The following is a 72,089-nucleotide window of genomic DNA, read 5'->3' as shown; positions in this document are numbered from 1 at the left end:
AGATCTAACTTTTGGTATTAATTGCAAGGCTGAGTTCCTGTTAACAATCCCAACTTTCCTACTCTTTGTGTTCCTTTAAAAAGAAAAGACTAAATTGAAAGTGGTTTGGTAATGGCACAAACTGCTTTATCATATAACAAAACTATGAAATTACGTGTTCTGTTTCAATCCAGACAAGCTGCAGAAATTTAAAAATCTCATACATGAAAAATTTAATCTCCTCTAGTATAGGATAGTGCTGTTGCTTGGGATTGGGAGGGAGGAGTTGCAACATTAGACTCCAATGGAAAGCCCAATGTCAATATCACAATATTGATGTTGCATTGCAGGTTGTGGGGTAGTGCTGGTGTTGAATCTATCCAGAGCTATTTCAGGAGAAAACTCATGTGGATGATAGTATGGAGCCACCAAGTGTTCGGACAATGCCTAACATAAGGGGGTCTTGGTCTGTATCTGTGACTCCTTAGTTCTATGGTAATAAATAATAATGTTACATCCTCAATGCAGGCAACTTGACAGGAAAAAAAGAAAAGGAGTACTTGTGGCACCTTAGAGACTAACAAATTTATTTGAGCATTGACTTGACAGGGTTGCTCTATTAGAGAGTCAAGGTGGGTGAGGTGATATCTTTTATTGGACAACTTCTGTTGGTGAGAGTGCCAAGTTTTCGAACTACCCCGAACTCCTCTTCAGGGTGGGTCTATTGCATTTTCCCCATACTTGAGCTCATATTTTACACAAAGTCCTACTCTCATGAAATTATCAGTGTAATCCCCATTCACAGAAATATAATCAAAGCCACAAGCTACTGTACTTGATGCAGGAATTACTGGGTGAAATCTACGGCCTGTATTATGCAGGAGTTTGGACTGTATGATAACGATGGTATCTTCTGACCTCAAAGCATAAGAATCACTCTCAAATCAATTTAACTATCATTTTTAACACAAAGTATACAAAGTTATTATATCAGATTTCTGTACACAGGACATGGCTTCATGGTAGTAATGGAGTTATTTACAGTGAAGTTACACATCACCAGAGTGCAATTTGGCCGAATGTATCCCTATTATAGTAGCGTCCATATTTGTTTCTGTGGCAGATTGCTACATAGTGCAAAACTGTTTCTGCAGCCTCTCTCACTGTACATGTGTAATATGAATATAGGCATATAAATATTGACAGGAATTGAGGTTCATACTGTAAAACTTTTCCTTTGCAAGTTTAAGTGCTAGACCATAGCCCCGCCTATATACCCAGAGGAAAGGCACACTAGGTAAGGGCCAGTCGAAGAGCAAAAGGGAGTAAGAGGGGTATCGTGCCTCCTTGCCTGTTCTGCTCCTGTGGGTGCACAGCTAAGTACTGCTCCTTAAACATGGCAAGTTCTACATGTGCAGTCTAGCCCTGAATGACCTACAGCAGGTTCAAAGCTCTTGTTCCTTTCTCCTGATAGCCTCCCATGTCCCTTCTCTCCCACAGCTTATTCCCTATAAGCAACTATTTCCCAGATAAAATGTTCAGTACATTTGTGTGTTTTCCGATTGCCTATAACATGTCTTTGAGGAACAGAGCTTTTTTAAAGTACAGTGTGCAGGTACAAGAAGTGGAGAATCAGTTTGAATTCTAACAGTTTCTTTAACATTTAGAATTTCTGCTGCTAAACTGCCAAAGAAAAACGACTCCAGCTCTATTTATATGGATAAAGCAAGATTTCCTAGTGGTCAGTTAGAGGGCTCCTAAATATTCCTCTGAGGATATAGTCTGGATGGAAAGACTAATGGCTACTTATTTTTCAGATTCTCGTTTATAGTTCCTTTTCTTTTTCAGCCTTAGCCTCATTTAGGGATGTATGTGCTGGTTCAGATCAAATAAATTCTAATCTGAAATTTTGCCCGCACTTTGATCTGAACTGAACCTTTTCTGAGGTTTGAAAACTTCAGTTTCATTTTTTCTCATTTTCATGCATTTCTAAAGTTCTGAATCCAGTCAGGACTGGAAATGAAAATTCCAAAATAATGAAACAAACCAAACCAACCTATTTAGGAAGTAAATCTACATGTAGTTGTGGGGTATTTTTAAGTATATTTCTACAGAAAGGCCAATGATATGCTACAGAGTTACAAAAATTCTAATGATAAACAGTTAAGCAGTTTAGGTGGTTTAACTGTTTTTCTAAATTCTTAACGTAGTGTTTGTCACCCAGCTTCCTCAGCATTTTTCATAGGGGTTACTGGGCCAAAGATGTAGTTGGCCATGTGGAATTTTCAAATTAGGCATGAAGATATCTGAGAAGATTTAGGCACCATAAAATCAAAATGACCAATGCATCCCATACAGTGGGTTCAGAATTGGATCCCCATTGGTTGGTACACAAACTGTCCACTAGATGGCTGTACACAAGAACAGTTTCAACCTCTAAAGAGGCAGACCAGAATGGGGATAAATTGTGGATTAAACTCCCTAATTATGACTTTTCCCCTAGATGAAATTACCCTTTCTGTGGAGGGACTCATAGGAAGGGACCAGAAAGGCAGGAAAACAGAACTCTGCCAGGTTATACATATATATACAGTGTGTGTGTGTGTGTGTGTGTGTATATATATATATATAATAATACTGTAAGAGGAGATGGGGGGGGGGGAAATACATACGCATATCTAGAAATGGTTGCTTTAGTCAAAAATAGTATACAATTATACACTGTGCCAGAGAGGACCCAATCTACATAAGGGACTTAAGGGTTTTGGAATGGAAATCCTGTACAAATTATAATCAGGGAAGGAAATAGAGAGGAGAACTTGATGGACACAGATTTCAGATGCTAAGAAGCTGGAGGAAAGTACAAGTCAGCAAGGGAAGAAAATACAGATCTATTGAAAATGCAAGCTTTTATCTAGCTTTCTCTTTGGGTTTTATACTGCTGTTCATTACTGTAATATCTGAGCATTTTCCACATAAAATCAATAGCAATGTGAAAGTTCTTAGTGGACTTCATGGAGTCTCTGGCACTTCTCCCTTTATAGGATAAAAATTGGCTGGGGTAGGGTTTGTTTGTTTTTACTTTATTTTTAGATTTTATTAATTTATTTTCATTTTAGGTTAATTTGTTTCATTTTTTTTATTTATTAGGTTGGTTGGCTGGCTGTGGTGGTTTGTTTGGAATGGGATGGCAGTGTTGAGAATGTCATTCTTGTAGTGGAATGATCTTTTCAAAGAGGAAGTTTTTGCCATGTTTCCTAAACATGGTAGCGCTAGGGACTCTCCTAATCTCCTTGGAAGTTTGTTCCATAGCTAGATTCCCTTGATGAAGATCCCCTTTAACCTTTCTAACAAGGGTGTTATTTTAGACCGCTGGATCCATAAATTTAATACTGCTTACTTTTGATTGCTTTGATTCCTCTTAGTTTTCTAATAAATATTGTTTTCTTTAAGATACTTTTGGACTTAAGACATTACTAGGGGTGGCCAGCCAAGCCAAACAAAGAAAGCCATGCCCAGAAAAATACCTGCTCTCCAAAATTTCTGTCCCAGTCTGTCTCAAACATGCTCAGCCCCTTCCCAGAAGGGTGTTTTTTTTTTTTTTAAGAACCAAAACAATTGCATAAAGTAAAATAAGGAATAAAAAGGTGAGTTGCTTACTCAACAGTTGGAGAGAGCCTTCCACTCCTTCCAGGTCACTTCTCAGTCTGCTGAAGGATCTCCTTACATAGCTAGGATTGTTTCCCAGCAGGCATTGCCAGAACTCTTGAACTACAATGCCATCTGGCAGCAACAACTCTAAGCCTGTCCCCCAGTCCTGGTTCCACAGGAGAAGTTGTCTGGCAGCCAGAAAGGGTCAGCTTAATTTCTCACCACTTAGGGAAGAGGGATGTTTCAGCTTATCTTGCTCTTGAAACTGATCTCGGACCCTAAAACAGTGCACCACATAAATAGTCCTTCCCATCACTGACAGTGTCTCTATCCCACTCTTCCTGGAATGGGGTAATGCTAGCCAACGAGGGCTTCCTCTAAGCCTGAAAGGGCTGATACTCCTGTTACACAGAAAAATCCCTATGGTGTGTTCTCAGAGACACACACAACAAATTTCTGTTCTCAGAGATGAGCAGCATAAATGGTACCTGCCCAAAAGGGACCATCAAGACACCATCTGCAATGAGCTGGGCTAGGCATAGTAAAAGCCTGGCAACTTCAAGGAATGGCAGAAATCAGGGACCTGAGGTTACAAGAACTTAAAAAAAAAAAAAAAAACTCACAAGGAGTTTTTTTTTTTTTTTATTTCCCAGTTCACCCATTAGCCCATGTTGTCTATATCTTGAAAGCATCTGCTGCAAGTCTATGAAATGCTCTTGGAACATTATTTACTATTGTTAATCTGTACTGAGATATCTTCTCTGAGCCTTGAAATGTTTGCAATCTAATCTGAAATAAGATGCAATAACTGAGTAGAGCAAGCAAAAGGAGAGGAAAAGGGTCAAGAAAAAGAATAATGAATATTAGATTGTGTGGCTACTACATAGGTTAGCTATTGTTCACCATGATGGCTCCAAATCATCTGACAGTTTTTTTTATATATAAATAGATCCATAAATAAAATCAACTCGCCTTAAAGAAAATGAGCACCTCTGAAAATAAAGCCATATATTTAGGTGCTTAAGCTTGTACTTTAGTCACTCAAATTTGAAAACTTTGGTCCTAACCCATAATGCATATATCACCAGTGTTGTGTTCACTCCATTTATGTTGTACTGTTTTGCTTCTTATATCATTAGGGGATCAAATTGTTGTGACAAAAGGAAAAAAAAAAAAGGTCTTCGAGAGCCATGTGAATAGAGCTGTATGGAGAATGGAAATTCCATTTGATGGAGAATTTCTAAATTTGTTGTTCCAATTTGGATTAAGACCCAAACATTTCAAAAATCTCCATGAAAGAAACATTTTAAAAAAGCATTTGGGGTCAAACAAAATGTTTCATTTCAACAAAAGCAAAACATTGTTTTTATTTCAACTTTATTTATATTCATATTAATAAAAAAAAAAGAATTTGGAATGAAAAGTAATTTCAGATGGAAAAATCAAAACATTCCATTCCAAAAATGGCAAAACTCTTCCCCTTTTTCCCTCTCTGAAATGAGATTTTTGGCAAAGTCAACCTGACTTCACAGAATGTTTGTTTTGATTTCAATAGAACTGCATTTTCCAATGGAACACTGTACTGTCAAAGTTTTTCCGACTAGCTCTGTATGTGAAGCTAACATCTGGTCCTTGATTTTCTCTATGGCTATCAGCTTTTTATCACTAATCGGACATCGGTTGAAATCCTGGTCCAACTGAAGTGAATCGCAAAACTCCCACTGACTTCAGAGGACAGGTTTTCACACACAGTACCCAGGTGAGTTTTAGTTTTCTCTCATATTTTTTTCAATGGTTGAGCTCTTCTGGTTCCATGGGAACTAGGAAGCATAGAGTAATTAAAAACAATAGAAGCTATTTAAAAGTTTGCTGACCATTTAAAATATGACTAAAGGTTTATTAAGGATTTACTCAAGTCTCAGTCTGAGAAATCAGAAAAGGTTCATATCCAATCCTTACTTCATCTGAAGTATTTCTACCATCTTAAGCATAATTATACTTCATTGTTACCATGTCTGCTTCCACTAAAACATCTTAAATGTTGAGTGACAAAAATCCATTCCTGTTACTGTTGTATCTAATTCTTTTTACCAGATCCTTTTGTGGATTTACTCTGAAAGAGTTATTTGTCCTGTATGACAAAATCCAAATGAAACAAAGAACTAATTATATGCTATTATAAAGTACCTGGTTATGCTGAAATATATTGTGGCACCCCTAAGCTTGTCTAGCCAACTGTTGGTAGAGACAAGTGAGGACCTGTCCCTGCATAGATGGTTACTGTTGCTATCGTTCTCTAAAAAGAAGAAAATGGAGGGAGAATGCAGTGTGGGATGGTCCAGCAAAATCTACAGTAAGTGATGAATGCAATTTACCAACCATGACAAAGTCTTCAAAGCCTTTGCCACCTCCCACAGAAAGTTTATAGACAGGTTTGAAAGCTAGCCAGGTGTGTCAAATAAGACTGGAGTTTAGGAAATGGATAGATAGTATATTCAAAATGAAACCATTAGGTCAGCTGACAGTGTTAGCTCACACTGAAGTACAGCTTGGTCAAACTTCTAGCCTCATCTTGGTCTTCCAGTAAAAGAAAGACCTTTCATTCAGAGTATAGATTGTGAAACTGGTGACAGCATATAATATTACAGTACTTCTTAAAAATGGGGTGAAACCATTTTCTTTTTCTTATTTAAATGTCAGAGCAATCGAAATCAGTGTACATTTCAGATGATGCAAATGAGGAGTTACACTAGAGTACCCTAGAGACCTCTCCTGCAGAGTGGTGATTTTGTTACTAATATTTTGTCCCTTTTATGCCAACTGCCGGTAAACCCGAAAAAGTTCATTATTAGAAAATGAATAGGAATGGCAAGGCATTCCCCTCGGACTGTTGCTTCTAATAACAGGAATAGGACTTATGCAAATGCGGGAAAAACATGCAGCTATAGGTTTCTTTGATGAGAAATAAGAGATTTCTTCTAGGGGTGAGAATTCACTTCTGTGTCTCTGCCTAATCAATCCCTGATCTAACTGATCAGCATGCCGCAAAGCATGCCAGTTAAAAAGTCAGTTGTGATTGAGGGTATCTTTTTATTTTAAATTTGGACAGGTCTACTAGGAAATGACTTTGACCATCAATGCCTTTCACAAAAGCCACCAAACAGGTATCAAATGATGATGTCTTTCATTAACCACCCCTAGAACTTAAAGACTGGGCTATTAACTCATTGCATTAGGTATTTATGTTTATACACTGTGTCTTCCATCACCATAGTATCTTAGCATCTCAAAGAGGAACAATATTATTAACGCTATTTAAAAAGGAAAAAAATGAGGCACAGAGAGGTTAAGTGATTTGACCGAGGTCATGTAGGATGTCTGTGAGTCAGTAATTGAACCCAGATCTCTGAAGTTCCATATAATTATGAGATATTTCTTCCTGTCCACTAGCCTGTCTCTATAGAGGATGTATATTCTGTCCAAACATGTTTTATAAAAAGTTTTTAAAAGGCACTCTTATCACCTTTTCTCCATGTAAGACTTGGTCCACCTTCTCTTTCTGCAATCAATGCAGAAGTAGTATATTTAAAACACTTTCAGTGTACTGTATCCATGATGATTATAAGAATGGCCATACTGGGTCAGACCAATGGTCCATCTAACCCAGTGATTCTCAGCCTTGCCAAAAAGAACGGGAGGACTTGTAAAAAGAAAAGGAGGACTTGTGGCACCTTAGAGACTAACAAACTTATTTGAGCATAAGCTTTCGTGGGCTACAGCCCACTCCATTGGATGCATGTAGCCCACGAAAGCTTATGCTCAAATAAATTTTAGTCTCTAAGGTGCCACAAGTGCTCCTCTTCTTTTTTGAAGATGCAGACTAACGCGGCTGCTACTCTGAAACTTGTCAACCTTTCCAGATCACTGTACCCCTTTCAGGAGTGTGATTTGTCTTGTGTACCCAAGTTTCACCTCACTTAAAAACTACTTGCTCATAAAATCAGACATGAAAACACAAGTGTCCTAGCACACTATTACTGAAAAATGGCTTACTTTCTCATTTTTACCATATAATTATAAAAAATCAATTGGAATATAAATATTATTCTTATATTTCAGTGTATAGTATATAGAGCAGTATAAATAAGTCATTGTCTGTCTGTAAGAAATTTTAGTTTGGATTGACTTTTGCTAGTGTTTTTATGTAGCCTGTTGCAAAACTAGAAAAACATATAGATGAACTGACGTACTCCTAGAAGACCTCTGCGTACCCCCAGGGGTATGCATACCCCTGATTGAGAACCACTAATCTAGCCCAGTACAATGGCCAGAGCCAGATGCTTCAGAGAGAATGAACGGAACAGGGCAATTCTTGAGTGATCCAGCTCCTGTCATGCAGTCCCAACTTCTGGCAGGCAAGGTTTAGGGACACTCAGAGCATGGAATTGCATCCCTGAGCACCTTGGCTAATAGCCACCGATGGACCTATCCTCCATGAATTTTCCTAATCCTTTTCTGAACACAGTTAAAATTTTGGCCTTCACAACCTCCCCAGCAATGAGTTCCATGGGTTGACTATGTGTTTGTGAAGAAATACTTCCTTATGTTTGTTTTGAATCTGCTGCCTATTAATTTCATTGGGTGACCCCTGGTTCTTGTTTTATGTGAAGGGGTAAATAACACTTCCGTATTCACTTTCTCCACTTTCTCATAATTTTATAGATCTTATTTTTATATATATAAAATAATCATATCCCTCCTTAGTTGTCTCTTTCCTAAGCAGAAAAATCCCAGTCTTTTTAGTCTCTCCAAATCATTATGGAAGCTAATCATACCCCTAATAATTTCTGTAGCTCTTCTCTGTACCTTTTCCAATTCTAATGTATCTTTTTTGAGATGGGGAGACCAGAACTGTGCACAGTATTCAAAGTATATCATGGATTTATATTTGGCATTATAATATTTTCTGTCTTATTATCTAACCCTTTTCTAATGTTTCCTAACATTCTGTTTGATTTTTTTGATTGCTGCTGCATATTGAGCAGATGTTTGCAGAGAACCATCGACAATGACTCCAAGATCACTTTCTTGAGTGGTAATAGCTAATTTAGACCCCAACATTTTATATGTATAGTTGGGATGAAGTTTTTTTATGTGCATTACCTTGCACTTATCAATATTGAATTTCATCTGCCGTTTTGTGACATCCCTTTGTAACTCTTTGCAGTAAGTTTTGGACTTAACTATCTTGAGTAATTCATTATAATCTGCAAACTTTGCCACCTTGTTATTCACCCTCTTTTCCAGATCATCTATGAATATATTGAACAGTACTTGTTCGAGTACAGATCCTTGGGGGACCCCGCTATTTACCTCTCCATTGTGAAAACTTAACATTTATTGCTACCCTTTGTTTCCTGTCTTTTAACCAGTTGCTGATCCATGAGAGGACCTTCCTTCTAATTCATGACTGCTTACTTTGCTTAAGAGCCTTTGATGTGGGTCCTTGTCCAAGTATGCTATATCAACTGGATCATCCTTGTCCACATACTTGTTGACATTCTCTCAACAATTCTCATAGATTGGTGAAGTACAGTTTTCCTGATGATTCTGTTTGTTATAGTTTCAGCCAATTTGCCTGGTCCTGAAGTTGGGCTTACCAGCCTGTAATTGTCGGGATCACCTCTGGAGCCTTTAAAAAACCAAACGCTGCCTGCCTCCCCTTTTCCAGAAAAATAGCATTACAGAAGCTATTCACCAGTCATCAGGTACTAAGATTTAAGCAATGGGTTACACACCACAGTTAGTCCTCTGGCAACTTATAGACTAACGGACGTATTGGAGCATAAGCTTTCATGGGTGAATACCCACGTCGTCGGATGCATGTAGTAGAAATTTCCAGAAGCAGGTATAAATATGCAAGCAAGAATCAGGCTAGGGATAACTAGGTTAGTTATAATATTTATACCTGCCTTTGGAAATTTCCACTACATGCATCTGACGAAGTGGGTATTCACCCACAAAAGCTTATGCTCCAATACATCTCTTGGTCTATAAGATGCCACAGGACTCTTTGCCGCTTTTACAGATCCAGACTAACACGGCTATCCTTCTGATAGATACTTGATACCACAGTTAGTAGTTCTGCAATCTCACATTTGAATTCCTTCAGAACTCTGGGGGTGAATACCACCTGGTACTGGTGATTTTATTACTGTTTAATTTATCAGTTTGTTCCAAAATCTCTTCCATTGACAATCTGGGACAATTACTCAGATTTATCCCCTAAAAAGAATGGCTCAGATGTGTGGATTTCCCATACACCCTCTGCTGTGAAGACCAATGCAAAAAATTCCTTTAGCTTCTCCACAATGGCCTTTGCTTCCTTGAGTGTTCCTTTACCACCTTGATTTTACAGTTGCCCCACTGATTGTTTGGCTGGCTTCCTGCTTCTGAAGTGCTTAAAAATCAATTGCTGTTTGTTTTTGTGTCTTTTGCTAGTTAGCCTTCAAATTCTCTTTTGGCCTACCTAATTATACTTGACCTGCCAGAGTTTATGCCCCTTTCTGTAGGAGTTGACTTCAAAATGTACATCAGTATCTCATGGGGGCTTTTTATTGAGGATAACCATAATAGCTATTGATTTCCATCCAGTATATGTTGAAATAAAAAGTTTCCACGTTTTCATTCATTATGTTGATGGCATCTGTGTACCAGAGGAATGAGCACTGAAGAAAATGCAGTTAGTCACTGATTCAAAATTGTTCACCTAGAACTGACTGCATTTTAAGGTTAACTACTTCCCTTTGCTCCCCCACACACGATACCCCTGGTTGTTTCGTATTTTTAGCTGTAAGTGCTTCCCGTCATCAGTGCTCAAGAATCCTAGTATAAATAAGGTTTTAAAATGAATAGCAGCCACGAGATCTTGGTGAGAGTTAAACTGAGCAGTGTTAAACTAAGCCTCTGCCTATTTCTCCTGTTAGATTTAAATGAATAGTTGTGAAAGATGTCGCATCACATGTCCAGAGCTGCTCTGCTTACCCAATGGACAGACAAAGCGATACTTTTCAGAGGATGGTATAATTAATACAAAACTGCTATATAATAGATATTTTAACATATCAAAGGTAGGGATGGCTCCCTCCTGAGAAGGGAAAGTGCAAGAATTGAGAATTAATAACTTCATAGTGGTGAAGCAGCACCAATTTGGTGGAATAATGGTGGAATGCTGTAGAGCCCTGTTTAAGGGACAAATGGAATCTACTATTTATCAGCTTCTCTGTCCAGCGGATGACACTAGAGCCACTGGTGAGACTAACACTTTAGAAGGATAGTGTCGGGGTCAAAGTTTAGACCCAAATTTAAGTTTTTGACAAAATTTAAGAACAAAGGAAGTACTTCCATGATATATTTTTAAATTCAAAAAAGAAAAGGTACGTGCGTTTAAAGAAACTGACATTCCTCTGCCTTGCTGGCAACGCAAACATTGAGTTAGAGCAGTGTTTCTTAATCTTTTTGTGTTGGCAACTGCTTTTGGACTTAAAAAAAAAATATTGTGACCCCCTCCCCCCTACCTTAAATTCAGGGCTGGGGGGCTCAGGGGCTTCAGCCCTGCTCGGGGCGTGGGATTCCAGGCTACAACATCTAAATTAGCTTCACAAGCCACCTGTACTATGGGGCCCCAGGCAATTGCCCTGCTTCCTATCCCCAAACATCAGCCCTGCTTGTAACCTCTTAAACTGCTCCCATGAACCCTAGATTAAGAAACTCTGGATTGGAGAATGAGAATCTGAAAGTGAAACTGGCTGGTGTCAAAAAGTTACACTGACTGAGCTATTTTCCATTCTCTAAACTAGGAGCAACACAGTTCTTAAATATCTGAATCCCTAATTGTTTTTGCTAAGACAAGCGGCTTCCTTGATTCATTTTTATAAAGAAGTGTGAAGCAAGTCTTTTGCGAAGATCTGAAGTGTTCAATATAGTTTAGGAATTTACACAACGTTCATCACAGTGATATCTGAATACCTTATTCAAAAGTATGATGCCAAAAAGAGGGCCTAAGAAAAAAAAATACAGGAATTTGATACCCCCCAAATGTGATGATTTAGCATCCAGGGTGCCTACCTTTAACATAGGAAGAAGTAACTGAAAAAGTGCAGGGAAGGAAAAAGCATGGATCAGTGAGCGAGCCCTAGCCTGTGACGTCCAGGTTCAAATTGCCTCTCTGCTACAGTTTTTCTATGTGATGCTGGGCAAGTCATGTAGTGCTAGTTTCACAAAGGGGACTTAAGCATTGCAATTCATTGAGCCAGAAAGAAAAAAGCAAGAGATTGATGCTATAATCTGCTGGTTAGCACACAAACCTGGAGAGTTGGAGAGTCAAGTTCAAGACCCTGCTCCAAGAAATATTTTTTTTTTATATACAGAGTGGAACAGCCTCAAAAGGAGAGATCTGTCCCAGAATACCCAATAGCCTGGCGGTTGGTTAGCGCACTCTCCTTAGAGCAGGGGTCGGCAAACTTTTTGGCCCAAGGGCCACATCAGGGTTGGGAAACTGTATGGAGGCCGGGTAAGGAAGGCTGTGCCTCCCCAAACAGCCTGCCCCTGCCCCCTCAGAACCCTGACCCACTCAACCCTCCTGCTCCTTGTCCCCTGACAACCCCCTCCTGGGACCCCCTGCCCCTAACTGCCCCCCCACCCCTATAGAACATCCCCCCCCCCCCCGCTCCCTGACCCCTATCCACAACCCCACCCCCTGACAGGTGCTCTGGGACTCCCATGCCTATCCAACCCCCCCATTCCCAATCCCCTGACCGCCCCCCCACAGAACCTCTACCCCATCCAACTGCCCCCTGCCCCTTATCCAACCCCCCCCCCCCCCGCTCCCTTTACCAGCCGGAGCTAGCTGTGCTACCCAGCAGGAGCTCGCTGCTGAGAGGGCCCGGGGGCTAGCTTCCTCAGCCGAGAGCTCAAGGGCCAAGCAGGATGGTCCGGCAGGCCAGATGGGGGGGGAGTATTGGCCTGCTAACCCCAGGGTTTGAGCATTGGACTGCTAGCCCCAGGGTTGTGGGTTCAATCCTTGAGGGGGCCATTTAGGGATCTGGGGCAAAAATTGAGGATTGGTCCTGCTTTGAGCAGGGGGTTGGACTAGATGACCTCCTGAGGTCCCTTCCAATGCTGATATTCTATGATTCTACGTGACCTGCAGGCTGTAGTTTGCCCACCTCTGACCTAGATGGAACTACTATAAGGTAGGTGCATAACTGGTTGGAAAATAGTTCCCTGAGAGTAATTATCAGTGGTTCAGTCATGTTAGAAGGGCATGACTAGTAGGGTACCACAGGGATCGGTTCTGGGTCTAGTTCTGTTTAATATCTTCATCAATTATTTAGATAATGGCATAGAGAGTACACTTTGTGGATGATACCAAGCTGGGAGCGGTTGCAAGTCCTTTAGAGGATAGGATTAAAATTCAAAATGATCTGGACAAACTGGAGAAATGGTCTGAAGTAAATAGGATGAAATTCAATAAGGACAAATGCAAAGTACTCCTCTTACGAAGGAACGATCAGTTGCACGTATGGGAAATGACTGCCTAGGAAGGAGTACTGCAGAAAGGGAACTGAGGGTCATAGTGGATCACAAGCTAAATGTGAGTCAGTGTAACGCTGTTGCAAAAAAAGCAAACATCATTCTGGGATGTATTAGCAAGAATATTGTAAGCAAGACACAAGAAGTAATTCTTCCGCTCTACTCTGCACTGATTAGGCCTCAGCTGGAGTATTGTGTCCAGGTCTGGGTGCCACATTTCAGGAAAGATGTGGACAAACTGGAGAAAGTCCAGAGAAGAGCAACAAAAATGATTAAAGGTCTAGAAAACCTGACCTATAAGGGAAGATTGAAAAAAATTGGGTTTCTTTAGTCTGGAGAAGAGAAGACTGAAAAGGGACATGAGAACAGTTTTCAAGTACGTAAAAGGTTGTTACAAGGAGGAGGGAGAAAAAATGTTTTTCTTAACCTCTGAGGATAGGACAAGAAGCAATGGGCTTAAATTGCAGCAAGAGTGGTTTAGGTTGGACATTAGGAAAAACTTCCTGTCAGAGTAGTTAAGCACTGGCAAAAATTGCCTAGGGAGGTGGTGGAATCTCCATCATTGGGGATTTTTAAGAGCAGGTTGAACAAACACCTGTCAGGGATGGTCTAGAAGATAATACTTAGCCTGCCTTGAGTGCAAGGGACTAGACTAGATGACCTCTCCAGGTTCCTTCCAGTTCTATGATTTTAAGTGATCAGGGAATTAATGCAAGTGCCCATAATTGCATGTAGCAGTCAGTGTACATAAGGCAGTAACACAGGGGTCTATCCTTTCCCCTTCAGAAAAGTCTCTAGTGAAAATCCTGTGTTGCTCCACAGTTTTGTTTTGCTTTGGAAAGCAGTAGTTCCCCAGAGCTCCTAAGACTCCTATGAGGGTTGGGGCAGTGATGAGCTTCAAAGTGTACTCCTGGGGGAATTCTGTGACATAAAAATAAATTCTGTTCACAATATTAAAATTCTATATATTTGCCAAAATAACACTATGCAATCATGCCATTTTCAATTCTTTTGGTAATTTATTTTAAAATACGTGCCAGCAACTATGTCTGTGATAGTACAGACACACACACACAATTCTCCAGGAGTAGAGTTAAAGGAACTCCTATTTCTCTGACCCCTCCCCCTCAGAGCCCAGAAAGGGGGCCAGATGTCCGCACCCCCTACCTCCCAGAGCCCAGCCACAGGGTGCCCCCCACCCAGATAGCCGCACCCCCCCTCCCCATCCGGACACTCACATACACCCGCTCCCAACCAGAGCCCAGCTACGGGGCCCAACCTAGCCCAGACACCTGTACCGCTTATCCCCCAGAGCCCAGCCATGGGAACCTCCCAGCATGGAGTTGCAGGGCCTTCCCCAGGTGGACACCCACACCCCCTAACCCTCAGAGCCCAGGCATAGGACCTCCCCAGTGTCCAGCTGAGGGCCCCCCAACCCAGACACTCATTCTGCCCCCCTCAAGCCCAGCTGCAGGCCCCTCCACACTCACCCTCCCTTCCCCCCAGGACCCCAAGTGAGGGCCCCCCCAGCCCAAACACCCACACCCCCAGAGCCCAGGGATTCAGAGGGAGAAACAGCTTGATGCTGGGTCCTGGGCTTGTATGGAGTTTCCCACACACTGCCCCCTTTCTTCAGGGCATGCTGAGAAGTGCAACTGCTGGGAATCCTCAAGCTCCTGCCCACTCTTCCCCCGTCAGTGTCTTCTATTTATGAACTGGGCTCTGCCAGGTCGAGTGGCAGACAGCAGCTCTGCAGCCCATTTCTGTGGGAGAAAAAGGAACTTCTGCACACACAACATTAATTTTTTGCACAAATACTGCATGCACAGTGGTGCAAAATTCTCCCAGGAATAAAAGTGGTGCAGCACTCTCTGCTTGTTCTCAGATAATGTAAAACAACAGTTTTACTTTCCTGTGGTTGTCCTCCTGCATGGCCAGGTTTTGGTAAAGCTCCAACAACTTCTTCCACTGGGTCCACTGCTGGGCTAGGTTGGTGTCTGCAAAATCCAGGGGACTGGAGGGCTTCAGATTCAACAGCTCACGCTGCCAGTTGCTGCACTGCAGTGAATGCACAGCTCTGCCTCTGCCACCAAACCTGGTGCACTGCTCTGTCCATGTGGCTATGTTGGCTCCCAGACTAACTCCCCACCTTCCCTGATGTCCTGTCCCTCCAGGGACCATGGGCACCCTGACTTTAGTTCACTGAAGATGAGATATTCTGTGCCTCAGTACCCCATCTGTAAAAAATGGGGATAATAGCACTTGCTTATCTCACAGGCGTGTTGTGAGGATATGACATTAAAGATTGTGAGGCACTCAAGTAGTATGCTGATAGAGGAGTGGATTAATAGGGGTGGGTAGTGACTGCCAGAAAGGTAAGAATGCAAGCATAAGAGGAGGTGGCATACAGGCAGTAAAGCAAGGAGTAACAGGTGGGGGTGATTCCTAGGGGAAAGGTCATCCATGGTGTGGGGGAGCTGGGAACTGGTCACCTCAGGAATGAGGGGAACTGTAGAGTAGGAGCTTTTGGCTTGGGAAGGAACAGAGTTTCGGACAAAGAATTGGGGAAGAAGTTCTGATGCCTATTCTCAGGTCAGCCCAGCTTCTGAACACTCACTGACCCACACAGCATACTGGGGAAGTGGTGGGCAGTATTTGGATAGGCAGCTGACTGGCCTGGGGGTGGACAAATAATGCCCAACATATTAAAATAAAACACAAAGCAGGCGGGGGGAGGGAAAGGAGTCATATGACTGCCACCCGTTTGAGGTTTTCTGGGCCTATAACTGAAATAATTCTGAAGCCTATGAAAGTGCCCGTGCTATAGCTGGCACAGAGATGACATTTTGAAGCAATGTGATAATGTTTTCATGTGGCTTGGAGAAAAAGAGATAGGGCTGAAAGGGGTGGAGGAGGGGAAAAGAGAGACAGGATATGACAGTAGAGTCTGAAATAGCACATCCTGAAACTGAGATAAAGGAAAACAAATCTATGATTAAGCATTTGAGGCTACAGTGCTAAAAGGTGTCTGCAAGCAGATGTAAGTAGGGAAATGCTCCCGCTATTGTGGGGAACTTTTCTGGCTTATAAACTACCCAGGTGAAATTGGCTAGTAAAAGGATCCGAGTCCTTGCTCCCACTTCCTTTACCCAGAGGCCTGCCTGACCTCAAGAGCTCCCCTTCCACTCTCCTGGGTGGCAAAGTCCACATAACCCCAACAAGGCTGGGCCTAGGATTTCTGGGTGGCTTGACCCCCAACCTTGTTATGGTCACTTAGGGGAGGGGTTTGGGTGTCCCCGCTCTGGGGTGTTCTCTCTGCACTGGATGATTCCCTGACCCACTGATCATTACATACAGTTCAAAGCAAATACAATTTATTAAACTGCAATCGATTAAAAAAAAAAGGGAAAAATGGGAAAAGTTAAAGGAAAACACATCACCCCACTCTGTGGCACAGGGACATCACAACCAGCATCTCTGGAATGTAAGGGAAGTTCAATCTGTTCCTCACACATCCCAGGCCTCCTGCCCAGGCCCTGGCTGTACTGCAGGGATGCTGCGGGTTGGACACTTGTTCTGGTGGTGGCCACGCCCTCAGGCTTTAGGTGGCAGAACCCTTCTTCCCAGCGTTGTCTTCGCCCCGTCGGGGTTATGATCCCCTTCCAAGTCTGGCCTGCCAGGCCTCTTGGATGGGGGTGTCTCCCTGTGGTGAGCCTCTGCCCAGGGTCCCCCTTGCTCTTCCCAGCTGCTCATCGCACCCGGCTCTGGACTGCTCCAGCTCCACCCTGCCTTAGCACTGCTGCTCTGCCTCCAGCTCCCTGGACTGCTTCTCTGGCCCCTCTGGCTTGGCTGCTGCAGCTCTGCTCCCAGGACAAGTCTGCTCTGCAGGCTGCTTCTGAGACTCTGCTCCCAGCACTGACCTGCTTCCTGGGCTGCTTGTCTGGCCCCCCTGGCTCTGCTCCCCAGCTCAGCTGCAGCCCCAGCTCTCTCCTGAGCTCAGCCCCACTCTGTCTGACCTAGGCAATAGGAGGTCACAGGGAGGATGGGACCCACCCACCCTGGCCTCCTGATTCCCTGATTAGCCTGCCTACCCTGTCAATCAGGCTGACCTGGAGCACTGGCCTATTCCCATTGCCTCTGTGGACTGTCAGTCTCAGGGTCCTGATTTTCCATTGACCCTTCCCCTTTCTTTTGGTATGGGGAGCTAGCCAACCAAAATACCCCCACTGAGTTTTAGTATGGGGACAACAGTCCCCTTACATGGGGAAGATCAAATGCTTGAAGGACAGAACGTAGTTCCTCTCTGCATGAGAGAAGAGGAAAGAGATGGACTACACTAATTAAGAAATGTTTTCCATCCTTCTCATCTAGGATTTATTGATATTTTTGGCATGCCTGATCATTTTAATTCAAAAGATGGCTGGATTATATTTTACATACTCGTCTCTACTAAGATGGAAATGCTGTAATATGTAGGGAAGATTTTAACTACAGGAAATTTGTAGAAACTACTTTATTTAGCAAAATAGCCACATGACTTGCCAGAAGCAGCTGTTTGATAATTACCCACCTGTGATTTGTGCAAAGACCTTGTGCCTGGCAAAAGGTCTCCATCCATTTCTTTGTTGGCAGAGTATCTACATAATTAATATCCAAAGGGAACCCTAAAGGTTTATGTTGTCACACAGACACTAATATTTGTCTTTTGTTTCACACAGGTGACAACTGCAGGAGAGGGTGCCCTTCAGAAGTTTACCCAAATGCCTATTTGGTCCTTTTACGTTGGATATAGGATCTGGTTACAATCCCAACAACAAATAAAAGACCAAACAAAAAAATATCAACAAACTACAGAAATGAATTTCTTAAGGAAGTAGAGGATTCTTTTTTGAGACCAGAAGTATATCTCTAAGGTACCACAAGTACTCCTTTTCTTTCTAGGTTCAAAAAAGAATTAAATAAGTTCATGGAGGATACGTCCATCAATGCATATTAGCCAAGATGGCTAGGGATGCAATCCCATGCTTTGGAGGTCCCTTAGCATCTGACTGCCAGAAGCTGGGACTCAATGACAGGGACTGGATCACTCGATACTAGCCCTGTTCTGTTAATTCCATCTGAAGCATCTGTCACTGGCCACTGTCAGACGACAGCTAGATTGACAGTTGGTTTGACCCAGTATGGTCATTCTTGTGTTCTTACGTTAACCAGCAGGGGGAAACAAAGAGGAGAGTCAGCACTATGGCCCTGAATCATAGTCCACTGAAATTTAGTGATTTTGGTGAGTTTTGGATCAGGCCCCATATTGATCAGCCATCTCTTGTGAGCCACAAGCAGGTGCTCCATGGACCACAGGTTGGGACCACTGGCCTACAGTATTCTTACATTAGTTATATTCCTTTAGTCAAAAATGCTGAGGAAAAGTGGCTTGATCTGTTGGAAGGACTCTCCTCTCTCATATCTGATGGAAACAACATTCCTGTAGCAATAACAGTCTCACGACTCCATCAGTAAATGACACCTCAGTAAATACATGTTTAGGAGTGGGTAGTTCTGCTTTGAATTGCGTCTCCATGAAATCTCTAAGATGCATGCATTATTATTTCCTTTAACACTGGGGTCTTTCTGCAAAGTTTTGATTGATTGGTTGGCAAACCCATAGCAGATAGATGAATATTTTATTAACTGCCCTATGCATATAGATTTATTTGATTTTTGAAAAATTCTCTTATTCCACTTTGCTTGCTGCTAGTAAAGTTATAACATAGCACAACAGTTGAAAATAGGCTAGGATGGAATGGAAAATCAAGTCCACAGTATTTCCTAAGTTTACATATCCTGTTCAGGTTTCAGAGTGGTAGCTGTATTAGTCTGTATCAGCAAAAACAATGAGCAGTACTTGTAGCACCTTAGTGACTAACATTCATTTGGGCATAAGCTTTCGTGGGCTAAAACCCACTTCATCAGATGTATGGAGTAGAAAATACAGTAGGCAGATATATATACACAGTACATGAAAAGATATACCCCCACCACTAGCAGTCACCTTCAGCCCCCAACTAAAACCTCTCCAGCGCAACATCAAGGATCTACAACCTATCCTGAAAGATGATCCATCACTCTCACAAACCTTGGAAGACAGGTCAGTCCTCACTTACAGACAGCCCCAAACCTGAACCAAATGCTCACCAGTAACTATACACCACACAACAAAAACACTAACCCAGGAACCTATGCCTGCAACAAACCCCGTTGCCAACTCTGTCCGCATATCTGTTCAAGGGACACCATCATAGGATCTAATCATATCAGCCACACCATCAGGGGCTCATTTACCTGCACATCTACCAATGTGATATATGCCATCTGTGACGGGACAAGGCCAGATGGCTGTGGGAGATAGATATATTAGCTCCAGGCTAAACAAATCCCTGGTACCAGGATAAATGAAATGGCAGCTGCTCCAGGTCAATTAAGACACCTGGGGCCAATTAAGAACTTTCGAGAAGGCTAGGTTGATAGGACACCTGAAGCCAATCGGGGGCTGGCTGAAACTAGTTAAAAGCCTCCCAGCCAGTCAGGTGGGTGTGTATGTCAGGAGCTGTGGGAAGAAGTTGTGTTGTTGGAGCGGCTGCGTAGTACATGCCATATCGGGTACAAGGAAGGAGGCCTTGAGATAAGGGTGAAGTGGAGCTTGAGGAAGTGAGGGCTGCTATGGGGGAAGTAGCCCAGGGAATTGTACATGTCATGTTTCTAAAAGGTCAGCTACCATAGCTGATACTCTTAGGGTCCCTGGGCTGGAGCCCGGAGTAGAGGGTAGGCCTGGGCTCTCCCCCCCCACACCTTTGCCCCCTGTTTAATCACTGAGAGTGGGAGACAACAGAGACTGTGTAAGGAAGTATAACTTCTCCTCACCTCCCTCACTGGCTTATGATGAAAATGGCTCAGTAGACTGTGACCCTTGTCTCTAGAGAAAGAAGGGTTACATGGAGGGTCACAGTGAGCCTCTGAGGCTAGCGAAATCTGCCAGGAAACGCGGGACCCACGTAGGCAAGGACAGAGCTTTGTCACACATCACATGCCAGCAATGCCCCTCTGCCATGTACCTTGGCCAAACCGGATAGTCTCTACACAAAAGAATAAATGGACACAAATCAGACATCAAGAGTTATAACATTCAAAAACCAGTCGGAGAACACTTCAGTCTCCCTGGATACTCAGTAACAGACTTAAAAGTAGCAATTCTTCAACAAAAATACTTCAAAAACAGACTCCAGTGAGAAACTGCAGAACTGGAATGAATTTGCAAACTGGACAGCATCAAATTAAGCCTGAATAAAGACTGGGAGTGGATGGGTCACTACAAAAACTAATTTTCCCCTACTGTTACTCACACCTTCTTGTCAACTATTTGAAATGGGCCACCCTGATTACATTGGCCTCATTATCACTACAAAAGTGATTTTCCTCCCTTGGTATTCTACTGTTGAGAATAGCCCACTTCCACTTTAATTGAATTGTCTCATTTGCACTGACTCCCACCACTTGGTAAGGCAACTCCCATTTTTTTCATGTACTGTGTATGTATACCTGCCTACTGTATTTTCCACTCCATGCATCTGATGAAGTGGGGTTTTGCCCACAAAAGCTTATGCTGAAATAAATTTGTTAGTCTCTAAGATGCCACAAGTACTCCTTGTTGTATATCCTGTTCAGTTACATTGGTACAACCAAATGGAGTTCAATGAATTGTGCTGACACATCTGAGAGGAAGATTTGGCTCAATGTCATATTCATTCCAAGAGTCTGAGGTTTGACATTGCACTTAGCACACTGAATGTCATTCATTCAGTAGCTGTGTTGTCATAATTACAAAGGTGTTGGCTGAAAATTTCCCTCCCACAGATGGCCAATGAAATAGTTCAGAGTCTAGGACCATTTAAAAAAGGCTAACACTGAGACTAGATCAAATCTGCAGACTGGCAGGAAAAACAGTTTTTTTTAAAGGGCTTCACTATTGATTTTTGTTAACTACAGTTTAAGAAAAATATCATTATGCATTACTAGGCCACCATTAATGCAAGTGTACGATTTATCCCAGTGCAAAAGCTACTCTAAGTAGCATTATAGTGCCTTATCAATCAATAGTATGGATCTCATTTTGCTAATGAATGTGGATTCAAGCATAAATCTTTATGTGGTATGAAGACTGACTAACTCTTACAGTAGTCAGATGAAACTTTACGGAAAGGTGATACTTTTTTTGTGTATCTAGCCTTATTTTAGGTAATGTTTTGACCTTGTCTTTCAAGAACATAAGGGTATGTTCATTTTTGAAGCTATGCTATGGTCTCAAATGAAAAATGTGAAACAAAAAATCCATGGGCAAATTTTTTCAGAAGCATGTAAGTGACTTAGGAGTCCTGACTTCCAATGAGACTTAGGCTTGGATTTTCAGATGTGTCTAAGTGAGCTAGACACTCAACTTCCTCTGAAAGTCAATTGGAGCTAGGCATAATGAGAAAGAAGTCGGTGTGAGCTCAAAAGCTTGTCTCTTTCACCGATAGAATTTGGTCCAATAAAAAAGATATTACCTCACCTTGTCTCTCTAATATTCCGGGACCAACAGGGCTACAACAATGAAAGATCTTTCTTCTGCTCATGCTTGATATCTGTATCACACTCACTCTGTGTTAATCTGTGGCTCCACTTGTCTTTGGTGCAAGTGCTGTGCTGCCTATCAGTAGTCTGCATCCAGCCCCCTGCTGTAACATCTGACAGGCATCAGGCATGCCCAGAGCATGCCTACAGGATTGGGCCCTGCTGGCGAGATACATGGTCCCCTACTTAATTTGAGAATTCTTCTTTAGCGTAAGGGAGGTTCTCTGAGCTGCTCACTATCTGTGGGGCAGCATCAAGACTCAGGCAACTTTGCAAATGCTGACTGACAGAAACTTCATAGATTCTAAGGCCAGAAGGGACCATTGTGATCATCTAGTATGACCTGTCTAGGGGATGTCGGCTCCTGTGGGGTTACAGGGCAGCTGAACACCAGTTTTGAAAGTGTCAATGGCAGCTAAATTGTGGAGTTAAGCATCTTAAAGAGGCAAATAGGCTTCTAAATGCCACTGCCTAACTCACTTCTGAAAAGTTGACTGGAGCTCCTAAGTCACTTTCGAAAACTTTACTTTTGATCTTCCATCTGTCATCACAGCCCTCCCATGTGACCCGCTTCTTCATGGAGATATTCCATATATTTGTTTTATAGCACTCTACATAAATTTCAAATTGTAGGAAATGCTCATCTTCAGAATATTAACACAAGATATTAGGATGACCAGATGTCCCAATTTTATAGGGATAGTTCCGATTTTTGGGGCTTTTTCTTATATAGGCTACCTATTACCCCCCACCCCCATCCCGATTTTTCATACTTGTTATCTGGTCACTCTACAACAAATCTAGTTGCCCCCTTAATGTCATTTTTTATTGTTCCAGTATGCATTTATCAGATCATGAATTACTGGAATGAGAAATCATAATGCAAATTTCCAGTAAAATTAAATCAAAGTACTTTTGAAGTTTGGTAAAGATATTGTAATAAAAATAATTACCAAAAAAGTAGTTTAGGGGACAAAAGAATGTACTTTCCATTAAAATATTGGAGAATATGGAATTTTTTTATCTGTCCCTGAACGGGTTAATACTGGAATCCAGTTCTGGTGTCCATGTTTTGAACGGATGTTGAAAAATTGTAGTGTATGCAGAAAAGAACACAAAATTGATTTTGAAGGCCGGATAAAATGCCTTACAGTGGAAGATTTAAAAATCTGTTTAGTTTATCAAAAAGAAGATTGAGAGGTGACTTGATTACACTGTACAAGTACCTTAATGGGAAGAAAACACCAGGCACTAAAGGGGTTTTTAATCTAGAGGAGACCGGCATAACAAGAATCAATGGCTGGAAGCTGAAGCCAGACAAATTCAAATTGGAAATTAGGCACTTTTTTTTTTTTTTTTTTAAACAGTGAGGGCGATTAACAAATTACCAAAGGAAGAAGTGGATTCTCCATCTCTTGATGGCTTCCAATCAAGATTGGATGCCATTCTCGAAGATAAGCTTTAGCCAAACATATTATGCTATAGTCAAACTGGGCCCAGTCCAGGGGTAACTGAGTGAATTTTAAGGGCCTTGAAATACAGGAGGTCACACTAGATGATCTAAAGGTCCTTTCTGGCCTTAAACTCTATGATAACATCTATTATTCTTCCCTTTATGAAGAAAGTTTTCATTAGAGTAGGCGGCAGTTCCTGGATTATCATGATAAATCACTGTAGAAATAGACAACAGCAAGCAAGAAAGAAGGAGAGGATTATCACTGAGCTTCCCTGTTCATGTCAGAATGGTTTATTTTTGCCCCTCTTGATAACCTGGGAAATCTCAAATACATCGGCAAATACATCGGCTGTTTCTTGAATCTTCCAGCTGTAAGCAATGGCAAGTTAGGGTATGCCCTGCTTGATATATTTTAGGTCTGGTGTGAGGCCCTGGGCCTAAAGTTAAGGGCTTTCAATGAACTGAAAGGTCACCAACAGCCATGTAATGTAAATCTTGTTGTGGCTTATTGCTGGTACAGTATGTTAAAAAATGGCAGCATGTATTTTGGAACATTAACAAGTTTAATTTGAAAAAGAAGGAATCTTATGTAGGTATCACTATGCCAGAAAAAATAGTTGCTTATGAAAACAAATTAGAGGGCCTATTTCAGCTCTCCCACCAATTTTACACTGAAATAAGTCCTCTGGCCTTCGGGGAATTGCTCAGGTTCTAAACTGAGGTAAGATGGAGGAAACCAAGCACAGATTGTTTAAGAGCAGGAGCCTGAGTTTATCTCATACTAGTTTTATTTCAGTGAAGTAACATTTGGTTTATAGTGTGGACAAGAGGTCAGAAAGAGGCCAAAAGAGTTACTTTTAATAATCTGTACTAGGTGGCATCAAACCAGTGATGGGGATGCTAACAGCGGCATTAATTGGATAGCAGATAGGCTGTTAGTCAAAAATGCTTTGCATTTAGATAAGCAATGTTTACCTAGGCCTGTCTTAGGTTGCTGACCCTAGATCCCATATAATCCGGTTAAAAATAAGATTATTTAAAGCAGTAACTGAAAGCAAGAAAATTACATTTTTTTTAAATGTATTGATGCCTCAAGTTGGGTCATTTGTGAGGACTGAATCTTTTTTTCTAAAAAATGGTAAATTAACTTAGGGAAGAGCTAAAGCAGGTACAGTTAACATTTATATGACTGACTGACTGGGATGCAGGGGTTTTATTTTTGTTCCATAGGTGTCTGTGATGGTGCATCTTCCCCAACTTCCCAGTCAGGAAAAAGCTAACAAACAGCTCTGGGATCAATCAGCACTAAATAGTTATACCTACAGAGCCTGTTCCACTTGGATAAATTAGCTTAAAAGGAAGAGTTTGTCACTGGAAGGGGAGGCAACCAGAAGAAAAGGTGCTGTGCACCAGAGTTAGCAGACTCTTCCAACAGAGCTGCTGAGAGGAAGACAGCTTGTGAATCTCTGCTGCCAGCAAGGACTCATCAGACTGGGTGCAAGCAGATCGCTGCCGGGAGGCACTGAAGATAAGCCCTGACTCTGAGTCTAGCTGTACCCCATCTTCATAAACAAGATTCTTTTTTAAACCCTTGGAGACTGAGCACCCCTATAGCTGGAAGGACTTTTTGGAGGAGGACAGGTCTCTGATAATGCCCAAATGTGATTAAAAAGAGCCCGGCCTATGTGGTATCTGAGAGAGAAAGACATGACAACTTAATGAAATAAAGGAAAATATGAGTTTCAGAAGGTGAAGATAACGTGATCCCAACTGTTAGTCCTGCTGTTAGCAAGAAGTGAAGCCTATTCCCAATATAAATATTAAAATAATACTTTGCATTTCTTGTGGGCATTCTATTTAAGGATGTCCATGCCCTTTACAATCAATAATTAATTTAGCCTCATTAGCATGCCTGTGAGGTACGTGAATATTATTTCAAATGGGAAATTTTACATATGGGAAAAGTGAGACAGTCAACATCTGACTACTCAATGTTAAACAAACAGAGCAGGGGAGAAAATGAGATGGGAGGAAGTTGACGTATAGACTTGCTCCATATTCTCTGTGTGATGCAGCGTGACCCTAGAAAAGGGATGCCTGAGACACAGTCTAACTAGCTATCCTGAGAGACCAACATACAGTTATTACCCGGGGTTCTTTCAACCCAAAGCTCTTGGTAACTTTTACTCTGTGCAAGGTGGTGTCAAGAAATAAATCAGGGGAGACACGGTCGTTCAACCGATAGATGGCTGGCATAAACAGGACAACACAAGAGTGCTTTCACTTAAAGCTAAACTTTACTTAGTCTCAAGCACTTATATACACATCCGCAAGAGGTTAGTAAAACACCCCCAACCCTTGATAATTACCAAAGCTGAGCATGGATCTCGAGTGGCACAGCAGCAGCCCGTCTGCCGCTGGGAAACACAAGATGCATCCAGAGAGAGAGAGAGAGAGAGTCCAGTCCTGAAGAGTCCCACTACCTCAAACTTTTCCCCCTTATTTATACATTAGTAATAGAATGACATGTCCCTTAAAGCAAACTTGTTAAGTAAGCAGCTTCAATGGTCAAGTGAGAGGTTCCTTCTGATTATTGATTAACCAGGTATGGGTTTTTCCAGAGTTTGCAGCCTTGAGGCCCCAATAGACATTCCTGGGGAACATCCTGCTCTTCTAAGATGCATGTATCAGCACCTTCAACACAGTTGTTATAAGGAAGGACGAGGGGTCAAGCTGCCCTTTCTGTGGCACCCAAAACTCCCCCCTCCACTCCTGCTTTGGTCAAACTGAGAGTGCTGAATGGCCAATTTACAGCTTGCTGACTTGGCTGCTTTAAGCAACAAGTCATAGTGGTTTCAGGCACTTTACTGGTTTGCCAAAGTCTCCCCGTACACAGTGACTTTGATCATCTTGTGATGATCATCATCATATTCAACCCCAAATATTACAGAAATGGTTCCAGGGAGTTTCCCAGCATTCCATCACACATGCTATCTTTAGAATGCCCTAATGTAGCTGCAGACTGAAGAATTTGTTTGTTCCTTTTTCTGAAATTGCTGCTCTCTGCTTCACCCAACTCAAAACAATAGAGTGCTTTGAGTGTACAAGTTTAAAGCCCTGGCCCTTTCCACATCCATAGATAACCACTGACTCCTTGACAGTTTCTACTGACCTCCATCATTATCACTCTCCATTTCTACTGCATCCACCACTCTATTATCTATACACAGTTTTCTTCATTCTTTCATAAGATATTTAGAAAATCTATACTAGACTAATTTTTCTACTGTTTACAGGAAAACGTCCTGATATAGTTTATTTAAATTATATACAAAACTGAAAAGATTTATTTGTACCACATAGAAGGTTAAACACAGTAAAGGAAACATTATGACAAAAGAATATTATGAAATAAACCACAATACTGAGAACTAGATTAGAGGCATTGGTAATGCAAGGAGGAAAAGAAGCTATAAAGAGCACAAAAAGAGATAAAGCCCAGTCCTAACTGCTCTTGTCACCCTTTAACTTTGATAGGAGTTTAACTTGAATAAGGCATGTGTAAACAGTATACATATTATACATATAAAAGTAAATATACAACCTCATTCTTTTTGGAACCTCATCTAAAGACTGGTGTCTCTGGCAGGTGAAAGCATTAAATCCTGGGTGAGAGCAAGCCAAAGCACAGTGTCCCTCTATAAACCATCAGACCTCCCTCACTTGCCCAAGTTCACTGAAAAGCTTGAGCGGAGACAGGTGACATTAGCCAGGCTTTCCCTAATGGTCTCACATAAAGTCACATAAGTTTGGGTTTCATCAGCTTGGTGCTGGATGCATTTTTACAGACGAAATGGTGCTTTCTTTAGTACCTCTTGGGTGTCAAACAATTCCTTTTGTAAACTACAAAGTAGGCCCTAGGATAGATAAAATTCTGGGATAATTAGATATTCTCTTGTTTTCATCACGTGAAATCAAGTGTACAAGTCCTGAGTCATTATTCCCTCCATTACAGCATACCAGTTTCTGCCTAGTCACAAATGCAGGTCTGCACTCTGAATAAGGGACTAAAGCCTTTAAAAAAAGCAAGCCACCTGAAAAATATATTGTGTAATGATACTATGAAGAGTAGGAGTTTAGCTGGCTTTTTTAGTAATAGTGTGGCCCTTTCTCACAATTTTGGCCCCTGCTGCAGGCAGCCTCATGATAACACGAAAAGTTGCAGGAAAGTTTCAGACCAGTCAGGGGGAAAACTCCCTCCAGTTGGCTGCCTTCCCCACTTCCCTGCCTCCTGAGGAAGAACAGCCCATCATAGCTGCAGCAGGAGGCCAAAGAATCCACAGAAGTTTATGGGTAGGGGAGCAGAGAAAGGAAGCAGCTGATATCATTGGCATGAGAGGGAATAGGGGAAGATAAAGCAAAGAGCCCAGCAAGAAAAAGCAGCCTTGCTCCCTCCTCCCTTCTTGTGAAAATAGAGTGGTTCTCTGCACTCCTCTCTCCTTCTCCCTGCCTCTCTATGCCAACACCACCAGGCCTGAGCAGAGGGAGAAACGGAGCCCTGCTGGAAGTACGGCCTGCTCCAGGCCTTGGGGGTGTAAGAATCCCAGGAGCTGACATACCACCTGGCCTCGTAAATCTCTAAATCTGGGATACAAGGGGCAGAAGTGAGGGCTGACAGGGGTACAGAAATAATTAGTTGGTAGTTTGGGCACTAGCTCCAAGCTCCACACCATCAGGCAACATGTCATACACTTTTGTATCAACTTTACTGCTTGGTTCTTACTTCCAACACTTCATACAAATGAACAGCTCCCCCCAAAACTCCACTGTAAGTCTCAGAGCCTGGGTCAACTGACTTGGTTTTGCGCTACAGGGCTAAAATTAGCCATGTGGATATTCCCACTTGTGCTGGGCCTGGGCTCTGAAACCTGGTGAGGGAGAGGGAGTCACCGGGTGATACTCTGGTGGAACTACTCCATAAGAAGCCAGTCAGGACTCTGGTATAACATGCCTCCTCTCTCTGAGCATACTGTCACCAGGTCAAGAAGCTTACACAGCTTTGACCTTCCTGGGTCTGACATTGGAGCATTCAGCATCCCCTTCCTCACCGTGTGCTCCCCGCAGTGAATCCGCCTGGGCGGGGCTCCTGGGAAAGCCAGAGAGCCCTGCACCCAATTCCACAATCAGATGTGACTCTCAGCCAGCCAGTAAAACAGAAGGTTTATTATTCAACAGGAACACAGCGTAGACCAGAACTTGTTAGCACAGAAATCAGTGACTTTCAGTCAAGTTAATCTTGGGGAGTCCTGGGCCTGATGCCTTGGACTCTCCCTCTTCCAGTCCCTCCAAGCAGACTGCCAGCTTCCAGCAACCCAATCTCAGACACCCCTGTTGCTCCTCCTCCTTGTCTTTGTCTTGCTTCCTGGGCAAAGGGTCACCTGGTCGTCACCTGGTTGCATCCCCCTCCTGGGTCTCAGGTTATCGGTCATAGCATATGTGCACGCAGCTGGAGCAGCCTCACCTGCCCCAGAGGTCTCAGTCAAAATCACACACCCCTGCTCCCACCATCGAGTTATTGGTGCAGCACACAGGAAAACAGAGGCAAACACAGTATTCATGCAAAACAGTAAAACTCACATAGATAGGCTCAACAGTAAAACTCACATACAACATAACAAGGGAAAATCCCCACTTCGTCACGGGATCTCAGAACCCAGGGTCAAGCCTGAATGGGAACATCTACGCTGCTACTTTTAGCCTCATAGCACAGATCCTACAAGCCTGAGTCAATTGACCAGGGCTCTTTGACTCACTGCTGCAGTGGTGGTGGGTGGTTTTGTTTTTTGGGTGTTTTTTTTGCAGTGTAGACATATGCCATGCTGTCTGGAGTGCTTCATGACCATGAGGGCCAACCTCAGAGCTGACTGTCAAGAAGGAGGGCTGAGACTCCAAACTGGTTGAAATGTTCTACAATTAGATTCCACCAACCTATTAACAAATGTGAACTCCTCAAGCACTGTAACAGTCTTACCATGGAGTCACAGACAGTCCATTGGGCATTCTAGTCTATCTTGCCACCCAGGCAAGCTGGACTTAGTGACAGTTAGTTGCTATACATCAAAGATCACAAAAAATTCAGGTTGCTTCCAGTCCCAAAAGGCCAGTCACTTACCCCAGGTCAATTGGTATTGTAGATCTCACACCAAAGACAAACACTTGTAGCTAATTCTACAGCAAACTAACTAAGGATTTATCAAAAAGAAATGAGAGTTGTTTATAAGTTAAACTAAACTGGGCGGAAAGGTAGATATACTGGAGGGTAGGGATAGGATACAGAGGGACCTAGACAAATTAGAGGATTGGGCCAAAAGAAATCTGATGAGGTTCAACAAGGACAAATGCAGAATCCTGCCCTTAGGACGGAAGAATCCCATGCACTGCTACCGACTAGGGACCGAATTGCTCGGCAGCAGTTCTGCAGAAAAGGATCTAGGGGTTACAGTGGACGAGAAGCTGGATATGAGTCAACAGTGCGCTCTTGCTGCCAAGAAGGATAATGGCATTTTGGGCTGTATACGTAGGGGCATTGCCAGCAGATCGAGGGACGTGATCGTTCCCCTCTATTCGACATTGGTGAGACCTCATCTGGAGTACTGTGTCCAGTTTTGGGCCCCACACTACAAGAAGGATGTGGAAAAATTGGAAAGCTTCCAGCGGAGGGCAACAAAAATGATTATGGGACTGGAACACATGACTTATGAGGAGAGGCTGAGGGAACTGGGCTTGTTTAGTCTGCGGAAGAGAAGAATGAGGTGAGATTTGATAGCTGCTTTCAACTACCTGAAAGACAGTTCCAAAGAGGATGGATCTAGACTGTTCTCAGTGATACCAGATGACAGGAAAAGGAGTAATGGTCTCAAGTTGCAGTGGGGGAGGTTTAGGTTGGATATTAGGAAAAACTTTTTCACTAGGAGGGTGGTGAAGCACTGGAATGCATTACCTAGGGAGGTGGTGGATCTCCTTCCTTTGAGGTTTTTAAGGTCAGGCTTGACAAAGCTCTGGCTGGGATGATTTAGTTGGTCCTGCTTTGAGCAGGGGGTTGGACTAGATGACCTCCTGAGGTCCCTTCCAATCCTGATATTCTTTGATTCTAAAGCATGTAAACTTATTACACAAAAGAGTTACAGTCTATAGTTCCAAAAGTTGACAGAGTGGTAATCTGTCAGCACTGAATGTCTTTTAGGATTAACTCAGGTTGACCTTGGGGATCTGTGCTGCTGTTTCATAGTTCTAGCCCTGTCAGTGGCCAAACAGCAAAGAGATGAAGATTTTTGTCATTTTTAAAAATTTCTTTCTTCTAAAATTCAAGCTGATGGGATGAGCCCCTTTGCATGTTGCCTCTTCATAAATGTGAAGGGGAAATTAACAAAAGTCTTTGTATTGTGATTTTCCATTTAGTTTTGATAGGCCTTCTTGATGAGCAGGAGATGATCCCTCCTGACAGGTTCACAGTTCCAGAGCAAAGGTTTTTTACAGTTATAAAGCACAAACTTAAATAAAATCACATGGTATATAATACTATAAGTGAGATTAATGCATGAAGCACCGTACAAGCATTTCATAAAGTATGAACACTAAACAGTGTTAGGTTTCAGAGTAGCAGCTGTGTTAGTCTGTATTCGCAAAAAGAAAAGGAGTACTTGTGGCACCTTAGAGACTAACAAATTTATTAGAGCATAAGCTTTCGTGAGCTACAGCTGTAGCTCACGAAAGCTTATGCTCTAATAAATTTGTTAGTCTCTAAGGTGCCACAAGTACTCCTTTTCTTTAAACAGTGTTAGAAATTCAATACCTGTCTTAACCATATTAACACACAGGTGAGCTGGACTAGTTTCCAGCAATGAATATGTCAGTGTTCTGCTGAGGCCTAAAGCCTTGGCAAGAGCAGGCACCTTGTCTTCCAGTGTCACAACACACCTTTGATAAAAGATATTTGGCAAGATTTGGGTTTTGGAGAAGCAAAAGTGTGTGTGAGACAACAAGGTAGCTCAAAGCTGCTCACATGTTTGCAGTGGGAAAGGGAGTTCAACCCTCCCCCTCTCCCCCGCAATACCCATTATTTCATTTTGTAAATCATAAGGGGGGGGGGAGTCTGATGATTTATGAACTTTCATGGTGTAGGTTTGAATCCCAGTTGAATCTTATTTCTTGGCTTCTATCGCAAAACCTGGGTGAGGGTTTTGAAGGCAAGCAACTTTGTCAGTGCCTCCAGTGGCTGCTTTTTTTAAAAAAAAGCTCTGAAAATCATCATCATTTTAGGACTAATGCAGCCTGGCATGTGTGTTTTAGAAAGAAACCATGCAGCACTGTAATTTTATATTAGACAATGGATTACAATAGAAAAGTAAAATATTAGAAAATCTTTTTCTTTCAAATAGAACTTAGTTTTAGTCTAATTTAAACTAATGATTAACTATTTTAGTTTCTACTGACTTCCATCATTCTCACTCTCCATGTTAGATTTAAGCCATGAAATATTGAATAGAATGATGTCACACACACTGAATCCCCACTTCAGTCAGTGGAAGTACTCTGGATTTACACCAGTGTTACTGAAAAAGAATTTGCCCCACTATGTTAAATGACACTAAAAAAGCAGTAAAAAATATTTTAAAAATTATAAAACCCTAGAGAGATGTAACTAGGCCAGATCATTTGGGCAAGATACACATATTTTAGTAGCTTATGAATCCCTTGAAATAAAACCATAACCAGACAGCAAAACTTAAGTTCCCCACTGCGGTAATTCACCAGGGGAAATCTTATTTCCTGCCCAACACTAAGCATTCGTATAATCATTTAACTAAAAAGCCAATAGCCAAAAGAATCATCATGGTTAATCACCAGGGAGTGGGGAGGGTAGATGGGGGGACAACACTTTTCTACATGTCATGTTATTCAGGCAGCACAGGCTGGAGGAGGGGGTAGTCTGGGTAACATGACGTAGGTTGTCTTTCAAGATGAGACATATGGAGTTTTTTGAAAATTAACATTGGAACAAAAGGCAGTCACCATAAAACTCCCAAGTAAAATTACCTGATCTTATTTCATGTTTCTTTTTGAAACCCAGAAGTTATCAAAGAGGATACAGCAGGTTACCTAAAGCTACTGATTGAGAAAAACCCTTCGGTCCCCAGCAAACACTGGTGTCATGACAGTATTTATCACTAATGAGGGAGAAAACATGCACTAGGACACAAATTGCTATATCTAGTCATGTTAATTTTTAACCCCTTCTCATCTACAATATGTTTGCTGTATGACATTTGACTCTAGCAAGATGAAAAACTGAGCAACTGTTTTTAAAATCCTCTATTTTTAATTCCCTTTTAAAAAAAGCCTTGTTACTACAACACAAACTGAAATTGTGACTGTTCGGTTGTGTGGTTTTCTATTGTGTTTATAGTGAAGTACGCTGGAGTAAAATGGTATGATTCCTGGGGCCCTCCCCAAACCAAGATATGCACCTCAGACCTCCTCACTTAGGCACATGCAAAAGTTTTTGCAAGATCGGCACCTAACTTAGTGTGGTGTGGTTCTAGTCACACTGTATAAAGTTAAACTCAGTGTAAGGATTGGGGCCTTAGATACTACAGTGCTATATTGAATCATAGAATATTAGGGTTGGAAAAGACCTCATCTAGTCTAATCCCCTGCTCAAAGCAGGACCAACACCAACTAAATCATCCCAGCCAAGGCTTTGTCAAGCTGGGCCGTAAAAACCTCTAACGATAGAGATTCCACCACCTCCCTAGATACCCATTCCAGTGCTTCACCACCCTCCTAGTGAAATAGCGTTTCCTGATATCCAACCTAGACCTCCCCACTGCAACTTGAGACCATTGCTCCTTGTTCTGTCATCTGCCACCACTGAGAACAGCCGAGCTCTATCCTGTTTAGAACCCCCCTTCAGGTAGTTGAAGGCTACTATCAAATCCCCCCTCACTCTTCTCTTCTGCAGACTAAATAATCTCAATTCCCTCAGCCTCTCTTTGTAAGTCATGTGCTCCAGACCCCAATCATTTTCATTGCCCTCCGCTGGACTCTCTCCAATTTGTCCACATCCTTCTGTAGTGGGGGGTGGGGGGGCAGAAGAGGCCAAAACTGGACACAGAACTCCAGGTGTAGCCTCACCAGTCGGAATAAAAATACCTTAGAAATACTTAAGATAGCTCAATAGACACAACTATGCCAATGACCAACATTGTAAATAAATAGAACTTTATGCTAGGTACTTATATGGCTCCCCCCATATCATAGTATCTGAGAACCTCACAAGCTAATAGTGTATTTATCCTTACACCACACCTCTGAGGTAGAGAAGTGTTATTATACCCATGGGAAAGTGAGGGTATGGATACACTGCAATTAAATACCCAGAACCTTAAAAGTATTTAGCTGCCTCTTTTGGCACCTAAGTCCACCATTTAGGCACCACTGATATTTTCAAAGCCGCTTCTCAGTAGCACCCTAACCCTAGGCACCTAAGTCCCTGAGGTGCCTATGTTTCTGCTGATGGGTGGCTTTGCAAATGCTACATCCTGACACTGCTCCATAGCTAATGAGCTACTCTGAGCCTTAACTCAAGTCAAAGCCCCAGAGGCCATGAAGAGGGATTTTCAGACTAGGCTGGGGAGCAACTATCTTTCCAGCGCTGCCCAATCCTATAGGCATGATGAGAGCACACCTAACATCGGTTACCTGCCCAGTCCCCTCATCAGGAGGCAGGAAACGGGTAGATTGAAGGGCAGCAGAGCACCTGTACAAAAGACAGCTGGGTACACAGGCACACCTAGGGCAAGCATGGGAGAGGTACTGAGTGTGAGCAGGAAACAGACAGTTTCAGCTGCTAAGGCACAGGGCCCTCCAGGAGATGGCTCACAGCTGAGGATCATGAGCAGAGGGAGATACCTAACTCTGGCTCATCTGTGCACTGATTTCAATAGTAATTTTGAAAATTTTCTCTGAAAAAAATATGAAGATCAGGCCACCCATGGCATTTAATTTCCTAAAAAATAATATTGATGTCTAATTTTAGGTGCCCAATTAGGCTATAATGAACATAAGCACTGGTGTACTGGTAATTTGGGAAGTAGCTATCCTGCACATTATGGGCAAGAATCTCAGGTGTGTAAATAGGTACAGCTTTACTGAAGGCAATGGAGCTATGCTGATTTACACCAGCTGAGAATATGTACCACCTGCAGCATATAGCCTGTGGAAACCCCTTATGTTGCATATGGGATCACACTTTATTTTTAGAGATCACTGTCTATGCCAGGGCCAGGCTGTGGGCAGCTTGGCCTAGGGATTAGCATCAGGCACAGACCAAGGACACAGGAGCCAATTAGCAGGAATTAGGCCAAATCAAGATACTGGGAGGCCAGGTTACCAGGAGGCCAGAATCAGATGACAGAACTGGAGTACAGGAACCAGGAGGCAGTTACCAAGAGCCAGGCCAAACCAGGATACCAGAAGATAAGAACAGGCAGGATGCAGCCCCACTGTTCAGAGAACTTCCAGTTTTTGCCTCTTTCTTAATTAGGGGCTGTGGCCCAATCAGGAACCTTGGAGCTCTCCCAGAGCGTAAGGGTAGGGCTTGTGCCCCAATTGGGCTTCATGGACCCTGGTCCCAGCTGCTGCCTGCAAGCTTCCAGGTGGAGGATTGGAGTGTGAAGATTCCCAACACCTCATGCAGTGACCCCAACACCTTCCCTCCCCCCCCATGGATCTGGGTTCAAGGCCTGATATCATGTCATAATGACTTAGTCTTTATGGCCACCCATTTGGGAAATTGGAAATCTCTAATTTACTCCTAAATTTCTATTAGCACTCACTGCTATCAGCGAGTTGGTGTGCTGCTGTCTCCACAACCAAGAAGAGGGGATGGTTGATTACACTCCTATTGACTTGAATGGGAGTCACTTGTATCCCTCAGCAGGAGAATTAGGCTTTGGACACAAGGATTTTTTTCTGAAATAATTTTTCCATACTGCTAGTGTGTGGAAGGGCATTTCTTTGTTTTGAGATCTATAGTCTAAAGCACCGATGGCTATTTCGGAATGAAAGACTGCTATGGTGTAAATTATTATTATTAGGTAGTTGGGATTAACTGTCAGTCAGTCAAACACGCCTCTCTCATTTCCATTTGATTGTATTCCTGATCTTCAAAATCCTTAATTTCAGAGATTGCTACTGGATTAACGGCCAGGTGTACGGGGACTATAACAAGACAGGCTAAGTAAATAAGACATTTGACCACTGGCTGAAGGTGATGGGAAGGATTGACACAAACCCGTTTACCCCTACTCACCTGGCTCTATGACCCAAAGTAAAAAATGTGACGTTTTATGCTCCTGTGTGGGTGTACTGCCTCAGCCATGATCTGGTTCTTACACTGTAAGCTCTTCAAGGCAGGGCCACCTCTCCTGAAGTTATTTGCATGGTACTACCACAATGTGGCTGTGACCCTGGCTGGGGCCTTTGGAATATCAGAGTTAAAGAGTAACTGTAGTTAGGTGAAGTCTTTTTTTCATGAGTCACATGTAGCTTCATGCTGTCTCACTGCACTGTTTCTCCCCATCTGCCTAAATGGTCCATTACCCTAGATCAGCACTGTGAAAGCAGTCTTGCAGCCTAGTGAAAGATCAACACAGGCATTTCTTCTGTGACCTACGCTAAAGGATGGCATGTGACTTTCTTCTTTTCTGGACCAGAGGTTATCTACTAGCATAATATTGCATCACAATGAATTGCCATGCTGCTGGTGTTTAACCTCAAGGTCATAGCTAACATGCTGACCGTTCATTTTCCCAGCTTGACTCACATTAGAATCACTGTGTAGGTAATAGGGCACTCTAGCCTTAACAAAAATAAAAATTACTCATGTGTGACACCATGTTACAGGGATTTATAAAGCTACAAAAGACAGTTTCCAATCCCGTTCTTTCATAAAAGTATTCCTTTTTTGGTAAGAAAAGAAACCCGGTCAAACTAGGGTTTTTATTTAGTCATCTAAACAGCAGAGTTCTTTAGTAGTGGTCAAAAAGGGAGAGACCACAACTACATTCTTCTCTTGCAATACAGGAAAGAAGAAACCTAGAAGCCCAAGGAGAAATACTAGGTGCCCAAGCAGAGGTCATCAAGCTTCAGAAGATCAAAATCCCCCCCAAAAAAAGATTAGGGAAATACCAGGATGCGTGAAATATATTTGCTCTGTCGTTCCCCCACAACTAGATCACACAAGACAGAGTGTGTACTCATTTACATAAGAGACATCAGAGTGATATAGACCTTCATGTGACTTTAGAGTTGTGAGTAATGGCCCCAGAAAACTGCAGAGAAAATATCATGGGGATTTAATGCTTTCGGTCGAAAGAACTTTCTTCCCGGGCTGAGAAGTTCCAAGCAACATGGCTGACTGTTCTTAGCTTTCATTACTCACCATGGGATAAGGTCCTGCTGAGTGTCCTGAACTCACACAGACTTTAATGAGAACGGAAGTTACTCAGGATCCACATCCCTAAGGATGGTGTTTGCTTCACATGCAGTATCCTGAAAGGTGTGTAGATATTTTTGCAAGACCACTGACTTCAGTAACACTTGAGCATGCTCAGCAGCAATAGCACTTTGCTCCTCAAAGGACTGGGCTACATAGTCCAAATTCAGGAAAGCACATTCTTACATCTTGTTCAGGACTACGCTTCAGGGCATGTTTAATTTTAAGCACATGCTGAAGTGCTGTCCTGAATAGAGATGCTTTCCTGGATCAGTGCCTGTACACCTAACTATATGTTCTTCTCCCACTAATCATGAATGTAAAATATCAAAGTTAATCCTTCAATAATTTATTTCTTTATATTGGAGAATTTTTTTTGCAGTTATACATTTACTTAGTCAAAGTTTGTAAAATTCAATGAGTAAATTATTATACTAAAAAAATTCCTAAAATGTGCAAATTTCAAGTTACATGGTTTGAATATAAATATCTTAACAGTTTCACATTTATTGTAAAAGTTCACAAATATATATAAAAAAGTTCAACAACAAGTAGTTTTGGGTTGGACACAGTTGCAAAAGATTCCATTTGAAAAGTAGATCAGAGCAGCTGTTGTACATGGTGCTTCCTCCAAAATAATAGCAGCAATAAAAGCTGAAAAACTGAGGGATGTGGTGGGATGAAAATCAGAGGAAACAAGGCAAGTTTGCTAGAGAAAGAAATGTAGCTAGAGAATTAGAGGCCTGAACTCCAGGAGTGAAATCCTGGCCGCACTGAAGTCCATGGCAACGCTCCCTTTGATTTCCAACCTCAAACAGCAGCAACAAAAGCCAGGCCATACCATTCCTGCAAATGTAAATCCAAACCTCACTCTAAAACCAGGAGGGATACCAACTTGCAATCATTAGACATGGACAGCAGCTACAGGAGCCACAAAAGTGGCCACTGTTGTGTATCATGGAGCTTACTTTTAAAACCTTCCTTACATTTTGGGGTTGCTTACAAAGTAATCTCTAACATATGAAAGAGTAAGCGGCAGAATTGGTCTCTCAGCTGCAGGGCATGGGCTGGATCTCATGAATGACTGTACATATATATTATGTCCAGGATACTCTGCTGCTGTAGAAAACCAAGTGTTACAAAAATAAAATAAAGTCCTTCAGCTGATCAAACAGATACCCTGGAAGGCATAAAAATATCTGAGCAGCAACTGCAGAGCTAATCAGGGCCCAGTCCTGAGATGTGTTGCACCCTTAACTCCCAAAACAAGAGGTGATGGTTCTGACCGCTGCACAAGAGGCGCTCGTCATGTTGCAGGATCGGGCCCTCGATGCCAGAAAAATGGGTGGGGGGGCATAAAATAAGGAGAGAGCAGCTTGCACAGCTCTGACTGCAATGTGCTTCCTCCTACACCAAAGCAGACAGGGTCAGTTTGGCAACAGCACTGAAACCTAGGGCTGTTTCTCATGACTTGTGGTGGAATTTCCTTCCCTTGGGGATGGGGAGGGGAGTGTTCAGGCCTCCCTTCATGTAAATGCATTTGTAGCTGATGGTCATAGGCTTACTGATTGGGTCCCTATTCTTTTTGGGTTTTGGAAAGGGAGGTACATGGGTTAGACAAGTTGACTGGGAAGGCTGCGAGTTGTCTTCATTCTGACTTCTTTCTGCCCAGGGCTCAGCAAACACAGAACCAACCAGAACACTGTACATGCAAGACAGAGCTCTTAGACAAAGGCAACTAAGCAAGCAAAAGCAAATTTCTTATCTACGTCCTCACCCACAGCTTGCACCAGACTCTCCTGGATGAGAATGGAGTCCTCTCAAGAAGGGCCAGCCTCACACTGAGCAAAACACTGATTTAGGCCAATTCAAGAAGCTCTGCATCTCAGACATTGGTTGAGCGTTCTTGCATTCTGAATGTTCAGCTCTGACAAGGTGCAGAGGAGGTATTAGTGCAGAGGCAAAGTCCTCTATATTCAAATGCTTTGCTTTGCCACAGTATGCACTCTAGGAATTTTGAAATCCGAGAGGAGAGGGAGTTTGGAGTCAGGATTATAGCAGATCATTCCTGCAAGATTCCTCTGTGCAGAAAGCAAACTGACTTCTCATTGGTCCATGTATGCAGTGTTTGTATTAAGTGGATATTTATTCATACTCATGGACATAAATATGTACAAAACCAGACAGCTTATTTTCCCCCTAAAGCCACATATATGTCACACGGTTCAAATGGACCGTGCCATGGCTCAACTCTTAAGTGTTTTGGACATAGCACCATTTCAGTGAGGTAGAAGCAGATGTTGCTTCCTTGCTCTTTGCCAGCACTTCTCTGCTAGCCATACAGCTCTTTGAACCGGTAGCATTCATTGCAGTAGCCACTGCACTTATTATTGCCATAATGATCACAGCCAGTGGCTCGGCAGCACTGTTTTGGAGGTTCTTCTGCAGCTGGCCCTCTAGGATTCCCAGACTGAACTTGCTGGCACTCCTGACACAGCTCATCGTTTCTGCAGGCTAAGTTGTTCCTACAAGAAGTCGTGGCACACTTTCGCTTTTGGCTCCCCACTGTTGATACCTGTAAGTCTCTGTGTTGCCCAGTTCTCTGTAAAGGTTAAAAAAAAAAACCCTGTCAGTTGCAAGGCTGGCAGCATAAGTGGCTTTTAATTACTTTGTGGCAGCAAGAAGTGCTGCAGCACTATTTACAAGAGCTTTCCAAGAATCTGTTTCCAAAGCACCAGTCTTTTCCAATTCTAGGTAGAGACTTCCTTCTTCTGAGACTACAGTAGAGCACAAAGCTCCAAGCTTATTATGGGCCAGGATTTATCAGACAGAATGTTAAAAGGCTTTCATTTATTATAAAAAGTTTCCTCCCTGAAAATTCTCTGCTTAACACCTCTGCCCCCACCTTTCTCTCCAAAATTAACTAAATAAAGGTGATGCTGGACATTACTAAAGCTGACTAACTTGCCTGATATGGTTTCACAGCTGTGAAGGGGGAGATCTCCAAAAGCACTCAGCATTGGCCCATTTATTCCTAGTGAACTTGATGATAAAACTCCCATACACTTAAATCTGAGCAGAGCTAGGGCAACACTGAACACAGTTGAAAAATCCCCCCCCCCGTTGGAATCAATATGAAGCAAGGCTAACTCCTATATACAGTAATCTTGATGTGTTGTACTAGATTTTAGAAACTGTGAAATGGCTTGGCTGTGTTGCTTCTTTTATTTTCATTTTTAAATGAAACCTCAAAGGAGTGTCAAAGAAAAATCTGTAGCCACGGATGCTGTTCTTCTATGACTGCTCCAAGGCTTTTCATGCTAATGGGACAAAGGCTCTTGCAAGATATTTTGTGGTGTTCATCACCAAAGTGTCTGCTGTAGAAGTAACATGGGAAAGACTTCCACACCTCCCTGGTGCTCAGTTCCGGAAGGCAGAGTAGTGACTTACTCAAAATTTTCCTTTTCAGAAAGTGGAGGTGCAATAATGTGGGGATTTTCTATTCTACAGTTGAAACTGTTCATTAAGATATATTAGGGTGAAGGGTACAGGGTTCAACACTGGGGGAAGACTCCCATAGTTTCACTTACTTCAGATTGTCCCACTAGCTGCTGTTCAGTCCTTATGGCTTCACGGAATCGCTGAGTCTGTGCTTCAATAAAACATTTCTGACAATACCCTTCAAGCATAGTGCTGCCCAGGGTGCCACATTCTCGCCCCAGGCAAGAAATGGTGTTATGGAATGTGGCAGCAGAGGTCCCAGGCTGTCCAGAAGCAGGAGAATTCCTTTGAGACCTTCTCTGATGAAGTAGTGAGGCACTGCCTACCACACAAAGCAAGAAGAGAGAGGTTATTTGAATGAGACCACCACTTTTGAGGATAGAAAAGGCAACACAGAATTCTTTGGTCTCCAAAACAAGTCATCTAGCCTCAAGTAGGTATGAGGCCACCCCAAATACTCAGAACAGATTCACCTTTTTTAAGATATATAAATAAATGGTGGCTACTAAACTTATTTTTAAATCAAAAGTTGCTGAAACAATTCAATCAAAGTTTGCCTCCTTCTGTACTTTCAAGTTAGATCACAGTTGCTAAAAGGACAAGAAGCATAAACCTGACCTCACTGAAGTCAAGTGAAATTTTGCTGTTGACTTCAGTGGATTCAGGATTTCAACCCAATATTCCCCTACAATTTCAGTGGAATGTTAAATAGAAATGGACCAGCAATGAAAGGGTTACATTTCACTGGTTTATTAAAAAGCCTACATATACAGATTGCTATGAAATACAGTATACACAACAGCAAAAAATTATGTTGTGAATGACCTCTGAAAATAAACTGCTAACACACATAACTGCTACCACATGATATCTCTACCAGAGAGCTTCCATAACTTGAAGATTTGTGAAAAGTTTCAGACTGTACTCCACTACTGTCATCAATGAGCTATTCTGCAAGACAGATGCATTTTTTCCCCTCCTACATTCATCTCTTGGTACTACCCCCGAGAGATCCTTGCTCATTTCAGAGAAGAGTAGTAACAGGGGTAAGGACTGTATCCTTTGATTTAACTACAGAATATTGCCCATATGAGGACCTGACTTCACATACAGCACAGCACTAATAAAAAATGGTTAAAATAGGCACATTTTAATAATGTAACTTCCCAAACATGACTACTACTAAAGTGACTGCTGATCTTCTAATATAACCATTTTATTTATTTATTTATTTAAAACAGTCTCTCTTACTTAACTTGCACAGGTAACTTCAATAGCTACATCAAGGATGAATGTGGCCCTTGCATTACTAATGAAACCTGACTTTAAGCAGTGACAATGAAGTCGTATTTGACTGATTCCTACAACTCCTATCACTGTGACATTAAGGCACTTTAATTACAGACAATTCACAGCAAACCACAACTAAAAGTGCTTTATGGGTGAGATTTTCAATAGCACTCAACTCTGGCCTAGCTCTCCTTCCACAGTAATCAATGGGAATTTTACCACAGACTTCAGTAGGAGCAGAACTGGGCCAATCCTGAGTGCTTTTGAAAATCCCACCCTTATCTTGTACCATGGTTTATACAAGAATAAGTGTGTCAACGATATATTCTCATCACATTAATGCTGCTGCTCTACACCATTGGTTGGTCCATCCTTGATATTTTTATATTAGCACCACCTCCTTCCAACGCCTCCTCTCCCCCACAAAAAGCTCCCACAAAAACACCCTGTATCTTCAGAGACAATGACCTGAAGATAAGGTGTTAGGGAACTAAAACTAGCTTCACTTACCATTGTTTTCCCTGTACTCAAAGAAGCATAAAGTGCAAAAGCCTTCATTCTGAGGAGTCCCAAAAAACTTGCAGCCAGGTTTTCTGCACTGGCTACTACCATTCCTTTCCTCCGAGTTGTGAGCAGCCTGAAGCATTACTGCGGAAGGCAGCTCGTTGCTGGGTGCTGCATGACAAGAATGCTGAAGGAGGCTCTGCGATAGCTGTGAAGGGTCAGAGTGAGATCTCTGATGGAATGTAGGCAGGAAGCCAGGATGGGCAATTGACAGCTCTGTAGTCCTTTTGAGACAAGAGCTGCAGATGCCATTAAAAGTCCTATTCGTGTCCTGAAGGCAGATTTTACATGTCACACTGTTTAAATGTCGCAGGTTGTCCAAGTTGTTAGAAGGATTGAGCTGTCTGGAATTGTGGCAGCGTTCACAGAGTCCATTGTGTTGCACATTTAACGTAAAAGGGCAGTTTGGAGTCCTGCATTTCATAGCAGTGGTTTCACTATACAGAAAAAGGCTTGGAGCTGTTGGAGGTGCAGAATGAGGCCCTGTCACTGGCTCCTCAGAGAGCCCTCCCCCAGGCTCACAAAACTCAACCCTAGATGAGCCTGCTCCAGTCGTCCGTGGCTTTTCAGATGCTGTTTTGGTGCTTGGTCTCCTTGGTTTATTTCCCTGTTGCCTCTGCTCAAAGCACTCATGACAGTAGGGCTGGGTGTTCACAGACATAAAGAAGGGGCAATTGGGAGTTTCACATTTCACCTCTACAAGAGACAGCTGGGGTAAGGACAGTTCCAGTCTATTCCTGGTGGAGGTCTCCCTCGTAATAGGCTCATTGTTCTCTTGCCATTTCTTGTACTCATGCTGTACCAGTTGAAAGTAATCTTCCACCAGATTTATATCTTTGGGTAAGTTGCCTTCATCTAACCTGAAGGCCAAATAAGAAAACAAAACAATCAACATGTATATCAGGGTCTGAAAGGGGCAAGGAGTGGGCATGGTATTGAATATAAGCAACACTGGACGAGGACATGTAAATTTAAGGAGGTAAAGAGATTATTACATATCCATATTGCTGAATTAAAAAATACACAATAGTAAATTGTAGCTTTGAGTGACATATTTTGAAAGTTGGGTGTCTAGTAAAGTTAAATGGAGCCTTTCACCTCTAAATAGTGGTTTGATACAATCCTAGTGGGTAGTATTCTCAGAATGCTGGCCAATGCGGTTTTCAGCATTTAATTGTAGGCACATTACAGCTCATTTGTAATGGAGTAAATTGATGTTAAAAAACTCCAAACTCCTAGCTCCCACTGAAGTCCAGCACTCCAGGGCTCAGCTCAGAGTAAACTGGGAGTTTTGTAGGACCCACCAGCCCACTTTGCAAACAATTTCCATCTCTAAAGATGTTGATATATATTTTTTAAATGCCTACTCCCATTTTTGCTTTGATATCTAAAACTGGAAACCCTGCTTCTGTGAAACGAGCAGATGGTGGCTCAGAGAAGTTCCTATTTGTCTAGTGTCCACATCACAAAAAAAATACCCCACACTGCAATTATGTTAGAGGCCACAATTGAGCAGATGTGGAGAAGTAATCCATTCAGTACAGGGTTGAGGCACATGAGCCCAGCAAAACTGGAGAAGTGGTCTTACCACTGTCTATGCTGCACGTGGGTGGGGGATTTTAATTTTCAAGGCGGTCAATCCAGAACCTTTCAGGAGCAGAAAGAACACTTGCTGCACAAGAGGACTGGAGTGAAAGGGACGTTGCAGGGAGTCTCTCCCTTATGCATCTGTTCAGGAAGTGGGCAGAATGTTGCTGTTAGTGTGCCCTCAGAGAAAGGAGGAGGTTAGCACAGCCAAAAGCCCTCTACACCCAAAGGGGCATATACTAAGCATAAGAGGGTGGGCATGGAGTCAGCCTCCTGCTCCTCCACACTACACCCCTGCAGTGTTCTGCCTGTGGCTGCACTGCACAAGCAGAATGCCGGAAGCCACGTGCACTGGGTCACAACAGCTGCACACTTTCCCCAATGCAATGAATGTGCTTCAAGGCACAATTTACCCAAAAGCTATTTAAACAAGAATGCGAGTTCTCATTTTCAGTCACACCCTTTATCTACCTGGCAGACAACAGGACTAATTTATTAACTACCTTATGAAACTAAAGACTGGAAATTTCAGAATTTAAATTTGAGCCTGCTTCAAGCTAGAATCTTATGCCACCAAAGGTACATTATTATTAATAATGACATGATTTCATAATGGTGTATATAAATATGCATGAGAAAGAAAGGAAAGACTGAATACATTATCCTATAAGACTTTTATCAGCAACAACTATAAAGCTGTAGGAAGAGAAAACCACCACTCACTTTGCAGCATTAATTAAATGAGTTGTACCATGGTCCCAGCCTTGCACCGGAATCTCTATCACCATCAGGTACTCTTTCAGTAGCTGCTCCTTTCCCATCTCCTCATTGTCCATCAGAAAGTGCACCTTCAAGTCTTCAAACCTGCCTCGTTCACTGCTGACCAGTGGGATAGCCCGGATTTCTGTGTGAAACAAAACGGGTGAGTTTTACCAAATGGGAATAACCGTGAAATATGACAAGCAAAATATCATCCCCTCATTCTGTTTACTCTGAAATTCAGCAATAGTGCCTGTAAAGAGCATGCATGATTACATCCATGTTCCCAATCAGTGCAGATGGAATGAAGATGCTCGCTAGGGCATGCCGAGAACCATTCAGGGTTTCAATGTCCTAATACATTTTTTTTTTTTATACTTAACCTGGATAGGACAGTTTAGTTTCTTGAACCTTATTACAGGACAATTTCCCAGTATGAATCTAGAAATGTGTTCTCCCATTCACAACAGGGAACACAAAAAACACATGGACAAACACATGGACACAGATGTCACTAACCCCAGCCACATGATGTAGACGGGCCCTAAAAAGTGCTTCCTCTGCTGCACGGCACACAATTAAAGTCAGTGCATTGCAATACATTTCAATGCTCTGCAGCAAAGGCAATGCTTCAGACTGAACCCATCTACAGCTAGCCATCCACTAAATGGTGCTTTAGTAGCAATAGGTACTGTGGCTCCATATGACGCAATCTTTGTTTCCTCTCTGGAAGCCCTAGCACAGTGGTCCCCAAACGTTTTATGTCCCACCCCCCCTTATCTGTAATGTAATCTGTCCGTGCCCCCTCCTGGGAGTCGGGACTGGGAGCAGGGCCGGGGGCTGAGGCTGTGCCTGGAGCTGCTGCTGGGGCCGTGACCAAGACCAATCGCTGCAGCTGGGAGTGGGAGCCGTGGCCAGGAGCAGGACCAAGGCAGGAAGACAGGAGCAGGCGATGCAACCGGGAGTGGAGCCAGGGTCAGCCCGGCATTGAGGTTGGGAACCAGAGCCGGAGCGGTGCTCCCTCCCCGCCCCCTCACAGGGGCTGGCCCAGGCCCCACTGTGCCCCTCCCCAAAGTGTTCCTCTGCACCCTCCGCCCCTCAGGGGGCATACCCCAGAGTTTGGGGACCGTTGCCCTAGCAGGTATATATATCATGTAAACTATTTACATTTTGAAGACTCTGTTGAACATTTAAATAGGAATATATCATTTACATTTGTTGTGTCCATTTTAAACGTAACTCTTGATCAGATTGTATTTTAAATGTTTTACTGTCAATAAATGGGGTGGGGGGAGAAAACACACAAATACCAAAAATCATACAAATCCTACATACAGCCCAAGTACATAATTTGAATACAACATACCTGGCCCGCTGTCCTTCAGAGTGACCAGTGATGTGAAATGCATACTGTCATAGCCCAGGACAATAGGATATCTATAGCATTCTTCAGCTGGCCAATGGAGAGGCAAGTAAATTCCACTGACGTTCAGTGGGGAAAAGCTTGAACCAGACTCCAAGCTTCTCAGCATTTTATCTATTTAAGGAAAAAAAAACACTGAATATTAGTAAGGTCAAATTCCTTTCAACTATGACAAGTGTAATGTGTTAGTTCTGCGGTTTTAAAGCACTGCAACAGAACATTTACAAAGACATATATTTTGCACTTAACATTAATCATCAAAGGCAACTGGCATGGAGGACTCACCTGCAAGAACTATGATCGGTCTTCTGAGGATATTAACAAGGACAAATATATGGATTTCTTCCAGCGCATTGTACTGAAACCCGCTTCGGGCCACTGATGTTTCTGTGGATGTCATTCTGACGAGGTTCTCCCATTCTTCTTCCCAGTTCTGAGGAAAGAATTAAATATTCTTTAGCAACAGCTCACAGACATGTAGATCAAGAACTGGTTGCAGCACAACATATCAAAACCTGTCTCAAAGCTATTAATCTTTTTCTATTCTTCCAAAGAAGAAGTTTCTCAAGCTATCTACATAACTATCCTTTTTTCCTTCTTAGGGTTGTTGTCATAATTGTCTCTCACCCTATAGTCCCACCCAAGCAAACCTAACCAAGTAAACATGACCAAGTCTTCACACTCAAGTTAGCTTCCCTGATGTCATAGCACTATGCAGTCAAGTTAACTTACCCTGGTGTTATAGTGGAGTCCTGTTTCTACAAAATCCTGCGATTTAAGTGTCTCTCTTTGCCAACGAAGCTTAAAGTTGCGCGTATCCACTTCCTTCAGAGCGCTGAACAGTGTTTTCCGCAGAACCAGGTCAACATCTTGAACACCCCACATGTACTGGGACACAGCATGCAGGAGGCAATTACCATCACCTATGGGAAAGTTACTGGTTACTTTTAAAAAAATAATTCCTTAAGAAGTAGCAAAAGGAGCAACTGGCCCATAAAGCACAGTGAACAGATTCAAAGTTATATAATTCAGACCTGATCCTGAATTCTTCTCAACAGCATCCACAAGTGGGGTTCCTAAGGTGGAGCTTAGAGCCCTCTCCTTAGGAAAATCCTGAGGGACGGATGGAGGGGGTGCCAAAAACTACCACCCGTTCCCTCCTGAGTTGACTCTCCGCTGGATGCAGGGGGGCAGGGAGGTATAAATCCCACCTTTCCTGCTCCAATCTGGGTAAACTAGCCCATTATATCTGACACTGAGGGGCAAAAGGATGAAAAATTACAATAAATTAACATGAGCTAAATTTTGGGGTTATTTGCAAATGCCTCATACATAACTAAATTTGTCTTAAAAGGATAAATCAATCATAAATTTAAACAAAACTACAAAGCTTAAGAGAACGTATTAAATAAACTCAGTAAACAAAGGGATTTCCTCTACTCCACAAGCATTGTTTACTCTTGTTTAAGATGCAACGTAGAAGACAGGGATTGAAAACACACAGGTCCAGATTTGGGGACTGTGCCAACTGCATAGCCAAGGGGGGGAGGGGCAGTCTAGGACTCAATTATAATGGATGACACTGCACTGCAAGGCCTTGCATTTTGCTTTGTTATATATGACAGCAGAGTCCTGTCAAGAGGAAAAGCAAAAAGAAAGTGACCTACATGAAACAATATCTGCTGCTTTTCTAGGGCACCTCTCAACCTAATACTGAAGGGTATTGTCAGGTTGGTGAAAAATGTCAGAGACTTGTTTCTTTTTGAAAGACAGAATAAAAATGATAAATAAAATAATAATTTGGTCTTCATTTACACACAGCCCCTTCCATTTAAGAATCTCAAAATACCTTACAAACATTATTGACTGAAGCCTCATAACTCCACAGAGAGGCAGGAAAGTATTATCCCATTTTTCAGAAGGAGAAGCTGAGGCGCTGGGCTGGGGTGGGCAAACTACGGCCTGTGGGCCGCATCTGGTCCCTCAGACTTTTTAATCCAGCCCCCCCAGGAGTGGGGTCGGGAGCCTGCCCCGCTCTGCCTGCCAGACGCTCCCATGTGTTCAGCTGGGACCTATGTGAGGGCACGCATGTTACTGCGGCTGCACAATCCAAACGCGCCATCAGATCCTGGAACGTGTAAGCCCACGTGCCTGCTACTTGTTGGCTTAGGTTATTCTGCTGTTTTAATAGTGTTAATTTTCCATTGTTGAGGATAAAACAAAGAGTAGTTGGCTAGGGAGTGCCAGCTGCATTGTTTATATTAATCAAAGAGGGCGTGGAAAGGAGGTAAGTTTGGTTAGTTATTGTAATACTTTGTTATGATGGTATATTTATAATCGTAAGTAAGGTTTAATGTTTATTTCCACTAAAATGTATCTTTATTAAATAAAGTGTATTTGAATATATCTGAATTGTTAATTTCATGAGCATTCATGGCCCACCATACAACTTCCATACCCAGATGTGGCCTTCAGGCCAAAAAGTTTGCCCACCCCTGCTCTGGGCAGTTAAGTGACTTGCCCAAGGTAAACACAAGAAAGTATGTTAAGACCTGGTAATAAAACCTGTTTTTAATTCCTCCCCCAATCCTGGGCTTTTAACCACATGCACCTTCTTCCTCCCCAAGGATATCCTGAAAGGAAGACGCAAAGAAACTATTCTTGGACACCACTGGGATTCACTGTTCACTACAAAGGGACTTAAGTCATCTAAGGACACGAAGACACATTAATTTCCTTGTACTACAACATTGCAAGAAGGTTAACAAAGAACCAAGAATTTGTATTTATGGTAATTTTTTAAATCTGAAGATACCAACAAGAAATTATTTCAGATTATTTCCAATGTATCAGTTTGTTACATACATTAGGAGCTTTAAACCCCTTCCCATTCTCATGATTGCTGTTCTCCAAAGGCCTAATCAAATCAAAGCCATGCACAAGGTCTTGAGCACTCCATGAATCCTTTGTAAACTTGTAATTGATTACAGACTTGCTGAATAATTTTAGGCCTTCTGAATAGGGTGAAATTCATTTTCTGATTTCCTAACCTTCTCTTGCAAAATCTCATTTAAAATGAAACCACACATTCTGGGCTCAGAATCAGAATCAGGGAAAAATACATAATATTAACTGAAAAGTCTTCTGCCTGAACTAGAAGAAATTTGACATAAAAGTAAGAAATTAACGCATCTTGTTAAAATTTTCCCTTTGCAAAATCAAGAGCAAAGATAAGATTTTTTTTTTTTTATTATAGCACTTACTTTCAGTTCTTTATTGAGAACCACCCGTACAAAATTCCCTATACAACACTTGGAATTCCCCAGGGTTAAGTTATTTGACTAGCAATTGAGCAACAGCTATTGTACTTCTTGTTCTGAAGTATACACATCTGAACTATGAAGTACATACTGGACTTTCCAAGTAGGTGTGGTTAGGGTGAGCTGGAATGACTGCCTAATCATTATACAAGTGAAATCTCTACAGCCAATAGACACTGGAATTTTTTTTTAAAAAACATGGTTTCAATTTTTATACCTCCTACTCCCTTCCTCGTTTACTCCATTCTCATATTCTCAGAGCATACATGGTGAATCACCCAGATATATACTCTTTTGTACATATTAGGTAAAGTTCACATTACCAAAATCCTAGAAGAAGCATTTGTTTCCTTGGCTTTCAAAAAAACTGCAGATGTAAGGAGTTCTAAATAGCAAATCCGTCTTTGACTAAAAACTGTCAAATTCACTCTGTACACATCTAAAGGTTAAGTAAATGAACTCCCTTAAAAACATTGTTTTTATGCTATGTGAAAAACTTGTTCCATTCATTAAGACTTAACACTGTTTCCAGGGAAATTAAGGGGTTCCTGCATGTCCCACTCCTACTCTGAAGCATCCTTCCCTCCAACCCACACTGTTTATCTTCTTTGTCCTGAACAGGCCTTGTGTTGTGGTGATTTTGCATAAACCACAGAAGGTAATGAGATGCATTTCTTCTTCCCCAATGCCTTGCAGTATCAACAGCCCCTACTGACCTGGGAGCAGTGGACTGAACTCAATGCAATTAAAAACAACAAATCGCAGTTTTAACATTCCAGAAATGCCTCTAGTACACACATGTACAGGCAGTATACAAGTCACATTCTGAAACCATTGCATTATATCCATTTCAAATAATGTCCTCCACTCCTCACCCAACCTAGTAAAATATATTCAGCGGGTGCTGTGCAGCTCCTTGTTATGTTAATAGCAGGATTGGGTCTAAAATGTTTCTATTCATTTCAGGGAGCAATCCACTAGATTATACATTTTCTTAGTTAATCTGTTTGACTGAAATATATTGTGGGTGAGGTAATATATTTTATTGGACTCCCTTGCCTAATATTCTGGAACCGGCATGGCTACAATTATACTGCATGAAATAGATCGTGTGATACACTTGTGACAAGATTACTTATTTAGTGTTTGCAAAATGCTGCAACAAGTGCTAAATGTGGCCTCAGTCCTGCGATGAGCTCCACATGCGTGGACCCACCGCATAGGCTCACAGAAGTCAGTGGAACTTTGTGCAAGTGGACAATCTATGTGGGGTTCATTGCAGCATCAGGGCTTCTATTACAGACTTATAGACCTATATTATTTTCTTAGAAGTTGTGTTAGTTACCACTAGACGATGCTTCTATGTTCATGATTAAATTTGTATTTTTACTCTTTGTAAAATTTAATCATATATAGGAAGAGTAGCAGTAATGATTGAGGAACATGCAATAGTTCACAGCTCACACTCTCATATCCATTAGAATTTACCGCTAATTAATTTAAATATAAGTCTCTTGCACACAAAATCTTTGGACTCTAGCCCTATAATCTACTATATTTGCCATGTTTTCTTTAGGGGACACTATAAGACACACATTTATAAAACACCTCTCCCAAATCATCCCCAAGGCCCTGAAATAATATAAAATATATTAAAAGCAGTACCACATGCTACTTTTCTTTAATTCTCATTTAAAATCAAGGGGAATTATGCACCTTGCTATACATGTCTGTAACTGTCATTAATGACAATAGAAGCTATGCACAAGTAGGGAAAAAATAAAGCCCTCTTATTCCATAACACAATTCAGCATTAGTTAGCTTAATCAGGGGATGACTCCACAGCCAGAGAGCTAAAGGCTGGAAATCTAAGACACTCCAACTTATACAGTACTTAGAGTTATACCAAAAAATCACTAGCAACTGAGTTCAGCCTGCAAACTACAATGATGAGGGGTCATAGTACTATACCAACTACTATTACAGAATCAGGTCCTTAGAATGCATCATGGAAAATGCCAGCATTGTAAGAGTTGAGGTCCTCATTGATAAGGACATATCACTCTACCATACCAAAGATTTATGATATTATTAAACATCCATGAACCTTTCATCCTGTTGATATATCAGTGACGCACATAGTGCATCCTCAGAGATTAAGAACTGGTTTGGCATATTGTGTTAATAGGATTTTGATTTGTGTTGCTAAGATAAAAACAGACATGTTATTTTAATAAAGCAACTATGTTTTTATTTTAGCAAAGCAAACTACAAGCCTATTAACACAATGTGCTACATCCTTATGACCCTTTCTTAATACTAGTGGAATGACACACACATAACTTACCATTAGTCTTTAACGGCACAAGTTTCCTAACTTCCCTGCACCAGTTCAGCTTTCTCTGATGTTCCAGGGAGCTCTGGGTGGATCGGTCAATTAAAGCTTTCTGAAGGATCTCCCGAAACTGAGGACAAAACTGGCACATTCTGAACATTTCTACTGTGTATCTGTACATAGTTTTAAAGTGATGAATTATTCCATTGGTGGGTTTGACAAGGTCTTCAGGAATTCTCTCCCTAATCTTCACGGCTTTCAGCATATTGCTCAGAGACAAAGCTTGGGGAAGAACTTGTTGGCCAGCCATTTTCTGAGAAGAAACCTGAAGGAAAAAAAGAAAAAAAGACCATTCTTTTAGTCTTACTTAATGTACATCACAGGACTCTTGCTGGTATAGATATTTAGACTGCAAATTCTTTAGGAAGAGATCTTATTTGCAACTTTGTCTGTAAACCACACAGTCCACCATGAGCACTATATCATTAATATGAAATCCATACCCAAGAATCTATTAGCATTACTTGGCTATAGATCCTCAACTACTAATCACAGTCTCTTTACTCTGTCTTCTCTTTAATAAAAAAGAGAATATATGCATAATGAAATTACAGCACTTTTAAAAGGAGAAATTTAAATGAAAGTGGGGTGAAGAGGATGGGAATTTACAAGAGCAGCTTTGTCTAATCAACAATGTAGCAGGGTAATCTCCAGTGAACCTGTTGAACTTGAAAGTGTAAAGTGTGCTTAAACTTGGACATATGCCAGAGAAAACTGATTCTGACCACTTCAGATTTACCCACGAGTAGCAGAGCTTACATAAAGCAATGTGATGTGCAGTGCAAAATTAAAAAGTGCCCAGACATCTAGAATAGTTACATGTAATGTTAGCACCCAGCCCAGGCTTATAACTTCATATGATGTTTAAAACTAACCAAGCAGAAAATGAAACATTTCTAACAAGGCAGGCTCCTGGTACAGAATAAGACACCTACATAAGAGGAACATTCCTTAGGTTATGTTAACGCTAGAATTATTGCAGAGGCACATGCATGTGTGCGTGGGGGTGGGGAGGTACGGAATTAGAGGCCCATTATTACTCAATGGTAAATCAACAGAGCTGAAGAAGCATTTCCACTTTGCTCAAAAACCCCAATATTTTTCCATTGTGGGGCAAGTAACATTCACCGCCATTTGCCCCTTTCCTCATCACACTGGATAGGGTGAGGAGAACATAAATCCATAGATCTGAAAGGCATTCCACTGGGGACCAGATGTCTTACGCTTGTTCTAGGCAAATCAGGTCTTTCCACAGTGTCAGGCTAGAGTCAAGTGTGAACACAGAGTCCATCCACATGCCTGTACTTCCATTGATTCTCTCAGTGCTCACCTCTATTCAATGTTTTCAAATTAACTTTTTCTAGGAAAGTAAATGCATATAAACTTTAAATGTTCCAGCACTTGAGAACCCAGCAAGTCTTTTCTCATCAAAATGTCTTAAAAGAATATGACACCTATATTGTGATTTCTAATTTTGGGCCAAACAGAGAGGGGCCAATGGCAAATGAAAACCAAACTTCACATCTGTCAGGAAATTGTCCTCTCGAGTAATAAGAGCATGGAGGGGCACAGAGCAAGCAGTGGGAAAGGTATTACAATCTCACAGATACACCAGGAAGGGAACCCCCTATCTGCAGAGGCAGAGATATCCTGCATGGAAGACTGCTCCTCCACATACCTATATTGGCCTCCCTCTACATCTGCCTGGCTCTGGTAGCTGCCATTGTGATAGTTCCCCTGCAGCTGGTTAATAGCTACAAAGGGAACTGCCTAGCAGTTATTATTGCCCCAAACTGCTCTGCCTAGAGCTGCTTTGTACATCCCCTACCAAGACTCTGTGATGGAAGACCTCAGTGGGCACGCTTAGAAGAGTTTCTATGGAGTCCTGGGTGGCAGTGGTGGGGTGTCTGATGCTGAAAAAGCTGTATACCCCATTTCTGCTCAACCCGGGGGAGTTCTGTCCTCTGCTCATACAAATGGGGGTGTGAGATATGGCCATTTGTCAGGGCCATTATGTCTTGGAACATGCAAAGAAGGCACCTTTTATAAGCCACGACTGCGTATTAAAAACATACACGCTACTGGATGTTTTTATAAAGCATATATGTTAACTAACTCATTTTCCATCTTGTCCATTTCCCCCAGTCCCAAGCATCAGTAGAACTGCACCTATTTTCCACATCATACTAATTTTTAAAGTTAAGAATGGAATGAGAGAGACAATATAAACAAAATATTAGAATGTCATCAATTTATTATATACTATAATTCCAGCTGTACTTTTCTTTACCCTCTTCAGCAGCTTCCAATCCCCGATCTATCAAACCCTTACGTATGCAAGGAGATTCATTGAGTCAATGGAATTTTTTGCATGAATAAGGACTCCTCACCTGATTATGTGTTGCAAGTTTAGGCCCTGGAAATGGATCTTTCCAGTATTAACAAACAATGAAACACCCAATTTGTTTATCACTAAAGAAGGTGTATTAAATCTGTGTTATTCAGAACTAGATTTCCACCTCCCCTTTATTCCAAGTGCATTCCCCCTCCCCCCATTATATGGGAAAACTGCTGTCTGTGCTGTTTATGATTATTAGTTGTCAATTTAAAAAGAACAAATTTAAAAAAAAAAGTGTTTAAAATAGTACAATTTAAAAAACAAAACAAAAAGCAGTTTACACCTAGATAAGATAAAGAAACCAAAGCACAGAAAATTCTTCAAATGTTAAAAAACAAAAAAAATCTGATCCAAGTCATTTGTAAGAACTCTGTGAAAAGGAGCAACCAAAAATTATTTAAAAATCAGCCTTCGTATTCAATAATACTTTTCATATTTATGTAACTGTACACAGAGCATTGGATGGTACTCAGGAGACATACATTGTATGCCTGTCTCTACCTTTGGCCTACTGAGTGACCTTGGGCCAGTCACATCACCGCTCTGTGCCTCAGTTTCACCAAATGTAAAATGTGGATAGGATAATGCTACCAACCAAAGCACTTTGAGATCTACTGATGAAATGTGGTATATAACAGCTGGGTATTATTAGGGAAATCTTGCCCGATACTTTAGTACCCTCAAATTTCATTGACTTCAGTGGCACAGGGATGGTCTGTGTGTGGGCCTTGTACTTTGTATGGCACATTGTCAACGTTTAACAAATAATAACATTTTTAAAAGAATGGGAGATGAGGGTATTTAACATCTCACACAAGGCAATCAACATCTAGCTGGATCTGGCTTGTTGGTGCACTATGATGGTCTGATTGTGAAAGAAACAAATGGGTGGTTGTGTAATTCACCTAGCAGATTGAGGGGGCATTGTTTCAAGGTGAAAAGTTGGTTGTCAGGCATGAGCAGGATTTGTAAACCTAATAGAAATTAATAGCTTGGCTTTTCAGTACACCAGAGAAACCGGAAAAAGGCCACCCTAGGCCACTGGGTGGCAGGATGTGGGACACCAGGTCCAAACAAGATGGGCTGGTCAACAACTTCATTAGAAGCCTTTTAGGTAATAAGTGTATAAAACCAAAAAAAGTAACATCTCTGAATGCTAACTACTGTAACACTGATTTTTTATTATTTTTTATCCAAATTAATACCCAAAAGTATCACTGTTTAATTACAGTTGATATATATCATCTTCATAAAGCATCATAGTACACTTTACAGCAAGTGGTGGAATCAGGAAGGAACACTTTATGGAACTGGATACAGGTAAACAACCAATTATGCTCCCCTTTCCATGCAAAATTCCTATTAATTTATACTGTGTTCAGTTATCCTGTCTTGCCACAGTTTCCTACCTAGCTCATGAGCGTGATAGGAAGTTTGATTCACTGATATTTATAAAGTACAGTACAAATTAATAAGTGTTTAGCAACTTCCATTCTAGGGGCCCAGATGGAATGTGCTACATAAGTGAAAAGTATTATATATTAATGCACTCTGTAACTAAGACCAGATTCTTACTTTAAAAAGAAATCTGGAACGACTAAGTAATAACAAAGGGGTGTTTGTTTTTTTTTTAAAATCGCAAATAGAAGCTTTAAACATAGGTTTACATACACTATACTTCTGCTGTAAGGTTTTAATAGAACAGGCCCTGGCTCTGAGTTTGCAGTCCAGCTCTGTACCCCCTACTGGGCAATTTGACATGGGTACATGCAGCTTGTTTTTCTTCAAAATTTCTCACTGTTGGAACCTAGCAATGGTGGGAACATCGGTTTAGACAACCCACTGGTCTTTTACCCACTGAGTTGTTGAACTCTACCCAGTACAGGCCCAAATGACAGTGGCAACCTGTCTACACTAACACTCCACCAGTGTTATAACGGTGGGAAATTGGAACAAAACTGTGAGTGTAGACAAGACGATAATCGCCAATCCACTTCTCCTCCTCCATCGTTGGTATTCCATAAACCACCAAATAGTTATACACGTTACTTTTTAAAACAACCAGAAGAACAGGGTCTTTCATAACTACCTACATGAGCTGTCAGCAGTAATTATGCAACTCGCACCACCACAGCGCTGTGTCAGTGCGTAATTACACGGATACGTGCCCCTGCTTCGGCGTACTCTGCAAATCCCCTTTCCTCCTCGTATTTACGTTCCGGAACGGCCAGCGAAGTTTTGCAAGTCAAGAACACACCACACTATCCGAGACGGGGGCATTCAAACACGGACCTAGTAGAGCTGCTGCCACCGCGCGAGTCAGAGGATTTGCTCGTGTTACCAAACGGCCCCCCGAAGGGGCACCCTCCGCCACAGAAACAAGCCAGGGATCCACGCCCGGGTGACCCCCCCCCCCCCCGCCCAAGCCCCCAGGGTGCTCCAGGCAAGGCCCGGAGCAGCCATCACGGAGCCGGCAAGCAAAGCCCATTGCGAAGAGCAGCACAGAGCCTGGTACCTTTCTGCAGTAGGGCTCCTCCAAAAGCGCAGCGCGGCGGATAAAATCCTTCTCAAATCCAATGCGCCAAGGTTAGGGCAGAGCCGAGCTTGTGAGCCATGAATGCCCCGACCAGACGCGGTTGCAAGAGAATCGGGCTCCTCAGCAGCGTCTGGCTGGGCTTCCCTCAGCCGCCCCCTCCCTCCTGCTGCTGCGCTGGCTATAAACTGGAGTAAAGACTCTTGTTTTTTCCTTTCTATTTTACTAAGCGGAGAAAAAAGCCCCAGCGGAGCGGGGATTTCCACCCCCAGCGCCAGGGACTTTCCGACATGTGACACGCCGCCGAGCAGCGGCCGCCTTCCTGCGCTGCGGCCGAGCGGCCCCTGGGTGGCGCTGCGCGAGCGGGCCGGCCCCAGGCCCCGCGCCGCGGCGGCAGATCGCACGAGCCCGGCCGCCCGCCGCCCCTCCCCGTCTGAAGCGGAGAAATTCCTCGGCGTTTGCCGCGGGGCTTGCCCGGCGTGAGTCACCGCGGGGGCATTTCGGCGCCGGGGCGGTACGTTTGGGGGCATTATTCCTTCCCCTCCCCCTCTCCGCCGCAGCAGGGCGGGGATTCATCGGCCCGCGGGCTTCCGCCCTCCCTCGCCCGGCGAAGCGCAGCTGCCCGGCGCCTCACGCGGCAACTCCTCCCCGCTGTGCGATCACACAAGTGCCCTGGCCCGGCAGCCCAGCGCTCGACGGACGGCTTGGGTCGGTGGGTGGGGGCCGGCCCACTGCCCTCTTCTCTTGCCCCGCAAAGCTCTCTGCTGGCAGGGTCCCCCAGAAAAGGAGGTCATGGAGTTGACGCTCCATTAAGATGCATGGGCCGTTCACAACTAGTGTTTCAGGCTCTCTGCACACTCAAACAGCTGTCACTGCTTTGTTCACCTTTTCAAGCTTCACTTGGTAACTGATGCTTGTTTAAATGAAAACGTTGGGTTCTGATGTAATCCCATGACTCCAGGGCATGGGGCCTTAGGCGCTGGCCTGTAATGCTTTAACGTGCCTTAATCTGGTCTTGCAGGTGAATAGTTCCGTTGTCATTGACCACAGGACTACTCGCGTAAGTAAAGTTACTCATATGAGGGCTGGGGCCGAACACTAAATTCATCAAGACAGAGATCTGTAATTTGTATCTCTTCGTAAAGATTCAGTTATATTTACCAGGCTATATACATATGTTAATTAATAAGCACCAAGTATTTTTTTAAAGCAATACTCTCAACACTGTGCCTTGGAAAAGCCCAATAGCTGCCTTTTAACATACCATAAACAAAGCAGCCACCCCTTGTTGCTGTTTGTGTAAGTGACTTGTACAGAACAAACAGGTTCCTGCCCAGAAAGCTGACAACCTAAAGGGACACACAAGTGTAACAGGTTTCAGAGTAGCCGCCGTGTTAGTCTGTATTCGCAAAAAGAAAAGGAGGACTTGTGGCACCTTAGAGACTAACAAATTTATTAGAGCATAAGCTTTCGTGAGCTACAGAGCGTAACAGAATCCTGCACAATAGAATGTCATGTAGTAATAAAGGGCCTGATCTCCCAAAGCGCTGAACTCCTCCCAAGGTACTGAGCACCCCCCATTGACTTCTTTGGGAGCTGGGATTGCTCAGCACCTTGATGTATCTGGCCCAAAATCTGGAATGTTATCACAGAAAAAGTGGATTTTTTTTTAAGGAGGAAAGTTGATTCGGGCATCCATGTGCCCTCCCCTTCTCTCTGCCCCGTGTTCACTGAATCAGGGCTGTGCTTGGGAAAAGGGTAATCCCCGTATAGGTTAAACTAACTGATTTATTTTAACTTTTTTCACTGCAGTTCCATCTTTAAGGTGCTCTGTTGCCTAGTTTCAGAGTAGCAGCCGTGTTAGTCTGTATTTGCAAAAAGAAAAGGAGTACTTGTGGCACTTTAGAGGCTAACAAATTTATTTGATGCATCCGATGAAGTGAGCTGTAGTTCATGAAAGCTTATGCTCAAATAAATTTGTTAGTCTCTAAGGTGCCACAAGTACTCCTGCTGCCTAGTGTAATCTACAGCCTGGAATTATTTGCACAGGCTCCCTACACAAGGCATGGAGAGAGTTAGGTGCCTAAGAATGGGAAAAGCCAGCAAGATGAGCAGGGAGCCGCCTAACCTAGTCAGTAGGAAATATCAGGGTAACAGATGCGGCTTAAAACCTGCCCTACAAAGAGACTTAGGTGCCTAACTCTGGGCTATCTGTTTGGGATTCACAGCCATGAACTCTCTCCTGGAGTTAGTCAACGCAGTCCTTTCTCAGAAAACACTGAGGAAGTGGTGGGTCCTTCTCCCCCTATAATCAGGTCCTTTGCTCACTCATTCATAATGCAGGAGACCCAGGTTCAAGTCTACCCTCTGGGTGCTTTGGAAGAAGGACTTGAATCCATATTTCCCACATTCTGGGTGCTTGTTCTAGCTGCTGGGAGATAGGGTAAAAGGTGGCTCTTCCTCCACCTGTGGTTTGTGCAGGGTCCAATCTGGTAGGCAAGCCCCACAGATGAGGGCGGCAGGGGAATGCCTAATTTGAGAAGCCAACTGGGCTTATGCCCACCAGCAGAAATTTAGGTGCCTAGAGATCTTTACCAGTAGAAACTTAAGCACCTAGAGAATGTAGATGCCTTCTGTCAAGGTTCCTTTCCTGCTCTGAACTCTAGGGTACAGATGTGGGGACCTGCATGAAAGATCCCCTAAGCTTATTCTTACCAGCTTAGGTTAAAAACTTTCTTAAGGCACAGACTTTGCCTTGTCCTTGAACTGTATGCTGCCCCCCCACCAAGCGTCTAACAAATATATAAGAGGGAAAGAACCCGCTTGGAAATGTCTTCCCCCCCCAAAAATCCTCCCAAACCCTACACCCCCTTTCCTGAGGAAGGCTTGATAAAAATCCTCACCAATTTGCATCGGTGAACACAGACCCAAACCCTTAGATCTTAAGAACAATGAAAAAGCAATCAGGTTCTTGAAAGAAGAATTTTAATGGAAGTAAAAAAGAATCACCTCTGTAAAATCAGGATGGTAAATACCTTACAGGGTAATCAGATTCAAAACATAGAGAATCCCTCTAGGCAAAACCTTAAGTTACAAAAAGACACAAAAACAGGAATATACATTCCATTCAGCACAGCTATTTTACCAGCCATTAAACAAAAGGAAATCTAACACATTTCTAGCCAGATTGCTTACTAGCTTTTTACAGGAGTTCTGAAGAGCATTCCTGATTTGTTCCTGGCAAAAGCATCACACAGACAGACAGAGCCTTTGTTGTCCCCCTCCCCCCGCTTTGAAAGTAATTTGTCTCCTCGTTAGTCATTTTGGTCAGGTGCCAGCGAGGTTATCTTAGCTTCTTAACCCTTTACAGGTGAAAGGGTTTTGCCTCTGGCCAGAAGGGATTTTACAGTTCTGTGTTCAGCAAGGTGGTTACCCTTCCCTTTGTATTTATGACACCTGCAGGGTTAGGCAGCTGAGCGGGGCTTTGGGGGAATCTACATTTTGGATTTAGGCATCTATATGGTAATTGGGCACTTAAATTCCTTTGTGGATCTAGTCCTAAGTGATTTACCTGGTCAGCATGCAGACCTAGAGATGTGGTTTATCCAGTGTACCTGTTATATGCAAGAAGCAGCAGCAAGTGGCACTGGTCCCCTTCAATTTTAGCCCTGGAGGGAAGGAAGAGTGAAGATGGGTATGAGTAAGAAAATTATTTAGACCCTGTCAGGTATTACCTGTCCGTTCTGAAAAATGGGAATGGTGGGCTCATAGTGAAGTCACTGGTTTCAGAGTAGCAGGTGTGTTAGTCTGTATCTGCATGTCACTGACTATTAGGAAATACCTGTCAAGGCAAAAGGTCATTATTGCTATTACAAACCATGAATATATCTAAACATGTATAATAATTTTCTTAGCCTTGATTAGCTTAAAGATGAGCTGCACATTGCTATGGATAGGCATTGTGTTTATAGTTCGGGTCTTTTCCTGGCAAAGAATGACTGGTGCAGTAATCAAGAGCACAGCAGGAATTCATTTGGGACTATCTTTTTGTTCTAGTTCTGTACAGCTGACTGAGATGAAATTACTATAAGGCGGGTGCAAGACTGGTTGAAAGACCATACTCAGCAAATAGCAATGATTCATTGTTAAATTGTGGGGGGACGTATCTAATGGGGCCATGCAGGGGTCAATCCTGGGTCTGGTACTAGTCAATCTTTTGCTAATGACTTGAATAAAGGAGTGGAGAGTATGCTTATAAAATTCGCAGATGATACCAAGCTGGGAAGCACTTTGGAGGACAGGATTAGAATTCAAAACAACCTTGACAAATTGGAGAATTGGTCTGAAAGATGAAATTCAGTAAAGCCAAGTGCAAAGAACTACACTGGAATGGAAAAATCAAATGCATAACTACAAAATGAGGACTAACTCGCTAGGCGGTAGTATTGCTGCAAAGTATCTGGGGGTTATAGTGGATCATAACATGGAATCTGTGTCAACAATGTGATGCAATTATGAAAAAGTTAATGTTATTCATACATAGGACGAGGGTGGTAATTGTCTTGCTTTGCTTAGCACTGGTGAGACCTCCGCTGGAGTATTTTGTCCAGTTATGGCTGCTACGCTTTAAGAAAGATGCGGACAAATTAGAGAGAATCCAGAGGAGAGCTACAAAAATGATAAAAGATTTAGAAAATCTGACCTATGAAAAGGTTAAAAAAAACTGGGCATGCTTGAGAAAAGAAGACTGAATGGGGGACATGATAACAGTCTTCAAATACGGGTAAGGGCTGTTATAAAGAGGACTGCAGTTGATTGTTCTCTATGTCCAGTGAAGGTACAACAAGAAGGAATGGGCTTAATCTGCAGCAAGGGAGATTTAGGTTAGATATTAGGAAAAACTTTCTAACTATAAGGGTAGTTAAGCTCTGGAATAGGTTTCCAACGGAGGTTGTGGAATCCCCATCATTGGAGGTTTTTAAGGACGGGTTGGACAAACACCTGTCAGAGATGGTCTTGGTATACATTGTCCTGCCTCACTGCAGGTGGCTGGACTTGATGGCCTTTCGAGGTTCCTTCCAGCCCTACATTTCTATGGTGTTATGATCAGAGCTCCTAGAAACTATGGTGTACAAATAATAATTATTATAATACTAATAAATTTGGGTTATAATAACCTTCTCATCAGCCAGCCCTTCTAGAGATTTTTCATGCCCCAGACAGCCTTGGAAAAGGTGCGACTCATTTCTAAGGGAGGAAGAGGGTGAGAGGGAAAAGAAGGAAATTCCTTCTATTGCAATATCACAGCCTGAGGTCATGCTTGAGTTCAGCATCCATGACTTCCAGGGGTAATCTGGCTGCTTCACTGCTTGTCCTGACCAAAGAGTGCTGATGAGACATGCCTGACTATGAATGGGAGAAGGAGGGAGGAAAATCCCTAAAATATCTGTCAGATAGAGAACTGGTATTTACTACTGAGTCAGTTACTACTGGTAGAAATTACCCAAACTCACCGCCGCCACTTAGCAAGAGCTAAACTGTTTTGCTAATTTTCCATTGTACTCATTTGAATACAATAAAATAAACTCAGGATTCCCAGTGAGGCTTTTAGGGAGCAGTCAGCATTAGAGGCTAAATTAGAACGTAGGGCATTCCTTGCTCCTTGTCCTGAGCTCATATCACTGGATTGTGCTTTGCTCATCTTCCTCCCCCCCCTTCCGTCCCCCCAGCACACTATGGAAGTTTGGGAAATAGTAACAATTCTAAATAATAATAATATCTTTCCATCTAGGGTTTTGGATGGAAGCTGTCACTGTGGTATCTGAACACCTGAGACTCAAAGGTGTCGGAGAGTTGCACAAAAATATATAGCTAAAATTTTACACTTTTGACAGAGAAACATGACTCAGTATTAATAACCAAATGCAATATGTGAGCCTGTATAGAAAAACCTAACAAGCCACCAGCAATAAAGAAGCAGTGCAACACACAAAAAAAAATGTTTTTAGCCTTATCTAAAAAGATGCCATAAATAGATTTTGATACCTAGTCAGAGAAGTGGAATGGTTGTGTGGCTAAGCTACTTGACTGGCACTCAGTTCTGAGTTCTGTTCTCAGCTCTGCCAAGGCTTCCTTTGTGAGTGTGAGCAAGTCAGTTAATCTCTTAGACCCAGATCCTCAAAAGTATTTAGATGCCTAACTCCCATTGATTTCAGCGTAACTTAGAGCAGGTCTGCATTTACAGGATTCAGGCACTGCATGCCCCCCAGCATGGGTATAAATAACAGTGTAGATGGTGAGGCACTGCTTAGGCTAGTAGGGTTAGGTTAGTATATGCCAGAACCCTAGGGCATATACTGTGCATGGCTCTCTGCGCTCTCGAGCAGTGCCTCGCATGTCTACACTGCTGTTTTTAACAACGTAATGTCCTGCTGCTGGAGCCTTTCCCCTCAGCAATGAAAGCCTCTGGCAGGAGGGAGGCTGCCAGTCTTTCCCAGCTGCTTGCCCACTGCCAGAGCCTTTCATTGCCACACGTAGCTACACACTGCAGTGTGGACACAGCTTGCCTTTTATTGTGGTGTGTGGCTACACATGCTCTACATGCCGTCTCAAGTGTAGCCAAGGCCTCAGGTGCCTAAATATCTTTGAAGATCTGGGCCATAGTGCCTCAGAGTATGTCTACACTTCAAGCTGGGGGTGTACTACCCAGCTTGAGGAGACTTGCACACACTAGCTTTGATTGAGCTAGCAGGCAAAAATTGCAGCGTAGTCCAGCAGTACTAGTGATGGGGGGCTATCTTGAGTACATATGTGTCCAAGACACTGTGCATGTATTTAGGTGACTATGCCCTCCCACCAGTCACACTGCTGCAGCTACACTCTACTTTTAGCACAGTAGCTTGATCAGAGCTAGTGCAAATATCTCTCCTGAAGCACACTCTCAGCTCAAAGTGTAGACATTTGTAAAGTGGGGACGATAATATTTCCTTTCTCCTACTTTTATCTGTCATTTCTGTTTAAGTTAGATTGTAAATTCTTCAGTTTAGTAGAGGCTATTATTATTTATTTTTTTGTATTGTAGTAGTATCTAGAGGCCCCTGCCCCATTGTCCTAGGCCCTGTACAACATTTTTAAAAAATTATCTCTGCCCCCCCCCAAAAGCATACAATCTAAGTAAACTAACTTTCTCTATGAGTTTTTGTATACCATAATGAGACCCTGATGTAAGTTGTGAGCTTTAAGCACTGCTGTAATACAAATAATCAAACATTTGAAGGGAGAATATTCCATGGTTGTGGGGTTCTTGACAGAGATGGGTCTCTCTTCTCAAAATGGGATGATTAGCACTTCACACCCCACAACTACACAGAGCAACTGACTGTCCCCTAGCGAGGGTGGTCCAATGTTGTTTTAGGTTTTATATCAGTTTGCATGCTGGGGTAGGTGTTCTATTGCCCAAATCACAGAAGGGAGCTCCAAAATAGTATCAGGAATTGGAAGAGAGAACTCTCACTTCAGTGAACAGCTTTGCTGCTATGGAATTGCCCTTCCTTAATAAGAAAATGTGCAACTGAGGCGAATTATAGACAATGTCTCATCTAAAATGTGTCCTAGTATTATCACTGTTTTGTTTTCTTCTGGGTTTCCTGCCTATCTGTTCACCAGACATTATGAGACCTCAACACCTCTCATCCTGTCACTATAGTCTATGAGACATCATCAGATCAAAGATATAGGGTGAGGAATTGTCGGCAAATCAAGCTATTTAGGCAGCCCAAAATAGCCCCTAGCGTTGCCAGCTCTGTGAATCTCTTACGCTGTGCAGCCATAAAGACCAGCCCTTCTTCTGAAGGAGGAAGTTCCTCCTTGGCAGTCCCCATGTTATATGGCCACTAACCAAATTGTGTGGGTAGTTCAGTTTATGGAAATGGGGTCCAAGGACACACATTCAGTACATTAATATGGATGAGGGATCTGCAATAATTGATTCAGACCAGTCAGTCATAGGCAAAAATTTAAAGGGATTCCATGGCATGAAAACACATATCCCTGGAGGAAAAGAGGGACCACCAGGCCAAAATTTCCTCCCTATCAGTGGGAGAGTGGATGAGAAGGGAGCATTTCTCAACTAACCATGCCAGTCCAGCTTAGCAAATACTGTGATCAGGGGCAGGAGTTACTTTGAAAAAGCTAGCAAGGGAGGAGAGTCCCCTTCCTCAAACTCTTGTTTTTATTCGACTAAAAGGCAATGAGAGAGAGATCCATCTGTTTGACTGAGAGGATCATTTGAGGGAGTAACTCCAGCCTTAGGGTTGAAATAATTTGCGAGGTCGAGGCAACGCAGTCAGGGAAGAAGACTGGGTCTAGAATCCAGCTGGAAGTGCAGAGCTAATAAAGGCCTTGTCTGTTCTGTCTCCCATTCCCTGTACAGCTCCACAAGCATAATGAAATGAGCTGAGTTTCCTTAGACAAGTCAGCTCATTGCCTCTTTGGCATTTTCAGATTTCCTGGTCATACATAGCCCTGACCTTTAGAACTTTGGCTGAATGTCCCTGAGACCTTTCCAGTCACCTTTCAGGGTGAAATCTTGTTATTCTGTTGTTCTGTGCTATAACAAATGCTGTTTATATAACTTGAATGTGAAGATTCAGTATCACTTTTTTCTGATGTTTCCCATTGTATTTTCCTTTGCATTTTCATTTCTTAAGCCATCATTAAGCTCCACTTTGCAATTTTAATTTTTTTTATTTTTGTGTGTTGTTCAAATAACAGCCTATTTTAGGTTATTTCCATATGCTCTGTGAATATGTGTATGAATGACTCTGTATCATTCCTTACTAATATGGAAGAATCAGTGCGGCTTCTATCAGGATGGAAACAGCCCCCTCTCCTCATCAAAACTCTCAGAAATGGAATTGTTTAGGGCCTTCTTCATGAATCCGAAGTGATCACATTAGGGTATCCATTAGTGGTGAGTCACTCGCATGCTCCCCTTCCTACTGTGTAATTTACAATTTTCCCCTGATTCATCTTGCTGCTTTTCCTCTACGCAGGGTGGAATTGTTTGTCTTCTGCTAATGCACTCCAGATGAAGATTATATTGTTATTGGTGGGTTTTTTAAGTAGCACACAACATTTATAGAGTTTCTGTTTAGAAGGAGCCATTATCATAATCCATTCTGACCACCTTACTAACCCTAGCCAAAGAACTTCACCCAACCAGTTCTGCATCCTGCAAACTCATAACTAGACCTGGGTGGGAAATCGTTTTACTGCCTTTCAAAAAAAAATTAAGATTTCAAATAACTCTCCCATTCTAGATCGGGATGAAACTGAGACCTTTCGCTGTGAGGGAGAGACCCATCCTGAATAGCCATGTGGTTAGGGCACTCACCTGAGATGTGGAACAGCTCCAACAGGAGAGATTGAAAAGAAGCCACCTGGTTAAGCACTCTCCTGGGAGATAAGAGACCCAGGTTCTAGTCCCTCCTCCAAATCAGGTTGAGTAGAGATTTAAACTTGGTTCTCCTACAGGCCTACCTAGACCACCAGGTCATTGTCTCTTCTGGGGGCTGTTGCTCTTTTTAACCAGAAAGTCCATTCTGAACCTAAGAGACCTTCCAAATGGAAGTTTCATCAAAACCAAATCTTCCCGCAAAACATTTCCATTTTTAATGAATCAGCATTTTCCAGCAAAAACAAATTTTTCAACAAATTCCCAACCAGCTCTACCCTTAACTTCTGTTTCAGCTATAGCCTGTCATTTCAAAAGAGATTCAGTCTTGATTTAATCAGTGTGCAAAGAGGTCTCTGACCCAGAAAGCTTACTCTAAAGCCTAATTCAAAGTAAGTCTAGAAGATACAGACGGTCCCTGACAAGACCAGCAAAGCAGTTTTTCTAGTGGTTTGCCCTAGAACTGGTATTTTGGGCCCAAGAGCTTGTATTTTAAATAAATAAACCTGGGTTACGTTCAAAGTTCAAGTATGTGGACACATTTTATGGCAATAAGGAAATGCAATTCATTCCCGTCCTTTCAAAAGTTAAGGAAAGACATTTCCCGAATGTAAGGCATATCCTGTGCCCGGGGAATAACCAGCGATGACAACTTGCTCTAATGAGTGTCCAGGAAATCTAGCCTCGCATGTCATATGGAGAGAACTGAATTCATCCTGAATCAATGCAATCAGAATTTCCTCAAGAAAAATCCTCCAAAAAAGGATGTTTGGACGTGGATGGGAATTACAGCACTTTGTTCCCAAATGAAATAACAAGAGTGCCATGGTTTTGTTAATTTATAGGAAATAAACCTTATGAGGGAAAATCAGATACTTACTGTACATATATGGATTCAATGTAATGAACTCCAGTGGGCCTGATTCTGACCTCACTTGACCAAGTTTTACACTGGCTTAAGTCTATTATGTTCAATGGAATTTCTCCAGTGTCAGAGAGAGGAGAATTGGGCTCACCATCTCGACAGTGACCGTGTTTATTGCTGAGACTAATAGTATCCTTTATTCCGAACTAAAATAGAGATTTGTGTGTAAGATTCTGCCATTCTCAAATAGGGAATGTTTTGGTAATCTTGTTACATGCCCCGACTTCTATAATTGCTGCTGCTACAAACCACAACCCACAAACTGCCTGCTATAAATTATTATTAGCCTGGTGCTCTCCTCTACATATTTGGGTGGAGGGAAGCAAAAGCTGTTGCAGATGGTTTTGAGAACACAGAAGATGGGAGCAGCTTCCCAGCATGCTACCCCATTCATGGGATCCCACGTTATCATCATCATCGTCACACCTATGAGTCCCAATCATGGACCAGGATCCTACTGTGCTAGGTGCTGTACAAACCAGTACTGGGTTTACCATGGCACCAGTGGAACCAGGCACCAGGACCTGTGTCTGGACTGTGGCCCCACCTCTCCAACCGCTGTGCCTGGGTTCTGCCTGGACGAGGCCCCACCCGTCGGTTACTTCTCTTCACCCCCCTCTCTCCCGCCTAACCCCTGGGGTGTGAGTGGTGGGCTGGGCCCCTCAAAGCATGTGGGTCCTGAGGGGAGCAGGCCGGGCTCCCGCTCTGTCCTGGATGGTTGTGCTGCTTCCGAGGGGCCAGAGGGATCCCTGACTGGCCCCAGCAGTGCTGTAAGCTCAGCCCGTGCATGGACATAGTCACTGCCAGCAGGCTGGTGAGCGTGGCTGTGGGGCAGGAAGGGCGTGGTAGAGTGGGTCTCTGGAGGGTCTGTGGTGGGGGGGCTACTGGGAAGTGGGGGTTCTGTGGGGGGTACTTCTGGGGGAATGAAAACAGATTCCCTGCAGATTTCTTTGCTTCCCTTTCAAAAGTGACCGAGAAGCAAAGGGAGGGGGATGGCAGCTGACAACGCCCATGGGCTTAGTTTGGGAGGCAGAGACAAGGCAGAGGGGCATGTGGAGTCACACGCCACTGCCTCCCCCACTTTCTGCAAGCGCTGAAAAAAGAGGATGCTGCTCAGAAGATGTCACTTTCTGGGTCCTAGTGCTGGTTGAGCTCCCCTTCTGAGTACTGGGAGCCATCCTGTTTTCTAAAAAAACGAGGAGTACTTGTGGCATTTTAGAGACTAACAAATGTATCTGTACAACAGTGAGTTCCTATGGTGGGGAAGGGCAGGGGCAGGCTGGGGCTAGGGGGAAAGAGGCAGTGGGGAAGGAAGCGGGTGGGGTGGATAGGAGAAGGGGATGGGGGAAACTGGAGCAGGGGAAAGAGGCAGTGGGGACGAAGGGGGTGGGGTGGGGAGGAGGTGGGGCAGTGGGGAAAGGGCATGGGATGGGGAAGAGAAGGGGATGAGGGAAGTGGGGGCAGGGGGGAAGCTGGAGCCCAGCATTTGGCAGAAGTTGGGGCTCCGCTGTTAAGCAGGCCCATCGAACCCTCACCCTGACAAGCCCCACCACCCCTGCATCTGTACACCCCGATGAGCCCCCCGACACCCTCTGTACTGAGCCCCAACCACCTGCACCTCACCCAAATGAACCCCACCTCCCCTGCACCTAGACTCCCACCCCGCTAAGCCCCAAACATCTTCACCTGGATCCCCTGCAGAGTCCCATTTCCCCTGTACCTGGAACCCCCTGTGGTGGTATTGATGTGAACTGTGACTGTGTAGATCATTGTTGCAATCAAGGTCCTGTAGTGGTACCAAATCTTGTATAAAGGGGGTCAAATAAGGTGTCTAAGACAAGGTTATGGTTTGCTGGTTATATGGTTATGGTTGTATGATTATGCTGTCTGTATGCATGTATTGTTGTATTTAAAGTTATAAGTATTGGCTCTATACTGTCTGTATTTCAAACTTATGCTATGCTTCTGAGTGACACCCCAGACAATTTGGTGTCAGCAATGCCTAGCCTGCTAGATGGCCCCTTAAGGACCATCAGCTATAAAACTGACCCATTAAGAGAAGGCAGACACGCCTTGTAAATCAGCAAGGTATGCAGGGACATGCTGATGGACAGAAGTCTGAGGTTTTTTCATTCCATGTGCTGGATAGCTTGTCTTTGGAACAAAGAAAGAAAGGGCATATGGCAAGAGACTATAAAAGGCTGCTGCAGCTCCTCCATCTGGTCTTCAGTCCTGCTTCTTATTTCCGGAGGAACCTTGCTGCAAACTAAAGCTCTGAAAAAAGGACTGAATGACCCATCCCAGCTGTGGATGTACTCCAGAGACTTGATTTGAACCTGCAGTTTATTCCATCACTACTACAAGCCTGAACCAAGAACTTTGCCATTACTGTATGTAATTGATTGCATTTAACCAATTTTAGCTCTCATCTATATTTCTTTCTTTTACGAATAAACTTTTAGATTTTAGATTCTAAAGGATTGGTAACAGCGTGGTTTGTGGGTAAGATCTGACTAGTATATTGACCTGGGTCTGTGGCTTGGTCCTTTGGGATTGGGAGAATTTTTTTTTTTTTACTGGGGCATTGGTTTTCATAACCATTCGTCCCCATAACGAGTGGCACTGGTGGTGATACTGGGAAACTGGAGTGCCTAAGGGATTGCTTGTGTGACTTCTGGTTAGCCAATGGGATAAAACCAAAGTTCTCTAGCGCTGTTTGGCTGGTTTGGTGTGCCTTAGAAGTGGAGAACCACCAGCCTGGGGCTGTGACTGCCTTGCTCTAAGCAATTTGTCCTGAATTGGTACTCTCAGTTGGGTTCCACCAAAGCAAGCATCGTTACACCCCCAATGAGCTTCTATGCATCCAGATCTCCCACTGAGCTGCCCACACCCAGATTACCCCACAGAGAACTCTCTTACCCCGACCTGGATCCCGCCACACTAAGTCCCTCTGCACTTCGATCCTGCTGCTGGGCTGAGAGATTGCAGGGTAATCTCCCACCTCCATGCAACCAGTGGCCTGTGCTCCCCACTGCCATGTTGGAGCCTCTACATTTATTTATTGACAAATAAAATTTGCACAATTTTAAAATATGTGTGCAGAATTTTTAATTCCGGAATATGTACAGCTGTGATGGTGGGACTGTGAGAAAGATGGTGGGTAATGGGGAGGTCTATGGGCAGGGAGCACTGGGCAAGCGGTGTGGTATGCAAGGTGCTGTGCAGTTGTGGTGGGAGGCCAGCGGGGGAGGTCTCTGGGAGGGGTGGGGCTGGGCATAGAGATCTGTGGTGGAGGTCTCTGGGCATAAGGGTGGGGCACTGAGCAGGGGAGCAGTGTGGTGTGGGCCCACCCTCAAGGGGAAGGGGCATGCTGGCAGCACAGGGCTGGGCAGGCCAGTGTGTGTATGGCAGCTGCAGGTTTGTAAATGGTACCTTCCTGCTGGACTGCGTGGAGCGGGGCTGCTCCCACCTCGCTGTGCCTTATTGCCCCCAGCCTGCCCTTCACTCTGGAGACTGACTATCCCATCCCCCTGCACATTGCCTCATGGGGGCCCACAAATATGTTTGGGGCCGAGCCCACAAAAAGTTAATCTGGCCCCGGTAGAAACACAGAATAAAAAGCCAGTCACTGCCACCTTCATCACTGCTTCATATGGTTGGCAATACCCGGGTTGAAAGAGGGCTTATTGCCCTCCTAACAAGTATTCCTATTAATTGCCTTTAAATCACCAAGGTCCTCATGATGGAGTATCTATCCCAACAGGACAAGGCCTGAAGAGGTAAACTAGACCAATTAAGTTCATAGGCTGCACCTGGAGGGAAGCCAGGGACTGATGAGACTAATGAAGCCCAGCTGTGGGAGGAGTGGGGATAGGTATAAAAAGAGGAAGTTGTGATGAGAGGGGGCTGTTGGGGAGCTCTGGAGTCATTCCCTAGAGAGGAGTGGAGTCAGCTAGGTACAAGGAGGAAATCTAGGGGAAGAATAAACCCTGGAATCCTACCTTGGACTATAGACTGTGGCAAGAACCTCAGATGGGGTGAAGTCACCACAAGGAGCGGAGGCCTAGTTGTAACATCATAGGTGTTATAACTCCATGGGTGGTCAGGGGCTCAAACACCCATGAAGAAAAAATAAGGGGTGCTCAGCACCTCTGGGGCTGGCTGCGGCTGCTGCTCTGGTGGCCCTGGGACTAGCTGGCAATCAGCTGCTCCACATCTGTCCCCATAGGCGCCAGCTCCATAGGTGCTCTGGGGCTGGAGCACCCATGGGGAAAAATTGGTGGGGTAAGAGTATTGGCACCCATACTTCTGCGCTGTTGCTGGCGGGGTGCTACCTTCAGATTTGGGCGCACAACTAACAGCTGCTGCTCTCCGGTCACCCAGTTCTAAAGGCAGCGCAGAAGTAAGGGTGGCAATATTGCGACCCCCTCCCCCCCCGAAATGACCCAGTGACTCCTGTGCAACTCCCTTTTGGCTCAGGACCACCAATTTGAGAAATGCCAATCTCCCATGTGAAATCTGTATAGTATAGGATGAAAGCTCACAAAAGGCCAGATTCCACAGCCTGTGATGCCTTTTTCCTGGCTGTGAATTTGTAGGGCCCTACCTATGGGTAACCTGTCGGGAGTTGGAGGGCAGAAGATTGGGAAGAAAGATAGGGAAAAGTCATGGGAATCAGCAACAAGGTCAGAGCTTGAGTAGCCCATGGCTGCTGGGCAGAGGTGCCTGAGCTGGAACCTGGAGTAGTAGATGGGTCTGGGTTCTCCTGCTGGCCACTGGGAAAGTGGCATGGGCTGGGAAGTGGATCAGAAGACTGTCTGAGACTGCAGATAGATTGTTTGGCTGGTGGGTCTTTTTTACCCTGGAAATGGAGGACTATAGTGATGTGGCTGGATGGCTGAGCCCAGAGAGAGGGAGAACAACCAAAGGAGGGGGAATCAGACTGGTAGAGAGTCAATCCCCAGATGAGCTGCCAGGATGCACCCCAGTGATGAGTAGTAAACCTTGTGACAGTCCTACAGTATAAAAATGAGGCTTGCTG

The 72,089-nt window shown here is 43.1% G+C and overlaps 1 protein-coding gene across 2 annotated transcripts; it reads right to left on the bottom strand.

The window, feature by feature from the left end:
• Window positions 1-37,232: 37,232 nt before the first annotated feature.
• On the bottom strand, window positions 37,233-56,696 carry TNFAIP3 (TNF alpha induced protein 3). 2 transcript variants are annotated; one of them, XM_038396064.2, is made up of 9 exons: window positions 56,652-56,696; window positions 51,691-52,003; window positions 46,756-46,946; window positions 46,309-46,456; window positions 45,967-46,137; window positions 44,565-44,745; window positions 42,201-43,114; window positions 40,490-40,722; window positions 37,233-39,501 (listed from the first exon to the last, which is right to left on the bottom strand). In XM_038396064.2, exons 2-9 carry the CDS (start codon window positions 51,986-51,988, stop codon window positions 39,232-39,234), a joined length of 2,406 nt encoding a protein of 801 aa, XP_038251992.1. In that variant the 5' UTR covers window positions 51,989-52,003; window positions 56,652-56,696; the 3' UTR covers window positions 37,233-39,231. The 2 variants fall into 2 exon arrangements, with proteins under 2 accessions (XP_038251992.1, XP_043367008.1); XM_043511073.1 differs by lacking the exon at window positions 56,652-56,696 and adding an exon at window positions 52,867-54,260.
• Window positions 56,697-72,089: the final 15,393 nt, after the last annotated feature.

The sequence above is a fragment of the Dermochelys coriacea genome, chromosome 3 (assembly GCF_009764565.3).
Source record: "Dermochelys coriacea isolate rDerCor1 chromosome 3, rDerCor1.pri.v4, whole genome shotgun sequence".
NCBI lineage: Eukaryota > Metazoa > Chordata > Testudines > Dermochelyidae > Dermochelys > Dermochelys coriacea.
This window is presented reverse-complemented; position numbering and strand designations above follow the sequence as displayed.

What these genes read in the sequence shown, in the direction of transcription:
- TNFAIP3 (XM_043511073.1), bottom strand. An exon ending in GACTCCACTATAACACCAGG is followed by an intron (nt 46,457 to 46,755) that starts GTAAGTTAACTT and finishes TTCTTTCCTCAG; the next exon opens with AACTGGGAAGAAGAATGGGA. An exon ending in CATTTAATTAATGCTGCAAA is followed by an intron (nt 43,115 to 44,564) that starts GTGAGTGGTGGT and finishes TTTGGCCTTCAG; the next exon opens with GTTAGATGAAGGCAACTTAC.